This window comes from Cervus canadensis, chromosome 20 (genome assembly GCF_019320065.1).
Source record: "Cervus canadensis isolate Bull #8, Minnesota chromosome 20, ASM1932006v1, whole genome shotgun sequence".
NCBI lineage: Eukaryota > Metazoa > Chordata > Mammalia > Artiodactyla > Cervidae > Cervus > Cervus canadensis.
The window spans coordinates 49,507,055-49,579,143 of NC_057405.1; positions in this window are offsets into that span (position 1 = coordinate 49,507,055).

Here is a 72,089-nt window from a genome sequence, read left to right on the forward strand (position 1 = left end):
TGAATAACAGCCAGAGACCCCAGTACTTAGTGGTGGTGTCTTATATTCATTCTCATCCCACTTATAAAAATGAAGGCACTTATTTATAATAGCCAAGATGTAGAGAATATTAACATTGTGTGTGTATGTGTGTGCTCTGTCATATCAGACTCTTTGCAGCCCCATGGACTATAGCCCTCAAGGCTCCTCTGTCTATGAAATTTTCTGGGCAAGAATATTGGAGCAGGTTGCCATTTCCCACTGCAGGGTATCTTCCCAACCTAGCAAGTGAACCCCCATCTCTTTCATCTCCTGCATTGGCAGGCGGATTCTTTACCACTGAGCCACCTAGGAAGCCCAATATTAATATTAATCATAAGAAAGAATGAAATTTTGCTCTTTTCAAAACATGGATGGACCAGGAGAGATGTTATGCTTAGTGAAATAGATCAAACAGAGTAAGATAAATGCTGTATGTTTTCACTTATATGTAGAATGGAATAAAAACAAACAAAAAGATGAATATAACAAACCAGACAGACTCATAGATGTAGAGAACAAACTTACAGCTACCAGTGGGTAGAAGGAGGGGGTGGAGCAAAATAAGGGGTGGGATTTAAGATGCACAAACAACTCTGTTAAAATAATTCAACCATAAGGATATATTCTACAGCACAAGGAATATAGACATAATAACTTTAAATGGAGTATGAAAAAGTGTTAGTCATTCAGTTGTGTCCAACTTTTTGTGACCCTATGGACTGTAGCCCACCAGGCTCCTCTGTCCATAGAATTCTTCAGGCAAGAATACTGGAGTGGGTAGACTATAACCTATAAAAACCTGAAATCACTAGGTTGTGCACCTGAAACTAATACTGTAAATCAACTGTAACTAAAACAAGGTAGGCGCTATTGTTCAAAAAAGGATACACTCTAGTACTCTAAGAAGTTGCCATAATGTCTTAATTTTTATCTCACATCTGTAAAGTACTGATATTTATTTTGAAAATCAAAGGAACTACAGGTACTCTTTTTGGTCTATTATTGATAATAATAGTTGTGTCTGACATGGTAAAAATTAAGTAAAATGTATCTGGATCTGTACTCTCAATGGAATGGGGAATTATGTTTTAACCATTATATTTAACCAAAGCCTACAATCTCAAGTTTACATATTATAGAGTTATATGGTAGGACAGAAAAAAAACATGATTCCCGTAAGGGGAATAATGATAACAAAACTATTTGGTAAAGGTGTTTCATGTTATTCAAAATGTACCATCATGCCCAGTAGCCATAATAAGTAAACATGCATAAGCACAAAGAAATACATGGTTGGTTGAACTTATGTTTTAGGATTAGGATACCATGCATGCTCACTCGTAAATGTTCATTAAGTATTTTTTACTTATTAAAAGTCACATTTTTTTTCTTCTTAATTATTATAAATTTATATACTTCTTCCTTTCTCTCTCTCTCTCTGAGGTTATTGATATTTCTCCTGGCAATCTTGATTCCATCTTGTGCTTCCTCCAGCCCAACATTTCTCATGATGTACTCTGCATAGAAGTTAAACAAACAGGGTGACAATATACAGCCTTGAAGTACTTCTTTCCCTGTTTGGAGCCAGTCTGTTGTTCCATGTCCAGTTCTATCTGCTGGGGGCTTCCTGACCTGTATATAGGTTTCTCAAGAGGCAGGTCAGGTGGTCTGGTATTCCCATCTCTTGAAGAATTTTCCACAGTTTATTGTGATCTACACAGTCAAAGGCTTTGGCATAGTCAATAAAGCAGAGATAGATGTTTTTCTGGAACTCTCTTGGTTTTTTGATGATCCAACAGATGTTGGTAATTTGATCTCTGGTTCCTCTGCCTTTTCTAAAACCAGCTTGAACATCTGGAAGTTCATGGTTTACGTATTGCTGAAGCCTGGCTTGGAGAATTTTGAGCATTACCAGCATGTGAGATGAGTGCAACTGTGTGGTAGTTTGAGCATTCTTTGGCATTGCCTTTCTTTGGGATTGGAATGAAAACAACTTTTCCAGTCCTGTGGCCGCTGCTGAGTTTTCCAAATTTGCTGGCATATTGAGTGCAGCACTTTCACAGCATCATCTTTTAGGATTTGAAATAGCTCACCTGGAATTCCATTACCTCCACTAGCTTTGTTCATACAGATGCTTTCTAAGGCCCACTTAACTTCACATTCCAGGATTTCTAGCTCTAGGTGAGTGATCACACCATTGTGATTATCTGGATCATGAAAATCTTTTCTGTACAGTTCTTCTGTGTATTCTTGCCACCTCTTCTTAATATCTTCTGCTTCTGTTAGGTCCCTACCATCTCTGTCCTTTATCGAGCCCATCTTTGAATGAAATGTTCCCTTGGTATCTCTAATTTTCTTGAAGAGATCTCTCATCTTTCCCATTCTATTGTTTTCCTCTATTTCTTTGCATTGATCTCTGAGGAAGGCTTTCTTATCTCTCCTTGCTATTCATTGGGACTCTGCATTCAAATGGGAATCTCTCTCCTTTTCTCCTTTGCTTTTTGCTTCTCTTCTTTTCACAGCTATTTGTAAGGCCTCCTCAGACAGTCATTTTGCTTTTTTGCATTTCTTTTCCATGGGGAATATCTTGATCCATGTCTCCTGTACAATGTCACGAACCTCTGTCCATAGCTCATCAGGCACTCTGTCTATCAAATCTAGTCCCTTAAATCTATTTCTCACTTCCACTGTATAATCAAAAGGGATTTGATTTCAGTCATACCTAAATGGTCTGGAGGTTTTTCTACTTTCTTCAATTTAAGTCTGAATTTTGCAATAAGGAGTTCATGATCTGAGCCACAGTCAGCTCCCGGTCTTGTTTTTGCTGACTGTATAGAGCTTCTCCATCTTTGGCTGCAAAGAATATAATCAATCTGATTTTGGTGTTGACCATCTGGTAATGTCCATGTGTAGAGTCTTCTCTTGTGTTGTTGGAAGAGGGTGTTTGCCCTCTTGTTCAAGATTGCCTGGAGAAATATCAATAACCTCAGATATGCAGATGACACCACTCTTATGGCAGAAAGTGAAGAGGAACTAAAAAGCCTCTTGATGAAAGTGAAAGAGAGTGAAAAAGTTGGCTTAAAGTTCAACATTCAGAAAACTAAGATCATGGCATCTGGTCCCATCACTTCATGGGAAATAGATAGGCAAACAGTGGAAACAGTGGCTGACTTTATCTTTTTGGGCTCTAAAATCACTGCAGATGGTGATTGCAGCCATTCAATTAAAAGATGCTTACTCCTTGGAAGCAAAGTTATGACCAACCTAGACAGCATATTAAAAAGCAGAGACATTACTTTGCCAACAAAGGTCCATCTAGTCAGGGCTGTGGTTTTTCCAGTGGTCATGTATGGATGTGAGAGTTGGACTGTGAAGAAAGCTGAGCGCTAAAGAATTGATGCTTTTGAACTGTGGTGTTAGAGAAGACTCTTGAGAGTCCCTTGGACTGCACGGAGATCCAACCAGTCCATTCTAAAGGAGATCAGTCCTGGGTGTTCATTTGAAGGACTGATGCTGAAGCTGAAACTCCAATACTTTGGCCACCTCATGTGAAGAGCTGACTCATCAGAAAAGACCCTGATGCTGGGAGGGATTGGGGGCAGGAGGAGAAGTGGACGACAGAGGATGAGATGGCTGGATGGCATCACCAACTCAATGGACATGAGTTTGAGGAAACTCCGGGAGTTGGTGATGGACAGGGAGGCATGGCGTGCTGCGATTCATGGGGTTGCAAAGAGTTGGACACAACTGACCGACAACTGAACTGAACTGACACATATGCTGCTGCTAAATCCCGTCAGTCATGTCCGACTCTGTGTGACCCCATAGACGGCAGTCCACCAGGATCCCACCCCTGGGATTCTCCAGGCAAGAATACTGGAGTGGATTGCCATTTCCTTCTCCAGTGCATGAAAGTGAAAAGTGAAAGTGAAGTCACGAAGTTGTGTCCGACTCTCTGTGACCCTATGGACCCCATGGACCCCTCCTCCATCCATGGGATTTCCCAGGCAAGAGTATTGGAATGGGTTGCCATTGCCGTCTATGGAACTGACACACATGTATCCTGTTAAATCACTGACAGGATACAATAAAAACCAGTTTGCAACTAGAAAGTACTTCTGTTTACAAATGCCAAAGCAAAATAAAAGTCTTCTCTTTGAGTATCATTTGCAAATGGAAAGTTTGTTTACAAGCAAGATATATCATACAAAAATAGCATTGTCAAGTATTTGCTTTACATAGTTACCACTTTAATAATTATTATTAATAATTCCTGGATCATAGTAATTATTAATGAGCTCTGTTTTTCAAAAAAATATATACTTCACAGAGTTTATTTAAAAATTTATGGTAGGAGAGAAATGTTATTTGCCCTCTTAAGAGGGGCTTATTTCTTCTCTCTTCCTTTTGGAATAAAACTGGAAAATGGAGACAGTGTTTGTGTTGAAAAAGCACAGACCTGTCAAGATGGCTCTGATTTAAGCCACTTCCTTTTCAACTCTCAGCCAGCACTAAGATAGATGGACTTAAACCTTGAGTTTTATTTTGGGAGCGTCATGCACTGTCCTACGTGAAAAAGTAACGCCATCTGTAATGGGATTTTTCATTTCCCAGCTTAATTTTAACAGTTACTGCAGAAAATGCCCTACTCTTAGACTCCTAATCACCAGGCAGGCTGCTTGGCCCATACTTCACCTTTATATGAATATTCATTATGAAGTCCAAAATAGAGAGATCAATAGTTGTTGACCTGACTTCATCCTCTCTAGATCCAGAAAATATTACATAAAGATTTTATTTATATCACCTTGCTGCAGAGCTACCTCAGGATTAAGGGGCCACCACTGGCTGGTAGGTCCGTCCCTAGGGCTCTGCCCATCATGTTCAGATCTGTGTCCCTGCCTAGAAGCCCACAGTCCTGTGGCTGGTCAAGTCGCCATGGCTCTCAGAGGTACCTGCCACTGTGATAAGGTTATCCTTTTCACATCTACTTGACAGGCCCCAGCCTTCAGGAAAGGAAAAAGAAAGAACAGATATCAAAGGAAAAAAAGACGTCTTATTAACTTGAAATATAGTTTAGATTTTACTATTTTAAGATAACTCCTACCCATACATCTTTATCTTTCTCCTCATTGATAGTTAATAATCTAGTTAATGAAGAGTCTGGTCATTTTCAATGAAATTAAGCAGCCACTGAAACAATACAATGAAAAATATATACTAACATTTTAGGGAGAGTGTCATTCCTTATGTATTTTGTTCTGTGAGTTGAAATTTATACAGAAGATTCATGGTATCAATGACATCAGAGATCACTCTTATAAAGTTGCCATGCTAGATTCAGAATTTTTTTTAAAAGAATGATAAGGGGGAATGTCCAATTAAATTTGAATTTCTGATAAATAAGCAATAATTTATTGTAAGTATGCACCATACAATACTCAGGACATACTTCTACTAAAAACAATACCTTGTTTATCAGAAATATAAATTTAATGGAACATTCTATTCTTTTTCTGAACCCTAGTTATAAATGTATTTGACTATGTGCTGCATTGTTGCAACTAAACTTAGAAACCTCATTTATTCAAACATGAGAAAAATATCCAAATGGAGGAAACTTTTAGAAATGAAGATGAAACGTTCCATGTAACAGAAACCCTTATAAAGACATTGAAATAGTTAGACATCATATTTATCTGATTATCCTTTCTACCCTCATTCAATAACTATAAGGTTGGTTGGAATGCAAAGGGTAGCTCAGTGTCTTGAGAACTGTATAATTCTCTTAAGAGAAGAAGCAGTAAATTAGCAAGAAATGACTCTTCACAAGAAAATTTCTTGTAGACTTTTAGATAGCAGTCATCCTGACTGGTGTGTAATGGTATCTCATTGTGGTTTTGATTTGCATGTCAATGTATGGCAAAAACCACTACAATATTGTAAAGTAATTAGCCTCCAACTAATATAAATAAATGGAAAAAAAATAAAGAAAAGAAAATTTCTGTTTTACCAAAATAATTGTTTAACAAAAGGATGCTTAGAAAATGGCAGGTGACAGATAATTGAAAGGATCGATGGGTTATTAGGCACTTTTTAGGTACACATCAATGATTAGAAAGTCAGGTTAGATATTTATCACTTTGGCATTGTCACATAATAGTAAAAAGAGACTCATCCTAAACCACAACTCCAGTATCTATAACACCTCACATTAAAATACACTTTTTGCTCATTATGTTAAAAAGTCAACTAAACCAATAGTAAGTAGGCTACTGTATATATTTTACATATTAAATGTACATGAGTGTGTGTATGTATGTGTTTACATGTGTATATATATATGTAGATAGATCTATATGTATGGATATATATATCACCAGATCATCTCCCAGAGCAAATTTACATTTTATTGTAAAATTTTACATATGGACCTATACTTACTGTTGATAAATGCAATAGAAACAAGATAAAATTCCAAATATGAAGTTGACATGCTTCTTTTTCCATCCTTTCTTTTTCCTAACTACATTACAGTATATTATTTTTCTCTTTTGCCAAATGTGTCCATTTCCTAGAGAAAATAAGTCACATTTTAATAAAAAGCAGCAGAAAGAATTTTTTAAAGAGCATGTGTTACTGTGGAAATAGTCAAGAGAATTCATTTAAGCAAAAGCCTTTCACACTATCAGAACAGGTTTATGAAAAGGAACGGTAAACAAATTAAATTGTATTAATTATAGTATAAGAAAAATGTTAATGTAAATTAAAAGATACATAGCCTTAGAAGCAACCATTTAAAAACAAAAGAGCTATTCTACTGAGTCTAAAAAGGTCTATTATAAAAGATTGCTAAGGTAATTTGCATTCTTGTTATGGAACTAATAAATCCAATCATGAGACTATTCTGTAATCCTAACTTCATGAACTCAACTTTTCCCACAACTAGAAGGAATGAGTGAAATTTTGATTGTATGTACGCTTGAAATATGCTTTCATGTCTACAAATTACAGTGGTGACTGTGAGTCCAGTTTGTACCTTTGACAAAGGGACCTGTGTATTAATAATCTTTTAGTGGTTAAAACGATGACATTGATTGTTTATGTGTTGGGGGAGCAACTTTCAGCAACTTTAAACATACCTTATTGTTTTTAAAAGGCTCAGTGTGCCGCTTTCTGCTACCTTCACCTTATAGCTATGAGGTAACGAGCTATTTCATGTGTAGTGAATCTCTGGAGAAAAAGCGTTAGGTAAGCAGGTGTTGCCTTGAGTATTATGGTTTTAGAAAAATTACAATTGAAGCAGTGGAGATGGGGTATGAGTGGAGGTGATATTTAACTAAGTGGTAATTCATCTCGCTGAAAACTCAAAACCCCATGAGAGATTTCCATAAAGTTTCACACCCCTAATGATCCTAACACTTTATGCTGAGGGAAAAGTTCTTACTTAGGTATTTGACAGCAGAGCGTTGAAAGGTCATTTGTTAGCAGGGCCACTAAGCTGTAGAACTTGTTAGGAAAGCTTGATACGGCTTTGTCGCACACTGTTGCTGTCTAACATCTCAGAGGCAGCTAGCAAGAGCAATCAGGCAAATTCTGGTTTAGCTGAGATTGACCCCTTTCAATATTTTGAAATATGCATAAGTGCCTGTCAAAGCCTATCAACTGACTATGTTAATGATACGAAGAGATGCTCCTGGCAAGGATCCCTACCTCCTGCAGAGGACTGAGATTTAAGGTCAACTCACCCTTCTACTACAACTTTGCCAGGAGAAAGGTTATTGAAGGAGGTGACAGAGTGATATTGGAAAGCCTGCTATTCAATCATACACTATTACCATCTCTGCCTTTACTCTACCCTATGTACGGTCTTATGATTATTAAAGCCATGATCATAAAATTACATTAATGCCCTTTCCAAAACTGAGCTATTGATATGCTATCTCGTATGTTTTAATGTGTTTTATTTTAAAATATAAAATCACAAGATTGCAAAGTGTAATCTCTAAAAGTCATTTCACTTTTATTTTTAATATCACTTTGTATGGCCAAATATTTCATATAGGAATGGGAAAGTATGCACATGCATGCACAATGTAACATCTTTCAAAAGATATGATCAGATGTTCATAACATCTGATTCTTTAGGGAAAAAAATTCTATTTTCACCTATAATTTGAAAATGTATAATAATGATTTATTAATTTAAGATCATTTATACACTATGATGTTGTTAGGTCTCTGATATTATGGCTAAATCTTCACATACCTTTTAGAGAACTAACATATATACTCATTCATTCATTCAAGAAATATTTACTAAGGTCAGTATGTTCCACAAAAATCTATAAAATCTGTAAAAAAACCTAAAGAAGATGGAATGGGCCTTTAATCCCCAGAATTTAAAATATTAGTGAGAATTAGTGGATTGACCTTGAATAACTCAATATATTTAAGTACAACTTTTTCCTTTGGGTGAATCACTCTGACTTCAAAGGAACTCTCTTTATACCAGTATATTGAAGGAAGTCTAAGCTATAATTTCATAACAAATGTCACCTTGATTTTAGAGAGCTAGGTTGCTAACTAAAAAAGGTACTCAAAACAATTCTAGAAAATGAACATGTACATACAAACATATACACAGTTCAATGTAAACACTACAGTTGCTAAAATAGTTTATGCTAAATGTTCTTAGACTACTATATTAATTTTCTTATTAAAATGATTATTTGGATTTTCATTTAAAAATTATGTCCTAGGACAATCTCCCAGGTATTAATGATTCAGCAGGTTAAGTGTGCATCCCAGAAATATACATTATCAACCAACCTAATGATTCAGATGCTCCATGTTGTACATTTGCAGAAACATTGCCTTAAATGAATTCTGTTCATTATTATCACATCAGAACCAGGCTACAGGACTTTCATTTCTGTCTATAAATACTTATCTGCTAAGGAACTTTTCTCCCATAATAAAAAACAAAACAAACAAACAAAAAAAACAACACCCTGGCAAATAGATATAGAACAGTGATTTTTAGATGTTGCAAGCAGGCAACATGATTCTTCAGAAAAGGGAAACAAATGACATGAACCCCATGATTGTGCCAGCTTACATCATGGACGTAGTTCTCAGAATTTAAAGCAAGTAAGGGGAACTTAAGCCACAGAGAGTTAACACAGAAACTGGAGTTTGGGAGATCTGAGATAGCGAGAAACTGTGGGACACACTGCAACAGGACAGGGAGATGGAAAGAGAAAGAGCAGCGGGTGGACATGGATATTTCACACACTAGTAAAGTAATGCTTAAAATTCTCCAAGTTAGGCTTCAGCAATACATGAACCGTGAACTTCCAGATGTTCAAGCTCGTAGCCAGAGATCAAATTGCCAACATCCACTGGATCATCGAAAAAGCAAGAGAATTCCAGAAAAATATCTATTTCTGCTTTATTGACTATGCTAATGCCTTTGACTGTGTGGATCACAATAAACTGTGCAAAATTCTGAGAGATGGGAATACCAGACCACCTGACGTACCTCTTGAGAAATCTGTATGCAGGTTAGGAAGCAACAGTTAAAACTGGACATGGAACAACAGACTGGTTCCAAATAGGAAAAGGACTACGTCAAGGCTGTATATTGTCACCCTACTTATTTAAATTATATGCAGAGTACATGAGAAATGCTGGGCTGGAGGAAGCACAGGCTGGAATCAAGATTGCTGGGAGAAATACCAATAACCTCAGGTATGCAGATGACACCACCCTTATGGCAGAAAGTGAAGAAGAACTAAACAGCCTCTTGATGAAAGTGAAAGAGGAGAGTGAAAAAGTTGACTTAATACTCAAAATTCATAAAACTAAGATCATGGCATCTGATCCCATCACTTCATGTCAAATAGATGGGGAAACAGTGGAAACAGTGGCTGACTTTATTTTTCTGGGCTCCAAAATCACTGCAGATGGTTATTGCAGCCATGAAATTAAAAGACGCTTACTCCTTGGAAGAAAAGTTATGACCAACCTAGACAGCATATTAAAAAACAGAGACATTACTTTGTCAACAAAGGTTCTTCTGGTCAAGGCTATGGTTTTTCCAGTGGTCATGTATGGATGTGAGAGTTGGACTATAAAGAAAGCTGAGCACTGAAGAATTGATGCTTTTGAACTGTGGTGTTGGAGAAGACTCTTGAGAGTCCCTTGGACTGCAAGGAGATCCAATCAGTCCATCCTAAAGATCAGTCCTGGGTGTTCATTTGAAGAACTGATGCTGAAGCTGAAACTCCAATACTTCAGCCACCTGATGTGGATAGCTGACTCATTGGAAAAGACCCTGATGCTGGGAAAGATTGAGGGCAGAAGAAGGGCACGACAGAGGATGAGATGGTTGGATGGCATCACTGACTCAATGGACATGGGTTTGGGTGGACTCCAGGAGTTGGTGATGGACAGGGAGGCCTGGCGTCCTGAGGTTCACGGGGTTGCAAAGAGTCGGACACAACTGAGCGACTGAACTGTACCAAACTGGACATGGATATATGTAGAGCTGTTTTCTCTAGTTTCTGAACACATTTGGGATACAACTCACTTAGACTGGGGGAAACATACCAGTCATAAGGCTGAATAATACCTCATGCTCACTCAGAGCTGAAAACATTTTATATTCCCAATCAGAATGGGAAAAATTCATTAAATACTCACAGAATATTGAGTAGAATCAGAAAAAGATAACACTTTAGGAATGAACTAAGCCTAAGACTAAAGACTTATTTGGATCAGTCCTAAGAACGTTTTGAAGAAAACTTTGAAAAGATAAACTTGTTCTCAAACATTTCAACTGAATGCTAGGGAAAAAAAAGAAAGAAAACCAATGCTCTTCAAAAGCATACAAAAAAATCTAGCAACTAACAACATAAAATTCATTAGGTAGGACACTGAAACAAAATTTCAAGGCATACAAAGAAGCAGGAAAATGTGACCCATAAGAAAAATAAGTATCAATGAATACAAACAGGCCTCCAAAAAAGGACAGATTGTGGACTTGCAAGTCAAAGACTACAAAACAGAAATTATAAATGTTATAAATATACTCAGGAGTGTAAGGGTTTCCCTAGTGGCTCGGAAGTAAAGAATCTACCTACAATACAGAAGATGTGGTTCGATCTTTCAGTCTGGAAGATCCCCTGAAGAAGGGCAGGACAACCCATTCCTGTATTCTTGCTAGGAAAATCCCATGGACAGAGGAGCCTAGAGGGCTACAGTCCATGGGGTTGCAAAGAATTGGACATGCCAACTGAAGCGGCATGCACGCAGGACTGTAAAGGAAAACTTAAAAATAATGGTGAGAAACACAAAAGATGTAAAAAAGAAAACAATGGAACTACTAGCAATGACAAATACAAATAAAAATGAAACTACTTAACTAAATAGGATTGATAGCATATGAAACACTGCAGAAGAAAATATCAGTGAACTTGAAAAAATAGCAATAGGAGATATATTAAAATAAAGTTCAGAGATAAATACACTGAAAAAACAAATGGAACATCAGCAACAGTTTGGACAATATCAAGCAGTCTAGCACATACAGTTCAAACCACAGAATCATGGAGAGATTGGGTGGTTAATGGTGTGAGGAGATAGAATAAAAAGATTGAAAAAATAATCAAAACTGATAAAAACTATAAACTAAGATCCAAGAAGCTCAAAAAATTGCAAGAAGAAAAATAATAAAGATGCATACTCTAAAACACTAAAGATATTCTAAAAATGGTGACAAAAAGATCTTAAAAACAACCAGAGAAGTATTACATGCAGAAGACCAAAGATATAACAAACATATTTTCAGAAACTATGTAAACCAGATGAGAAATGGTATCTTTATATTACTGAAAGAAAAAAAAATCAATCCTCAACTGTATACCCAAGGAAAATACTATTTCACAAGTGAAGGCAAAATAAAGACTTTTCAGGAAAGGAAAAAATAAAGCTGAGTATCATTTCTGTCATTAGACTCTACAGGCAGGAAGAGGGAGATAACAGATGGGATCTGAATCTTTTCAGAGAAGTGAGTAGTGCCAGATGACTAGCTGTTAAAGGCAAAAATAATAGCAGTGTGCTGTGGGGTTTATATGTTCAGTTCAATTCAGTCACTCAGATATATCTGACTCTTTGCGACCCCATGGACTGCAGCAGCACATCAGGCTTCCCTGTCCATCACCAACTCCCGGAACTTGCCTAAACATGTCCATCGAGTCAGTGATGCCATCCAACCGTCTCATCCTCTGTCATCCCCTTCTCCTCCTGCCTTCAATCTTTCCCAACATCAGGGACTTTTCAAATGAAGTCAGTTCTTTGCATCAGGTGGCCAAACTACTGGAGATTCAACTTCAGCATCAGTCCTTCCAATGAATATTCAGGATGCATTTACTTTAGGATACACTGGTTGGATCTCCTTGCAGTCCAAGGGACTCTCAAGAGTCTTCTCCAACACCACGGTTCAAAAGCATCAATTCTTTGGCTCTCAGCTTTCTTTATAGTCCAAGTCTCACATCCATACATGACTACTGGAACAACCGTAGCCTTAACTAGACAGATCTTTGTTGGCAAAGTAATGTCTCTGCTTTTCAATACACTGTCTAGGTTGGTCATAGCTTTTCTTCCAAGGAGTAAGTATCTTTTAATTTCATGGCTGCAATCACCATCTACAGTGATTTTGGAGCTCAGAAAAATAAAATCAGCCACTATTTCCATTGTTTCCCCATCTATTTGCCATGAAGTGATGGGACCAGATGCCATGATCTTAGTTTTCTGAATGTTGAGTTTTAAGTCAACTTTTTCACTCTCCTCTTTCACTTTCATCAAGAGGTTCTTTAGTTCTTCTTCACTTTCTGCCGTAAGGGTGATGTCATCTGCATATCTGAGGTCATTGATATTTCTCCCAGCAATCTTTATTCCAGCTTGTGCTTCAACCAGCCAAGCATTTCACATGATGTACTCTGCATATAAGTTAAATAAGCAGGGTCACAATATACAGCCTTGACGTACTCCTTTCCCTATTTGGAACCAGTCTGTTCTTTCATATCCAGTTCTAACTGTTGCTTCTTGACCTGCATACAGATTTCTCAGGAGGAAGGTCAGGTGGTCTGGTATTCCCATCTCTTTAAGAATTTTCCACAGTTTGTTTATATCTTATGTAGAACTAAAATGTATGACTATATTAGCATGAGGGCAGGGAGAATAGGAATAGAAGTTTTCAAATACTGGATGGAAAGTGATACAATGCTAGTTAAAGTGATAGTGATAAGCTCAAGGTATATACTGTGAAACCTACAGACAAAACTAGAACATAAAACAACATATGCTAATAAACAAATAGTGAAAATAAAATGTAATTAAAAAAATAACATTGATGCAAAAGAAGTGAAGGAAAGAGAAAGAATAGCCAAAGAATAAATAAAACACCAAGATGGTAGATTTAAAACTAAACATATCAAAAATCACATTAGATTTCAGGGATCTAATACTTCAATTAAAAGATAGATATTGTCAGTGTGGATACTATATGAAGTCTGCATAAAGCCCATATTAAGGATAGAAATACAAATAAGTTAAAAGTAACAGGATGCAGCAATATACACCACACAAAAATTAATTTTAAAAAGCTTCAGAATAGAAAGCAACCCCTTGATTCCAGACAATATGGCAGAGTAGAAGGACTTGAGTTCACTTCCTCTCCCCGATATAACAAAATCACAACTAACAGCTGAACAACCACCAAATGATAGAGTGGAACCTACCAAATATGATATTTTACACTCAAAGACAAGGAAGAAGTCACAGGGAGATGGAGTGAGAGTTCTGAGACCCACATCAGACTCCTCAGCGTGAGTGTCTACCAATGTCACTGATGAACATAAAGGCAAAAAATTCTCAACAAAATACTAGTAAACTGAATTCAACAAAACATTAAAAGGATCATACATCATGATCAAGTTGTATTTATCTCAGAGATGCAAGGATTCTTCAATATATGCAAATTAGCATTATATACCACATTAGCATACTGAAGAATAAAAACCATGTCATCATCTCAATCAGTACTCTTGCCTGGAAAATCCCATGGACAGAGGAGCCTGGTAGGCTGCAGTCCACTGGGTTGCGAAGAGTTGGACACGACTGAGTGACTTCACTTTCACTTTCATGCATTGGAGAAGGAAATGGCAACCCACTCTAGTGTTCTTGCCTGGAGAATCCCAGGGATGGTGGAGCCTGGTGGGCTGCCGTCTATGGGGTCGCACAGAGTTGGACACAACTGAAGTGACTTAGCAGCAGCATCTCAATAGATGTAGAAAGAGCTTTAAGGCAAAATTTAACATCTATTTATGATAAAAAAAAAATCTCCCCAGAAAGTGAGCATAGCGGGAACTTACCTCAACATAACATAGGCTATATATGGCAGACCCACAAATAATATCATTCTCAATGTTGAAAAGTGAAAGCATTCTAAGAACAGGAACAAGACAAGGATGTCCATGGTTGCCACTTTTATTCAACATAGTTTTGGAAGCCCTAGCCATGGCAATCAGAGAAGAAAAATAAATACAAGGGATCAAAATTGGAAGAGAAGCAGTAAAACTGCTACTATTTGCAGATGACATGATACTATACATAGAAAATCCTAAAAATGCTATCACAGAACTCCTAGAACTTATCAATAAATTTGGTAAAAGTTTCAAGATACAAAATTAATATGCAGAAATCTCTAGCATTTCTATACACTAACAATGAAATATTAGTAAGAGAAATTAAAGATACAATCCTACTTATCATCATATCAAACAGAATAAAATACTTAGGGATGAATCTATCTAAGGAGGAAAAAGACCTATACTCTGAAAACTATAGATACTGATGAAAGAAATGAAATATGATACAGAAGGATATACCATGTCCTTGGATTAGAATAATCAATATTGTCAAACAACTATACTATCCAAGGCAATCTACATATCCAATGCAATCCCTATCCTATCAAATTACCAATGACATTTTCGCAGAACTAAAACAAAAAAATTTAAATTTGTATGAAAACACAAAAGACCCAGAATATCCAAAGCATCCTGAGAAAGGAAAAAACAGAGCTGGAGGAATCAGGCTCCATAACTTTAGACTAAACTAGAAAGCGAAAGTCACAAAGACAGTGTGCTATTGGCACAAAAACATAAATAAAGATCAGTGACACAGGATGGAAAGCCCAGAAATAAACCCACACTTCTATTGTCACCTCATCTATGACACATGAGGCAAGAATATACAATGAAGAAAGAACAGTCTTTACAATAAGTGTTGCTAGAAAAACTGGAAATAATATGTAAAAATGAAATTAGAATATTCTCTAACACCATACCCCAAAATAAACTCAACATGGATGAAAGACCTAAATATAAAACCGGACACTATAAAAATCTTAGAGGAAAACATAGGCAGAACACTGACAAAAATCTCAGCCATATGTTTTCGGATTCACCTCCTAGAGTACTGATAATAAACAAAAATAAACAAATGGAACCTAATGAAGCTTAAAAACTTTTTCACTGCAGAGAAAACCATAAATGAAAATGATAACATACATAATATAAGAAGGTATTTGCAAGCAAAATAACTGACAGGGGATGGATCTCCAAAATATACAAACAGCTCCTTCAATTCAATATCAAAAAAGCAAACAACCCAATCAGAGAATGGGCATAATATCTAAACACACATTTCTCCAAAAAAGACACACAGATGGCCAAGAGGAACATGAAAAGATGCTTAACGTTAGTAATTATATGAGAAATACAAATCAAAACTACAATGAGGTGTCACCTCACACTGGTCAAAATGGACATTGTCAAAAAGCCTAAAAACTATAAATGCTGGAAAGGGTGTAGAGAAAAGGGACACTCCTACACTGTAGCATGTGTGCATGCTCAGTCATGTCTGACTCGTGTGACCTTTTGGCCTGTAGCCCACCAGATTCCCCTGTCCATGGGACTTCCCAGGCAAGAATACTGGAGTGGGTTGCCATTTCCTTTGCTAGGGGATCTTCCTGACCCAGGGATTGAACCCACATCTCCTGCACTGTAGATGGATTCTTTACCACTGAGCCATCAAGGTGGGAATGTAAACTGATGGAGCCACTATGGAAAGCAGTATGGAGGTTCCTTAAAAAACTGACAGTAGAACTGCCATATGACCCAACAATCTCTCTCCTGGCATGTATCTTGAGAAAGACATGATTCAAAAAGATGCATGCACCACAATTTTTATTGCAGCATTCTTTACAGTAGATTTAAAAATCAAATCATGTACCTGCCAGAGACACTCAGAAGGCACAAACAAAACACTGTGCTCACCAAGACCCAGGGAAAGCAGCAGTGACCTCCACAAGAAACCGAGCCAGCCCTGCCTTTGAATGTTTGAGTTTCTCCCATGGAGGCATGGGTCAGCAGTGGTCTGCCACAAGGATAGAGGCTCTGGCTGCAGCAGTCCTGGGAGGTGCAGCCTGTGTCATAAGCCCTCTTGGAGGAGGTCACAATTAGCCCCATTAAAAAGCCACCAACCAGGCAACTCACAAACTTGAGAATAATTATACCAAAGAAGTTTTCACACTGATGCTAAAGTTCTAGGGCCCACAACAGATTCCCAACCTGGGAATCCGACACAGAGACTGAGAATCCTCAGAGAGAATTTGAGTTTGAAGGCCAGTAGGATTTGATTACAGAAATTCCACAGGACTGGGGAAACAGAGAGACTATTGGAGGGCACAAACAAAACCTTATGTGCACCAGGACCCAGGACAAAGGAGTAATGACCCCACAAGAGACTGAGCCAGACTTGCCTGTGAGTGTTCGGGAGTCTCTAGCAGAGATATGGGTTGACAGTGACCTGCCACAAGGTCAGGGACACTGACTGCAGTAATCTTGGGAGGCATGTCACGCTGGCATAAGTTCTTTCGGAAGAGGTCACCATTATCCCTACCACAGACCAAACTACAGGGAAGCGGGAAAACAGTGCACCTATCAGCAGAAAATTGGATTAAATACTTACTGTGCATGGCCTTGCCCACCAGAGCAAGGCAGTTTTCCCCACAGCCTGTCCCTCCCATCAGAAAGTTCCCACAAGACTCATCCTCATCCATCAGAAAGCAGACAGAATGAAAACCACAATCAAAGAAAACTAACCAAACTGATCACATAGATCACGCCTTGTCTGACTCAATGAAACTATGAGTTATGCTATGTAGGGCCACCCAAGATGGACCAGTCATTGTGGAGAGTTCTGAAAAAACGTGGTCCAGTGGAAAAAGGAATGGCAAACTACTTCAGTATTCTTGCCTTGAGAACCCCATGAACAATATGAAAGGCAAAAACATATGACACTGAAAGATGAACTTCCCAGCTCAGTAGGTGCCCAATATGCTACTGAAGAAGAGCAGAGAAATAGCTCTAGAAGAAATGAAGAGGCTGAGCCAAAGCAGAAACAACAGTTGTGGGTATGTCTGGTGGTGAAAGTAAAGTCTGATGCTCTAAAGAATAATATTGCATAGGAACCTGGAATGTTAGGGCCATGAATCAAGGTAAATTGGAAGTGGTCAAACAGGAGATGGCAAGAGTGAACATCGACATTTTAGAAATCAGTGAAATAAAATGGACAGAAATGGGCAAATTTAATTCAGATGACAATTATATCCACTACTATGGGCAAGAATCCCATAGAAGCAATGGAGTAGCCCTAATACTCAACAAAAGAGTCCAAAATGCAGTACTTGGGTGCAATCTCAAAAACAAAAGAATGATCTGGGTTCATTTCCAAGACAAACTATTCAATATCACAGTGATCCAAGTCTATGCCCCAATGACTAATGCCAAAGAACCTGAATTGTTCTATGAATACCAACAAGACTTAGAACTAACACCAAAAAAGATGTACTTTTCATCACAGGTGACTGGAATGCAAAAGAAGGAAGTCAAAAGATACCTGGAGTAACAGGCAAGTTTGGCCTTGTAATATAAAATAAAGCAGGGCAAAGGCTAACAGAGTTTGCCAAGAGAACACAGTAGTCATAGCAAACACCCTCTTCCAATAACACAAGAGACAACTCTAAATATGGACATTACCAGATGGTCAATACCAAAATCAGATTATTATATTATTTGCACCTGAAGATGGAGAAGTACTATACAGTCAGCAAAAACAAGACCTGGAGCTGACTATGGTTCATATCATGAGCTTCTTATTGCAAAATTCAGACGTATACTAAAAAAGTAAGGAAAACCACTAGGCCATTCAGGTATGACCTAAATCAAATCCCTTATAATTATACAGTGGAAGTGATAAATAGACTCAGGGATTAGATTTGATAGAGTACCTGAAGAACTATGGATGGAGGTTTGTGACACTGTACAGGAGGCAGTGATCAAAACCACCTGAAGGAAAAGAGATGCAAAAAGGTAAAATGGTTGTCTGAGGAGGCCTTACAAATAGCTGAGAAGAGGAGAGAAGTGAAACACAAAGGAGAAAAAGAAAGATATACCCATCTGAATGCGGAGTTCCAAAGAATAGCAAGGAGGGATAATAAAGTTTTCCTAAGTGAACAATGCAAAGAAATACACGAAAAACAATAAAATGGCAAAGAGTAGAGATCTCTTCAAGAAAATTAGAGATACCAGGGAACACTTCAGGCAAAGATGGGCACAATAAAGGACGGAAATGGCATGGACCTAACAGAAGCAGAAGAAATTAGGAAGAGGTGGCAAGAATATGCAGAAAAACTATACAAAAAAGACCTAAATAAGTCAGATACCCACCATGGTGTGATCACTCACCTAGAGCCAGACATCCTAGAGTGCAAAGTCAAGTGAGCCTTAGGAAGCATCACTATGAACAAAGCTAGTGGAGGTGACTGAATTCCAGATGAGCTATATCAAGTCCTAAAAGATGATACTGTTGTAGTGCTACACTCAGTATGCCAGCAAAATTGGAAAACTCAGCAGTGGTCACAGGACTGGAAAAGGTCAATTTTCATTCCAGTCACAAAGAAGGATGATGCCAAACTGCCAAACAACTGCACTCATTTCACATGCTAGCAAGGTCATGAGCAAAATCCTCCAAGGGCTTCAACCAAGAACTCTCAGATGTTCAAGCTGGATTTAGAAAAGGCAGAGGAACTAGAGATCAAACTGCCAACATCCACTGGATCATAGAAAAAGCATGAGAATTCCAGAAAAACATCTACTTCTGCTTCATTGACTACACTAAAGCCTTTGACTGTATGGATCACAACAAACTGTTGAAAATTCTGAAAGTGATGAGAATACCAGAACACCTTACCTGTCTCCTGAGAAGCCTGTATACAGGTCAAGAAACAAAAGACCCAGACATGGAACGACGGTTTGGTTCAAAATTGGAAAAGGGGCATATTAAGACTGTATACTGTAACCCTGCTTATTTAACATATATGCAGAGTAAATCATGCAAGATGCTGAGCTAGATGAAGCACAGACACAATCAAGATTGCCAGGAGAAGTATCAATAAACTCAGATATGCAGATGAAATCACCCTTAAGGCAGAAAGATTCCATACATGACTACTGGAAAAACCATAGCTTTAACTAGATGGACATTTGTTGACAAAATAATGTCTCTGCTTTTTAATATGCTGTCGAGTTTGGTCATAACTTTTCTTCCACGGAGAAAGTGTCTTTTAACTTCATGGCTGCAGTCACCATCTGCAGTGATTTTGGAGCCCCCCCAAAATAAAGTCTCTCACTGTTCCCCCATCTATTTGCCATAAAGTGATGAAACCAGATGCCATGATCTTAGTTTTCTGAATGTTGAGTTTTAAGCCAACTTTTTCACTCTGCTCTTTCACTTTCATCAAGATGCTCTTTTGTTCTTCACTTTCTGCCATAAGAGTGGTGTCATCTGCATATCTGGAGTTATTTATATTTCTCACAGCAATCTTGACTCCAGCTTGTGCCTCATCAAGCCCAGTGTTTCTCATGATGTACCCTACATATAAGTTAAATAAGCAGGGTGACAATATACAGCCTTGATGTACTCCTTTCCCTATTTGGAACCAGTCTGTTGCTCCATGTCCAGTTCTAACTGTTCCTTCCTGACCTGCATACAAATTTCTAACGAGGCAGGTCAGGTGGTCTGGTATTCCCATCTCATTCAGAATTTTCCACAGTTTACTGTGATCCAACAGTCAAAGGCTTTGGCATAGTCAATAAAGCAGAAATAGATATTTTTCTGGAATTTTCTTATTTTTTTGATGATCAAGCTAGTCATTTCTAAAAGAAATCAGTCCTGAATATTCATTGGAAGGACTCATGCTGAAGCTCCAGTACTTTGGCCACCTGATGCGAAGCGCTGACTCATTGCAAAAGACTCTGATACTGGAAAAAATTGGAGAAGAAAGGGGGATGACAGAGGACAAGATGGTTGGATGGCATCACTAAGTTTGAGCAAGCTCCGGAGATGGTGAAGGACAGGGAAGCCCAGCGTGCTGCAGTCCGTGAGGTTGAAAAGAGTCTGATATGACTGAGCCAACTGAACAACAACATTTAGAGTAGCCAACTATGCCAGCAACCTAAATGTCCATTGACAGAGGAATGGATAAAGATGCGATACCTGTATACAATGAAGTATTACTCAGCCTTAAAAGAGAACAGTTCAGTTCAGTCACTCAGTCGTGTCCGACTCTTTGCGACCCCATAAAACGCCGCACGCCAGGCCTCCCTGTCCATCACCATCTCCTGGAGTCCACCCAAACCCATGTCCATTGAGTTGAGGATGCCATCCCACCATCTCATCCTCTGTCTTCCCCTTCTCCTCCTGCCCTCAATCTTTCCCAGCATCAGGGTCTTTTCAAATGAGTCAGCTCTTTACATATGGTGGCCAAAGGATTGGAGTTTCAGCTTCAACATCAGTCCTTCCAATGAACACCCAGGACTGATCTCCTTTAGGATGGACTGGTTGGGTCTTCTTGCAGTCCAAGGGACTCTCAAGAGTCTTCTCCAACACCACAGTTCAAAAGCATCAATTCTTCAGTGCTCAGCTTTCTTTATAGTCCAACTCTCACATCCATACATGACCACTGGAAAAACCACAGCCTTGACTAGACGGACCTTTGTTGACAAAGTAATGTCTCTGCTTTTTAATATGCTGTCTAGGTTGGTCATAACTTTCCTTCCAAGGAGTAAGCGCCTTTAAAGTTCATGGCTGCAGTCACCATCTGCAGTGATTTTGGAGCCCAGAAAAATAAAGTTTCTGGGCTCTGTTCCCACTGTTTTCCCATCTATTTGACATGAAGTGATGGGACCAGATGCCATGATCTTAGTTTTCTGAATGTTGAGCTTTAAGCCAACTTTTTAACTCTCCTCTTTCACTTTCATCAAGATGCTCTTTAGTTCTTCCTCACTTTCTGCCATAAGAGTGGTATCATCTGCATATCTGAGGTTATTGTATTTCTCCTGGCAATCTTGATTCCAGCTTGTGCTTCCTCCAGCCCAGCATTTCTCATGATGTATTCTGCATATAAGTTAAATAAACAGGGTGACAATATACAGCGTTGATGTACTCCTTTAAAAATAATGTTTTTGCAGCAAGATGGATGGACCTAGAGTTTATCATACTAAGTGAAGTAAATCAGACAGAGAAAGATGTATCATGTGATATCACTCATATGTAGAATCTAATTTTTTTAAATGATACAAGTGAACTTATTTACAAAACAGAAACAGACTCACAGATTTCAGAAACAAACTTATGGTTACCAAAAGGGAAGAGGAAGGTAGGATAAATTAGACAGTCTGGGATTAACATGCACACATTATTATGTATAAAATAGATAACCAACAAGGCCCTACTTATAGTACCCATATGCTGGCCCTACTCAGTATGCTGCAATAACCTACATGGGTAAAAAAATCTGAAAAAGAATGAACATATATATATATAAAATATATATGCATATATGTATGCATAACTGAATCACTCTGCTATATACTCGAAACTAACACAACATTGTAAATCTCCTCTGCTCCAATAATTTTTTTAAGTTTCAGGATAAGGAATGTTACCAGATTAAAGTGTGTCACCTCATAAGGACAGAAGAATAAATCAAGAGGACATAAGAACCCTAAATATGTTTGCACCTAATAATAGATATTAAAAATCCATAAAACAAAAACTGAAAGAAAAATAGACAAAAGTCCAATTAGAGTTCAAGATTTCAACATGCAGATTTCAACTTTTTTCTCTCAGTAATGGATAAAATGATACAAAATATAGACAAAAATTTCCATAAGGATGTAGAAGACACTCTCAACTAACTTTATCTCTTAACACATCGAAATTTCTAGACAAGAATAATAAAAAACTACACCTTTTTCAAGTTCACTGTGAATACTGACTAGGATAGAATATATTTTGATCCATAAGGAAAATCTAAATAAATTTAAAGGGATCAAAATCATACATATAGCTGTCTGGCCACAATAAAGTTAAGTTAGAAGTTAATGAGTGTGTTAAATTTAATAAAATGATGTATTTTCTATATATATATATATATATATATATACTATATACCAATGCATTTAGGAATTTATAAAAATACACTACTAAATAACCCTCAAGTCAAAAAAGGGTATCACAATAAAAATTAGAAAATATTTCACAGTGTATCAAAATGAAACATCAACTCTTTTTGGCTCACATCAAGAAAAGTACTTAGAGGGAAATTCACAATGTTAAGTGTTCCTATTAGAAAACAAAAAATGCGCCTAATGAATTATCTTAGTTTTTACTTAAACTAAAATATCTAGAGAAAATTAAACACAAGCCAAGTAGAAGAAAATAAGTAATAAAAATAATAAGTCAATAAAATATAAAGCAGAAGAATAAAGGGAAAAGTTAATGAAAGCAAAAGTTGGTTCTTTAAAATATCAATAAAATTGATAAATATCTAGCCACTGATTAAGAACAAAAGGACATAAATTAGCCATACATGGAAAAATTAGGGAGTATTAGCTATACTTCCTTCATTGAAAACTAATATTAAGGAATATTATGAACATCTCTATGCCTGTAAATTTGAAAACTTATTAAGAATTGAAAGACACAAATTAGAAGTTCACTGAAGAATAAATAGTAATATAGAAAGCTATATGTATAAAAAACCAAATTCTTATTCAAAAGCCTTCATAAAGAGTAAAACCAAAATCTGAGATGATGCAATAATGAAAAGAGGATATCTGGCATAGTTTTTGTTCTTTGTTATCACAGCCTAACCTACCTTAATCTTACTAAGATAACAGCAATAACATACTAGACTGTGGAGATCTCTGGCCTCTGGAAGATTAAAGGGTAGCAAGACAGAACTCTAACCTGGGAAAGCCGATTAGCCTCTAGTTGGATGTCACAGTTTAGCAGAATGAGAGCAATCAAAGCACCATGCTAAAGGGTGGTCAGTTTCAGGAACTCTTACCGAACTTTTATACGTGCCGTGTGCGGAGTCACTCACTTGTGTCCGGCTCTTTGCAGCCCCATGGACTGTAGCCCACTGGGTTCCCCTGTCCGTGGGGATTCTCCAGGCCAGAATATTAGAGTGGGTTGCCATGCCCTCCTCTCGGGGATCCTCCCAACCCAGGGATTGAACCCAGGTCTCCAGCATTGCAGGCTGATTCTTTACCATCTGAGCCACCGGGGAAGCCCAAGAATACTGGTGTGGGAAGCCTATCCCTTCTCCAGGGGAGCTTCCTGACTCCGGAATTGAACAGGGGTCTCCTGCATGCCAGGCTGATTCTTTACCAGCTGAGCTACCCAGGAAGCCTTGCAAGTATGAGCTCCGTACCTACTGTACATGAATCTGGCTGGGGTCTTAGTCAGAGGTTCGCTTTCTGACACCCCTCATTTCTGTTTTTGAGAGATTCTGTTTCCCATTTTAAGCTGAATTTGTCAGGGATAAAAATTACTAGTGAAATTGTAGAGTGGGCCCGTTTGCTGCTTGCGTTAACTGCTCCAAGAGTCACCCCAAAGTTGCTTCAGCCTGTCTTATGTGTCTCAGATTATACCTCCGGCAATCTAAGACCACCATGGCTGTTCAGGTCACTGAATGACCAGTTCTTTTACGCCACCCTCAGATGAGCAGCATTTTAATTAATGAGTGGGTTTCCCTACGGGACCACTGCACGGTAAGATCCTGCATGCCACAAAATTTTTAGTTGATGAATTAGTTGATTATTAAACACACACACACACACACACACACACACAGAGCCCTGGTAGTTTTCTAAATGGTTCGTATAGATCATCATCTCTCAAAATGGGCCAAGCATTTATCCTTGGAGAAGCCAAGCCACCCCTGAGTTCTAACTGGATGGCGGGGACCTGGGACAGGACTGCCACTTGAAGGCAGGTCTCTGGAAGCAGCACTGCTCCCCCCACCAGACCTGTTGCCCCCTCCCCTGTTTCCAGCCTTGCCAAGGACCACCCCCGCCAACCCTCTCAGTGATCCTTAGATTTCCTCAATCTCAAGCATGTAAATTCAGTACTGGAGAGTGCTATTAAGCCCTCTAGTAATTAATCTTTCACCATCACAAATATTTTATTTGCATTGGACTTTGGGTTTTTTTTATTTTTTACTACTATCCTTTAATAGAAATGAAAATACATTTATAAACTTTAGGAATATTAACACATTCAAGAAAAACAGTGGGTGCTACTTGTACTTGAAAATAGCCAATTGTGCTATAAAAACTGATCCACTGTCTAACATTTGTTGGGGATGCAATACATTTAAAAATACCATACAGTAAGCTTATCTTTTTCTTCAAAATGTATGTGAGCTAAAAAACATTCTATAAATAGAGTAATAATTAACACACTGCACATATTTAAATTCAGAACACTTACAGAAGTGCTTTCACAGCTCCAAAACTGTTCCTGTGGATGAAACACCTAAGGAGGATGTGGTTGAGTGTGGCCATATTGCTGCTTATTCCTAGTTTTACTGTGCTATAGATAAATGCAAAGGGAGTTTACAAATAGCAAAGCTGCTATGCCATGATGATTTCGCCAGGAAACAAGATTCATTTCAATCAAGCATGACTTTTAGGACAGGCAGTATCTGGATGATAAGAAATCATATCACTAAAATATCTGCTAGAAAATGATAGGTTAGTAACTAGTCCTATATCAAATGGCAAACTATATCTCTTTTTTAAATTGAAGTATAGTTGACTTACAATATTGTGTTAGTTTCAGGTATATAGCAGTGATTCAGTTACACATATATGTGTGTGTGTATGTGGGTGTGTGTGTGGGTGTGTGTGTATATGTATATATTCTTTTTTCCAATTTTTTCCATTATAGTCTATTGTAAGATATTGAATATATGTATATAGTTCCCTGTGCTATACAGTAAATTCTTGTTGTTGGTAAAACTATATCTTAAACCACAAAGAAGCATAAAGGATGGATCACTATGCATCCTAAGGGACCTCTTAAATGACTGCTAGATTGTTATTGTATTCTCTAAATATCTTGCAAGGTATAACTTCCGACTTCTCTGAAACAAAACTATTGAGCAACTGGTAAGCTGTTAGGCATGCCTTACAAAGCAGAAGAAGGAAAGAAGAAAATGTATCACTTTTTCAAGAAACAGAAAATGTTAGGTTACCCCAGATCTGATGGAGAGTGTCTAAATCTGAATGTACCTTTAAATCACAGCTCTGATTCTACATCCCCTCAAAGCACAGGGAATCTGGTAATTTTTCTTTCTTTTCCCTCACATTTTTTTAAAAAAACCGACAGAACAAAGAGTTAACATGAGCTAACTCAGGGAAAATAGTAACATGTCTAAGGAGAAAAGATAATTTTCTCAGGAAGTTAGAGGAAGAGCCAGCAGAGAAAAGAGTGAATGATGCCAAATTAAGATGGAGAGTCAGCTATAAATAAAAGCATCCATTATTCCAGGGTTTGACAGATGTTTTCTGTAAAGGACCAGTAGTAAATATTTCAGGTTTTGCAGGCCATATGGTCTTGGTTGCAGCTAATCAACTAACATTATAGTGTGAGAACAGACATAGGCAATACCCAAATGTTCCAATAAAACTTTATTTATAGATGCTAAATTTGAATTTCATATAATTTTCCTGCATAATAAAATATGATTTTTCTTTTATTTTTTTCCAAACATTTAGAAATGCAAAAATCATTCTTAGCTGACAGGCTATATAATATGCTGCAGACCAAATGTGGCCCATAGTTTTCTAATCCCTATAATATCCTAGGAACATACAAGACCAAGGGCTGCATGAAAATTTCATTTTATGTTACTGCAGACTAAATGTTTTAAATTGATAATACACATGATACTTAATGCACAGTTTTAAAATATTGGACTAGGAAAATTTCTTATTTTGATCAGGTCTGTTTGTTGTGTATATCTAAATTCTTTCATTCCCTTGTGATACTGAATCCAAAATGAAAGAGCAGTACCTAACTAATAAAATAACTCCTTGAGAGCCAAAGCTGAAAATCTGGGTCACAGAGCTAAAATCTTCACATCACTGACAAAATGTGTGTGAGACAAAGTGAGGGAGAGGGAGGCGGGCTGAGAAAATGGTCATTGCAGTTGTATTTTGATTATACTTGACATATAACCACACCCTCAAAAGACTGAAAGAGTCTTCAAGTCCTCATAATAGTGGATTCCTACAAATTCCCATAAGTGTATTCACTTTGGATTTCCTTGTGTTCTATCCCTAAACGATTACTGCTTCCACAGTCCTCCACTCTACCAACTGAGCTATCGAAGGAGCTTAATCATTGACTTCTAAAACCCACAGTACTAACAAAAGAGATCTTTATTTCCAGGGGTGATTCCTGTCCAATCAGCAGTAACCTGAGGACCCGAGTCAGGGCTTCATGCTTTCTATGCTCTGAATCCATCCAGTGACGAGGGCTACTGGAGGATCACATTGAATCGGACTTGCTAGAAATCTTAACAGCTTTCTACTAGGAAGATACTGGCTAAGACGATACAGAGGGTAATAATAAGTCTGGAAGTGTCACTGTGCTACAGAGTAAGCAACAGCAAAATAAAGCAGGACACTCATCTTCAAGAAACACTGATATCATGCTGCAAGGCTCAGAACTGTCTGCACACTTATTTATGTCTGTAATTTCCACATTTATTTATTTTGTACAGTCTTCATGTTGAATTCAATGGTTTTCAAAACACTGTTTGTATACTGGCAGTTAGATTAAGAATCCAGCACAAAAATCTCAAGTTAGAATTATCAGTCCAAAGTGGGGCTCCTCTGGTTGACTATGGGTGACTCCATTGCTTGGGGTTCTCTCATCTAATTCACTGGCTCTTGGGGATTCTTGGCATATCTTTCCACAATTAACGGTCTTTACTATTTTACTTACCATTTACTTTTGCTTTGCAAAGGTAGAGTTTTTCTCCAACCATATATAGAAGTGGCAACTTATTAAAAATCTTCTCGTTCAGAATAAAATTTAACACACATTTGTTAATAAAGTTTATGATAAATTTCAAACAGGATTCCTCTACCTTTTCCCAGAATGAGTAAAGATCTTCAGTATTGCTTGTTGTAGATTACTAAATGGTTTATTTCCCATTTTGTTTGACACTGTAAATAAATTTTTCTTTGACATCCATATAGAACCTCCTTCACGTACAGCACTCACAGATGTTATAGAAGGCAGAAGCTTTGTGGGCGGGGTCGGTGGAGGGAGATGGAGGAGAGGGAGAGAAGCTGAGCTCTTGCTAACAGGAAGCATCTCAGTGATTCAGTTGGAAAGATTTCCAGAGAAGGCAGTGGAACCCGGATAGAAAAGCAACCTCCAACTGTGAACAGTCATGGGAAATTGGAAGATAGAAGGACACGCATAATTTCTCCTGGCTGACAAATTAGCATTCATTCCAGTCTATGAATACACGGCTTTGGACTGCCCACAATTAAAGTGCCAGCTTAGCTTTTAATTCAAGGGGCATTATAAAGATCAGAAGAAAAAAATAACAGTTTCTAAAGACTTTTATTTAGACTACTGAAAACATCTTGAATTAAATTGAAAGAACGGCTCATTTACTTTCAACTACTTTTGCCACTTGTTTCCATAGACCAAGAGAAATGCAACATGCAGATTGCTCGGGATATTTTGGGGGACTCCAAGAATTATCAGAGCCTGCTGCTACTACTGAATATTTGGTCTCAACTTTTAAAACATTAATTAGGACTCCAATTATAATTTCGCCTGATCCATGTTAAATATCAATGAATTTACATATTTAAAATAAACTTTGAGTTTAAGAAAAGTTGCAAAAATATAATTTAGTAGCTGTTAATATAAACAGGTTTTATAAAATTAGATAACTGGCGCTGTATAGGTTTAAAAATGCAAGAGGGCACATCTGGAGATGAAGTTATATGTTAATTTGTTAGCTGATCTCAAGCTGCTTCCTCAAGTATGTAAGGATTTAATTTAGTGTAGATTATTTGGACTTCTATTCAGGCTTTGTTTTCTCAACCTGGGAGGTCAGTCCTGGAGGGGATGAATAATAGTAGTCAGTTAGGAAATCATCATGTTTTTTTTTTTTTTAAATAGGGAACTTCTGAGGTTGTATTTTTAATTCCAAATAAAGGAGAGTATGTTCCTGCGTCTGTGTGAATATGTGGTGTATAAAATGTAAGCTCACATTTCTAGGGTACATTTTTCTCCTAAAATCATACAATAGGATCTCTGGATAATAGATATGGGGGTAGAAAAAGGAAGATTATTTATTAAAAGTTTCTCAAATAAAATTTAGTTTCCATTTTTAACTTATTAAAATTTATATATATATATATTTGTGTGTATATGTGAATAGATATTTATATATATATATATTTTTTACACTGACTGTATGCCATCTGTGCACCTTTCTAAACTCATTTCCATGTGAAGGTCACTGAGAATGCATGGGCTCCTCATGTAGCCTGTGGTACAATAAAGTGTAGCAGATAATGAACTAAAAACATATTTGGCTGTGATTATGAAAGGTCAGAGCATGCTTGCTGAAGGGTCACTAAGTGGAATTCATTCTTAAATAAAAGCAGAGTCTTTATGTTACTAAAAACAACCAGATGAAAAGTGAAAAATCAAGCCAATCCACAAACTGATCTGACAAGTGTTTTATAGTCCCAGTGTTGCTTATCCAAAGTTCACAGCACACAACATAGGAAGAAGCACTTCAAGCAAACAAAAATTTTCATGATCATCTAGGTTTCTAAATGCTTTAGAGGAAAAAATACACGCATTTTATTATAAGAACCAATTTATTAGTAACCAAAGAATAATGATTAGAGGGGAGATGGAAAGAGACTAAACTCTAACTTATGGGTTTTCTTTCAGCAGTGTAATTTATTTTCAATGAGGAATTGGTGATTTCAACCTCTTTTCAAGATCAGTTCAGTTCAGTTGCTCAGTCGTGTCCGACTCTTTGCGACCCCATGAATCACAGCACGCCAGGCCTCCCTGTCCATCACCAACTGCCAAAGTCTACCCAGACCCATGTCCATTGAGTCAGCGATGCCATCCAGCCACCTCATCCTCTGTCGCCCCCTTCTCCTCCTGCCCCCAATCCCTCCCAGCATCAGGGTCTTTTCCAATGAGTCAACTCTTTGCATGAGGTGGCCAAAGTACTGGAGTTTCAGCCTCAGCATCAGTCCTTCCAATGAACACCCAGGACTGATCTCCTTTAGGATGGACTGGTTGGATCTTCTTGCAGTTCAAGGGACTCTCAAGAGTTTTCTCCAACACCACACTTCAAAAGCATCAATTTTTTGGCGCTCAGCTTTCTTCACAGTCCAACTCTCACATCCATTCAAGACAGTCCTTATTTATTCCTCCCTAACCTCCACCAGATGGAGAAGGAAATGATAACCCACTCCAGTATTCCTGCCTAGAAAATGCCATGGACAGAGGAGCCTACTGGGCTACAGTCCATGGAGTCACAAAAGAATCAGATACGACTTAGCGACTGAACAACAACCTCCATCAGAAGTCTACAGATCTAGGATACAGAAGAGTTATCAGGAAGAATTGTTATACTGGTGAGAAAGAAAACATTTTTATCATTTATTTCTCACTTTTAACCCACCAAATATAATTATGTAATAAGTAAATACAGGTTAAGGGCTATGTCAAGGTGCCGTGTTTGGCATCATGAGAGAACGAGGATAAGGGTTAAGGAACATCTTCATTTAAAGGAACCTGCATTCCAGGGGTCAAGCTTCCCAGCAATGGACCACATCCACTGCTGTGAACTGACAGAGTTACACAGGGGCTTGGAAATGCTGAGTTTCTCTGCATTGGGGCATCCAAGTAAGCACTGCAGAAGACAAGACCTATGGTCAATAACCTTCAGTTGTAAGCAGTCTAACTTTGATTTCCTTGGAGATCATCCTAAGCTGGGTGGCACGTCCTATGGTCCAGTGACCTGCTAAATAATACTGAAGAAGTTCTCTACCAACAAAACATTTGATTCTGAAGCCAGCAAGAATTTGTAGGGTGCTACTGGAAGCATTTATTGTCCAAGTTTTTCATCATTTCAGTTCAGTTGGTCAGTCATGTCCGACTCTTTGAGACCCCATGGACTGCAGCATGCCAGGCTTCCCTGTCCATCACCAACTTCCAGAGCTTGATAGATGCCCCTTATCAGATTGCAGGAGTTTTATTTTTTTCCTAGCATTTTAAGAGGTTTCATCATAAACAAACATTAAACTTTGTCACATGTTTTTTCTACATCTATTTAGAAAATCATAAAATTCTCCTTATTCTGTTACTATGTTAATATAATGTGTTGATTTTCAAATGTTGAACTTGCATTTTTCTGGATAAACCACACTTGTTCATGATGCATTATCATTTTTATACATCGTTTGACTCTGCTAAAATTTGGGTAGAATTTCTGCTTCTGGATTCATGAGGGATACTGGTGTCTGGGTTTTATGTCTTGAAATACCTTTATTTGTTTTTAGTATCAAGGTAATGTGGTCCTAAAAATGAGCTGGAAGTATCCACTCATCTCCAGTTTTCTAAAAGAATTAAAGTACAATTTATGTTATTTCTTCTTTGATAGACTTCTACAATGAAGACCTCTGGGTCTGGCATTTTCTCTGTGAGAAGATTTTAAACGACTGATGGAATTAGGGCCACCCAAGTTGCTTTTTCCCCTTTTCGATGAACTTTAGTAGTTGGTAGTTTGTGTTCTTTTTTCCTTTGAGTGATTTGACAATTTCATATAAGTTTTCATATTTACTAGCATAAAGTTGTCCATGAATATTTATTATCTTTTCAAAGTCTTTTTCCTGATATTGGTGGATTTGTGTCTACTTTTCATTTTCCTCATCAGTATCACCAGAGATTTATCAATTCAATTGATTGTCTTAAGGGTTGATATTTTGGTTTCATTGACTTTATTGTTTTGCTTTATATTTGTTCTTATATTTAAATTATCTGCTATTTAATTTTATATCTTATCTCTATTACTTATTATATTTCTATCATTATGTCAGTCCTTCTTTTGTTGCACCTAATTTGCTCTTTTTTATGTTTTTTCTTTCAGTTTTATTGGTATTTAATTGACACACAGCACTGTAGAAGTTTAAGGTGTTCAGATGAAGATCTGACTTACATACATCATGAAATGATTATCATAGTAATCCATCATCTCATATAGATATAAAATTAAATAGAAAAAAACCTTTTCTGGTGATGAGAACTTCTAGGGTTTACTCCCTTAACAACATTCATATATAACATAGAGCAGTGTTAATTATAATTATCATGAGCGATATTACATCCCTACTACTTATCTTATAACTGGAAGTTTGTACCTTTTGACTGCCACGGATCCTGGACTGGTGCCTATGGGTAAGGCTGGTCCAGGGCTAGTATAACCCATTGGTAGGTGAAGCCAGATCCCAGGATCTCTGGCATTCCTGGGAATAGGACTGGTGTACTGATGTACAGGAGTGGGTCCTGGGTTCTCACTTTTTTTTTTTAGATTTTTTAACTGAAAGCTAAGGTCGTTGGTTTGAGGCCTTTTACCTTGGTTGGTATGTGTATAATTAATATAAAATATTTTAAAATTTCTAAGCAGTGCCTAAGCTGCATTCTACAAACTTTGATATGCTGTGCCTTTATTTTCATTCAATTTGACATACTTTGTAATTTCTTTGGTGATTTCTTCATTGATGCATGTGTTATTTAGAGGGAAGTAATTTAGTTTTTTTTTAAATTTATCAATTTTTTCAGATATCACTCAATTGTTGATTATTAATCTAATTCTGTTCTATTCAGAAAACATATTTAAATTATTTAAAATTGATTTAGACCTATATTATGGCCCAGAAAATAATCTATCTTCATAAATATTCTATTTTCACTTGAAAAGATTTCTTGCTGCTTTATGGTGGGATGTCCTATAAATGTCAATTATGTCAAGTTGTTTACATCGTTGTTCAAATCTTTTGTATCCCTATTGACTTTTTGTCTACTTGTTCCATCAAATATTGAAAGAGAAGCATTGAAATTTCAGGTTGCAATTGTGAGTTTATTTTCAGTTCTATCAGGTTTTGCTTCACATATTTTAAAACTTTGCTATCATGTGGACCAATATTTGTTATGAATCTTTTATGAATTAACCCTTTTATTATCAAGAAATGACTGTTTTAATCCCACATAATAGTCTTTCTTTGCCCTAAAATTGATATTTTTCATTAGAATATAGCCATTCTAACTTTCTATTGATTTATGTAAAATTGGAATTTCTTTTTCTAGACTTTTCTTACCATATTTGTATATTTTATTTAAATATATATTTTATTACAGCATAATTTCAGCTTTTAAAAAATCCAATATGACAATATTTGCCTTTTAATTGGTGTGTTTAGAACATATATAACAGTATACCTTCAAGTAACATTTTATTTCATATATATCATAGGCCTTTACAAAATAGTTCTTTCTTTACCCTTCGCTCAGCCTTTGTTCATTTATTTTCATATATTTTACTTCTATATATATTATTATTTCTATATTGCAGTGAATATATCTAGATCTCACATTTCTCATATGAAAAGATTTTTAACTAAAAATTCAATGAGTACTATAAAGAAAGTGAAAAGGCAAGCCAGAAACTGGGAACTAGCACCATCAACCATGTACCCAGCAAATGACTTACATCCAGAATATGTGTACAGCTTACGTAATTCAATGATAAGTAAACCAACAGTTCAATAGAAATGAGCACAGCATTTGAACTGAAGCTTTAGCAATGAAGAACTATGAGTGCCAAATAAATACAAGAAAAGTTTCTCAATACCGTTGAGGAAATGCAAATTAAAACCACAAAGACATTATGCATCTATTAGAATAATTAAAATTTTAAAGATCCATGATACCAAATATTACATAGGAAGTGAAAGAACTTGAACTGTCATACACTGCTTGTAGAAGTATAAAATGTTAAAAATCCAATTGAGTTTAAGCATATACCTGCTGCTAAGTCGCTTCAGTCATATCCGACTCTGTGTGACCCCATAGATGGCAGACCACCAGGCCCCCCCGTCCCTAGGATTCTCCAGGCAAGAACACTGGAAAGCATACACCTACCATATGATTTAAGCACACACCTACCATATGATCGGATGGCATCTGGTCCCATCACTTCACGGCAAATAGATGCGAAAACAATGGAAACAGTGAAAGACTTTATTTTCTTGGGCTCCAAAATCACTGCAAATGTGACAGAAACCATGAAATTAAAAGATGCTTGCTCCTTGGAAGAAAAGCTATGACAAACCTAGACAGCATATTAAAAAGCAGATATAGTACTTGCCAATAAAGCTCTGTCTAGTCAAAGCTATGGTTTTTCCAGTAGTCATGTATGCGTGTGAGAGTTGGACCATAAAGAAAGCTGAGCACTGAAGGACTGATGGTTTTGAACTGCAGTGTTGGAGATGACTCTTGAGAGTCCCTTGGACTGAAAGGAGATCAAACCAATCAATCCTAAAGGAAATCAATCCTGAAGGTTCACTGGAAGGACTGATGCTAAAGCTGAAGTTCCAATCCTTTGGCCACCTGACACGAAGAACCAACTTATTGGAAAAGAGCCTGATGCTGGCAAAGATTGAAGGTAGGAGGAGAAGGGGATGACAGAGGATGAGATGGTTGGGTGGCATCACTGACTCAATGGACATGAGTTTGAGCAAACTCTGGGAGTTGGTGATGGACAGGGAAGCCTGGAGTGCTGCAATCCATGGGGTCACAAAGAGTCAGACATGACTGAGTGACGGAATTGACTAACTGACCATATGATTTAGCCATTTCTCCATGATTATGCTTAGTGAAAGAATATTATTTCACATATAAAATTCTAGGAAATGCAAACTAATCTATAGTGACAGAAAATAAATCAGTGGTAATCTGAGGGTATAGTTGAAGGAGAGGGTTGGAATATAAAGGCACGTGAACAAGGTTTGTATGTGACTGATGTGTTCATTATCTTGATAGATGTGTTGTTGCTTCTTGACCTGCATACTGTTATGCAGTTTTCTCAGGTCTGGTATTCTCATATCTTTAATAATTGTCCACAGTTTGCTGTGATCCACACAGTCAAAGGCTTTAGCATAGTCAGTGAAGCAAAAGTAGATGTTTTTCTGGAATTCTCTTGCTTTCTCTATGGTCCAACAGATGTTGGCAATTTGATCTCTGGTTCCTCTCCCTTTTCTAAATCCAGCTTGTACATCTGGGAGTTCTTGGTTCATGTCCTGTTGAAACCTAGTTTGAAGGATTTTGAGCATTACCTTGTGTCCAACTCTTTGTAACTCCACGAACTGTAGGCCATCAGACTCCTCTGTCCATGGGCTTTTCCAGGCAAGAATACTAAAAAGAATTGCTATTCCCTTCTCCAGGGGATCTTCCTGATCCGGGTATCAAACCCAGGTCTCCTGCATAGCAGGCAGACTCTTTACTGTCTGATCCACCCAGGGAAGGCCCACTACTTTGCTAGCATATGAAATGAATGCAATTGTCTGGTAGTTTGAACATTTTTGGCATTGCCTTTCTTTGGGATTAGAATGAAGACTGACCTTTTCCAGTCCTTTGGTCATTGCTGAGTTTTCCAAATTTGCTGGCATGGTCTCAAACATTATCTAGAGAGGCATGTGCCACCCATATTTCATTTTGAAATATTATTGTATTGTATTATTGGGCCATTATAATATTTAAAAAAAACCTTCTAGGACCATTGGAAAACCAAGGCATCAGCCCTCTCTCATTTCTTGGGTCCAAGGTTGACTTGTGTCCTTAGTCGCTAAGTTTCCCATCCTGCGTGTTCTGCAACCCATGAACAGTAGCCTGAGAGGCTTTTCTGTCCATGGGGTTTTCCATGCAAGCAGGCTGGAGCAGGTTGCCATTTCCTACTCCAGGGGATTGTCTTGACAGAGGGATTGAACCCATGTCTCTTGCAATTCCTGCACTGCAGGTGGATTCTTTACCACTGTGCTACCTGGGAAGCCTAGGTAAAAATATGAATTTGAAAATATTTCTATTATATTTCTTTCAAAACATTTAACAGCTTAGACCTTTTGGTTTCAGTTTCTTTGCCAATGATCTTAATTATGGGATTTAATTTTGCAATTATCAGAAGTGTTCTAGCTCATTTAAAGTGCTATAACACTCTTGCATTCCTATGTACTAACAATGAAAGAACAGAAAGAAAAACTAGGGAAACAGTCCTATTTATCATTGCAACAAAAAGAATAAAATACCTAGGGTTAAATCTACCTAAGAAGGCAAAAGACCTATTCTCAAAAAACTATAAAATCCTGATGAAAGAAATCAAAGATGACACAGACGCTGGAGAGATATATCATGTTCTTGGATTGGAAGAATCAACATATTGAAAATGACTGTACTACCCAAAGCAATCAGATTTAGTGCAATCCCTATCAAATTGCCCATGGCACTTTTCACAAAATTAGAGTAAAAAATTTTACAATTTGTATGGAGATACAAAAGGCCCAAAATAGCCAAAGCAATCTTAAGAAAGAAAAATGGAGCTGGAGGAATCAGGTCCCCCAACTTCAGACTATACTACAAAGCTACAGTTATCAAGATAGTATGGTACTGGCACAAAAACAGAAACATACATGAATGCTACAGGACAGAAAGCCCAGAGATAAACCCAGGCATCTACGGTCACCTAATCTATGACAAAGGAGGCAAGAATATAAAATGGAGAAAAGACAGTCTCTTCAATAAGTGGTGATGGGAAGACTGGACAGACAGACACATGTAAAAGAATAAAATTACAACATTCTCTAACACCATACCCAAAAATTTACTCAAAATGGATGAAAGACTTAAATGTATGATCAGACACTATAAAACTTTGAGAGGATAACATGGGAAAAACCCTTGTTGACATAAATCACAGCAAGATCTTTTTTGACCCACTTCCTAGAGTAATGAAAAATAAAAACAAAAATATATGGGACATAATTAAACTTAAAAGCTTCTTCACAGCAAAGGAAACCACATACAAGATGAAAAGACAATCCCCAGAATGGGAGAAAATTTGTAAAGAAGCAACTGATAAGAGATTAATCTTCAAAATATGCAAATAGCTCATGCAGCTTAATATCAAAACAACAAACAACCCAATCAAAAAATGGGTGGAAGATCTAAAGAAATATTTCTCCAAAGGAAACACACAGGTGGTCAAGAGGTACATTAAAAGATGCGCAACATCACCAATTATTAGAGAAATGCAAATCAAAACTACAATGAGTTATCACCTCACACCAGTCAGAATGTCTGGTCATCTGGCCATCATCAAAAAAATCTACAGATAACAAATGCTGGAGAGGGTATGGAGAAAAAGAGAACCCTCTTGCACTGTTGGTGAGAATGTAAATTGACATAGCCATTATGAAGAACAATATGGAGGCTCCTTAAAAATATGAAAATAGGACTACCATATGCCCCAGCTACCCCACTACTGGGCACATTCCCTGAGAAAACCATAATTCAAAAAATCGTATGCACCCCAATGTTCTTTGCAGTATTATTTACAATATCCAGGACATGGAAGCAACCTAAATGTCCCTCAACAGATGAATGGATAAAGAAGATGTGGTACATATATACAATGGAATATTACTCAAACATTTAAAGAATGAAATTGGGTTGGTAATTTGTAGAGATGAGGATGGATCTAGAGTCATACAGGTGAAGGAAAGTCTGAAAAACAAATATCATATGTTAACATATGTATATGGAATCTTAAAAAAAAGGTTCAGAACCTATTTGACATGCAGAATGGAGACAGATGTAGAGAATACACATGTAGACACAACAGGGGAAGGTGAGGGTGGGATGAATCGGGAGATGAGGATTGACATATATATACTACCGTGTGGAAACCAGATAGTGGGAGGCAGCTGGTTAGCACAAGGAGCTCAGCTCAGTGCTCTGTGATGACCTGGTTGGATGGGGTGAGGGTGGGAGGTAGGTCCAAGACGAGGCGGCTATATTTATACCTATCACTGGGCTTCCCTGGTGGCTCAGACGGTAAAGAATCTACCTGCAATGTAGCAGACCCATGTTTGATCCCTGGGTTGGGAAGACTCCCTGGAGTAAGAAATGGCAACCTACTCCACTATGCCTGCCTGGAGAATTCCATGGAAAGAGGAGCCTGGTGGGCTACAGTCCTTGGGGTTGCAAAGAGTTGGACATGACTGGGGGACTGTTTATTTTATTTTTTTTCATTGTACAGCAGAAACTTGCAATCCTATGGAGTATAGCCAGCCAAGTTCCTCTGTCCATGGAAATTTCCTGGCAAGAATACTAGAGTGGGTAGCCATTCCTTTCTCCAGGGGATCTTCCCAACCCAGGGATTGAACCCAGGTCTCCTGCATTGCAGGCAGATTTTTTTTACTGTCTGAGCCATTAGGGAAGCCCCCATCACAACACTGTAAAGCAGTTATAGTCCAATAAAAATACAAGTGTTATATAGCATGTGATTTTTGCAATTGTCAATATTGCATTGTTACTGATAACATTTCATACTGCTAATATTAGACAAGGACAATTAATTTGGTTACAGGACGCAAGCATTCACCTCCAATACAGGTAAAAAGAAAAACTCTTTAATATGAATGGGAAACTATAGTAATTTATACAAACAGTACCTCAGAACGTTGGTATTCCCATAGTTAAATAATCAGAGCTTTCTCCCCAAATCATATCTATTCTGCTTGTTAACTCCAAACAATTTTAGAATACTAGACTGTCCATTTATTCAACAAAGAAGATCACAATATTTCTCCATTTTTCAGAAAAATTATCTCATGTTTTAGGATTAGATTGAAAAAATAGGTGAAAAAAATTCCAAAACTTTAAAAATGACTTAAAGTTTTCTCTTTTATTTTTTAAAAAATTTTATTCTATGACCACTATTAAATAGAAACTTCAAAAATTATAATTGTCAGGAATCATCAGCTATTGTTTTGTAGTGGTTGTTTTGTGTAGTTTTAAATACATACATACATATATATATATATATACACACATACATATATATATATATATATAATGCACATAGTATTTTGCTAATGAAACAATTAGCACCAAATTTTAAATAATTTTTGGTAAATGATACTTTGAAGTTGAATTCTGGCAATTGCATCTATACTTATTTCACTGTAGTTATTAATTTAATCCTAAAATTTACTGAATAACAATAAACTCCTATCACTGTTAAATGTCTCACCTCATTTTCTAATTTAGCATCACAACAATCCTCTCATAAAGGAATTATTATCCTGCTCATTTATATAAAATGATATGTAGATTCTAAGATCTCAAGCAATCAAGGAGAAAGAAGACAAGAAATAGAGCTTGGATTTTGAGTCACATTTTCTGAGCCTTATTTTCTGAGTTGTGTGAATTTTACAATTCCCTTTGTTTCCTCATCAGCACAATACGGTAATGATCATTTCTAACATGGAGTAAGAAAAGAAGATGTAAGTTAATAATAGGCCCATGGAAGTATCTATCCCATGACGAGCATGCTTGCATGCTAAGTGCTTCAGTTGTCTCTGACTCTTTGCAACCCTATGGATCGTGGCCCGCCAGGCTCCTCTGTCCACGGGTTTCTCCAGGCAAGAATACTGCAGTGAGTTACTATGCCTTTCTCCAGAGCATCTTCCTGACTCGGGGATCAAACCCATGTTTCCTGCAGCTCCTGTAGCACTGCAGGCGAATTCTTTACTCTGGGCCACTGGGGAAGCCCCTATTCCATGACAGATGCCCAAAAAACATGAATTCCCTGTTACTTGCTATAGATAGCATAATAATGCCAGATCTGACTCAAACCCAGATTATTTTACTCCAGTACCAAGTACTATATTCCATATGGTTGACCCGGCCTCCTTTCACATATTTAGCTAAATCCAAATGCATGCTACATTCAGTCAGAGCCTATCAGGCCAAGGACAGGGTAGCAGTGATTTGTCATATGTTTGTATGATTAGAGTTCATCTATGAGAAACTGTATACAAGCTGTGTCCCCGTCCTTTAAGTAAAAGTCTTTCGCTTTAGTCTCATAGGTCTCCCTTGAATCTCAAAACCCTGGCTCAAGGGTTAATAATTAGGAAATGTGAAGATGTAGAAACAGAAAATACCTGTTGGGCCAGGAAACTGGTAACAATTTAGACTATAAATCTGCCAGACAGCAGAATCACCAAACTCTCAGTTCCCTGAAAGATATATAAAGGCCTGACACACATTCCTAAGTTGTTTTTACAGGAAGCAGACACCCAACCAGATGAAAACTGCTGACAAGAAAAGCACAGACCCTAGACCAGTTGAAACCAGAAAGTTGATGATGCTTGAAACTTCACCTTGATACCAACCAATCCGAGAATGGTACATGAGCGGATCACGCACCCTGAAGCCCGCTCCCTCACACTGCCTTAAAAATTCCTTCCCTGAGAGCCATCAAGGAGTTTGGGTCTTTTGAGCATGAGATACCTGTTCTCCTTGCTTGGTGCTCTACAATAAACGTTACCTTTCTCCACCACAACCTGGTGTCAGTAGACTTGGCTTTACTCTATATGGGAAGCAGACCCAAATTTGGTTGGGTAACATGTGCAAGATACTATATATGAGGGAAAGCTGTCATGGCTTGACCTCTGGAACACAAGAAGCTGGTTGCATTTTACCTATTTTCCCATTTGTACTTCTTGGTGGTATATTGGCCTTTTTTGGAGATAGAATCTCTTGTAAAAACGGTGCATGCATACAGGGTGTTAAATGTCTAGACTATGTTTACATGCACAACAAAAAGGAGATGCCCAATTTCAACAATGAAGGATGTTGAGCTTCTGGCGGCCAGTGTTTTGTTTGTCTGTTTGTTTTTTGTTTTGTTTTTGACATTTTCATTCTACAGAGGATTAGATTCCAGTGGAATGAAGTAACTTTTGAATATTTTCTCCCAAGTGTGTGCTACAAGAATGCCCACTGTTTGGCAGCCACTGTACTAGACACTGGTGACACAGTGGACATAAGACATGGTCTTGCCCCAGAGGATCTAGCAGTGTTTGTAGAAAAGACAAAAAACAAATCCACTGTGACACATAATATGAGGCTAATGTACAGAGAGGATACGAGAGCCTACTCTAGGGTCTTCTGTCAGATGAGAAAGGTCAAGAGAGGCCTCCAGAAGGGAATGAAGCTTGAATTGATATCTCAAGAATAAGTAGGAAGAACCCAGAAGAAAAGAGGCAGGAAGCACATTCTAATAGACTGAACAGAACATGCAAAGGAACTGTGGCATGAGGGACATAGTAAGTATGGGGGAAAGAAAAAGCTACAGAGTGGCTAGAAAAGGAAGAATGATGAAAATACTTGGTGGACAATGAAGGTCACAGAAATCAAAGGGTCAATGGTTCATAATATATGTAAGGAGGAGAAGGTATTAAAATTTGCTTCTTACTTTGGCTATAATGTGAAGAGCAGATTGAAGAGGGACTAATATGAAAGCCTGAAATTGTGCAGTAGCTCAGTTCAGTTCAGTCACTCAGTCGTGTCCAACTCTTTGAGACCCCATGAACCACAGCACACCAAGCCTCCCTGTCCATCACCAACTCCTGGAGTCCACCCAAACCCATGTCCACTAAGTCAGTGATGCCACCCAACCATCTCATCTTCTGTCGTCCCCTTCTCTTCCTGCTCTCAATCTTTCCCAGCATCAGGGTCTTCTCATGTGAGTCAGCTCTTCGCATCAGGTGGCCAAAATATTGGAGTTTCAGCTTCAGCATCAGTCCTTCAAATGACACCCAGGAATGATCTCTTTTAGGATGGACTGGCTGGATCTCCTTGCAGTCCAAGGGACTCTCAAGAGTCTTTTCCAACACCACAGTTCAGAAGCATCAATTCTTTGGCACTCAGCTTTCTTCACAGTCCAACTCTCAATCCATACATGACGACTGGAAACACCATAGCCTTGACTAGACAGACCTTTGCTGACAAAGTAATGTCTCTGCTTTTTAATATGCTGTCTAGGTTGGTCATAACTTTCCTTCCAAGGAGTAAGTGTCTTTTAACTTCATGGCTGCAATCACAATCTGCAGTGATTTTGGAGCCCAGAAAAATAAAGTCAGCTTTTGTTTCCACTGTTTCCCCATTTATTTGCCATGAAGTGATGGGACTGAATGCCATGATCTTAGTTTTCTGAATGTTGAGCTTTAAGCCAACTTTATCACTCTCCTCTTTCACTTTCATCAAGAGGCCCTTTAGTGCATCTTCACTTTCTGCCATAAGGGTGGTGTCATCTGCATATCTGAGGTTATTGATATTTTCTCCCGGCAATCTTGATTCTAGCTTGTGCTTCCTCCAGCCCAGTGTTTCTCATGATGTAACCTGCATATAAGTTAAATAAGCAGGGTGACAATATACAGCCTTGACGTACTCCTTTTCCTATTTGGAACCAGTCTGTTGTTCCATGTCCAGTTCTAACTGTTGCTTCCTGACCTGCACACAGGTTTCTCAAGAGGCAAATCAGGTGGCCTGGTATTCCCATATGTTTCACAATTTTCTACAGTTTATTGTGATCCACACAGTTGAAGGCTTTGGCATAGTCAATAAAGCAGAAATAGATGTTTTTCTAGAACTCTCCTGCTTTTTCAATGATCCAGCAGATGTTGGCAATTTGATCTCTGGTTCCTCTGCCTTTTCTAAATCCAGCTTGAACATCTGGAAGTTCACGGTTCATGTATTGCTGAAGCCTGGCTTGGAGAATTTTGAGTGTTACTGTACTAGCCTGTGAGATGAGTGCAATTGTGCGGTAGTTTGAGCATTCTTTGGCATTGCCTTTCTTTGGGATTGGAACGAAAACTGACCTTTTCCAGTCCTGTGGCCACTGTTGAGTTTTCCAAATTTGCTGACATATTGAGTGCAGCACTTTCATAGCATCATCTTTCAGTATTTGAAATAGCTCAACTGGAATTCCATCACCTGCACTAGTTTTGTTCGCAGTGATGCTTCCTAAGGTCCACTTGACTTCACATTCCAGGATGTCTGGCTCTAGGTGAGTGATCACACCATCACAATTATCTGGGTCGTGAAGATCTTTTTTGTACAGTTCTGTGTATTCTTGCCACCTCTTCTTAATATCTTCTGCTTCTGTTAGGTCCCTACCATTTCTGTCCTTTATCAAGCCCATCTTTGCATGAAATGTTCCCTTGGTATCTCCAATTTTCTTGAAGAGATCTCTAGTCTTTCCCATTCTATTGTTTTCCTTTATTTCTTTGCATAAATCACTGAGGAAGGCTTTCTTATCTCTCCTTGCTATTCTTTGGAACTCTGCATTCAAATGGGTATATCTTTCCTTTTTTCCTTTGCTTTTCGCTTTTGTGCAGTAGGATGAGACAGAAATAAGGGAATGCAAATAAATGAGAAATTTTGTTAAGTTCAGAATGGATGAAATACAGAGTAGGAAGAAACATGGATCCGAGGATCAGTTCTAGGTTTCTGACTTGTGTGGCTCAGATGAATTCTCAGTAATTGGTCTATCATCCACTTAACAGCATAGTACAGGAAATGTGCAATGGGAAAATAATTTTACTTAACTCATGGGGTTATTGAGAATATTAATGAAACAATGTATGAAAAACATGTAAAACAGTATTTCACATATTGTAAGTCATGCCCAATGTATAGGTATTATTATTTTATTATTTATCTATGCCATTATCTTCCTTGTTGTTATTCACCAATAAACTCAAGAAATTTTCCCTGATTCACTGGACTCCTTGTCATCTGAACCATAGTCTCTCATCATGCCAGTTGACTCCAATACCCTCAGGGCCAAGCACCATAGCTTACCACACTCTTCTCCCATTGCCATATCTTTGGCCATGTCATTACCATAAAGATTCATTCTCAAAAAGCACTAATTCAAACATTTTCTTTGATCAAAGCCTCCATTCAATTTTCTGTTCAATTATTCTCACTCTGCTTTCTGACTACATGGGGAGCTCATGACACATACATTGATGCCTAAATTGCTTATCAAGCTATCAGTCCTCTCCTCTCTTTACTTCCACAATATATCAGGCTTAAATTTCAGGGTATACTATTTCACAAATCTTACTTTAACCCAAATTCCCTTGCCCATCTGTTCTTTTGTCATCTTGCTCTAAAATCCACAGTCCTATATCAACCCAAGAACCCCTCATTTCTTTGCTGGAGATAATTATAGGAAGCAGGAAAAAAATTCCATTAAAATTTAAGAACAACAATGAAATAGATCCTCATGCACCTGACTTTCCACAACAGACATTTCAAACGCATCCCACCACTTTCCACACAGCTTTCCTTCTCTAGGTTGCTAGCCTGTTGTATTAGAAAATCAGGGAGTTCTGATCATCTGGCTTCCATTCTCAGCCCTAGGTTTCACTGATGCTTTGATGATTAATAATCAAATTGGCAGATACATCTGTAGAATTTATAAACTGAAGTTTTCTTCGGACATGTTAGTGATGGTTTTATTATCATTATTACCTTTGCTGGTTTGCAGATTTAATGGATGATGAGGCTTTTTACTGGCACAAGGAATACTGAGTAAGACTGAGTATAGGAGAGGAGGTAGAAATCTTAACCCTGAATAAATTCTACAAGTATATTACAGTTCTATTACTAACATTCAGTGCTCTTTCACCTCTAAAATTTGTTTAGCTAAATGACAAAATATCAAAAACGATTTTGACAGATGCATTGACCACAGTTGCAGCAGAATCCCCGATCTTTGCTTCTACCATTCAGAGCAGATGGATCTTTAGCCACAGCTTAGACTGGAACAGAACATATTTTGTTTTCACTAAATATCAATGTGAGGATTGGCCAATGTTTTAATCTGTTTTGACAGTAACCAGGTGAGTTATTTTTCCTGAGATATGTGCTAGCATAATATTAATCACACACACACATTCTTGACACATGAACACCATTCCCTTTCAAAGATACTCAAAAGTGCACAACACACATTTACCCTCTTAAGAGCAAGAGATGGGACAGACTAAGCACTATGGATAATATTCAAAATATAAGGAAACTTAAACATAAAACCGTGCTCAAGTTAGCCAAAAATATATGAAAAGAAATTGGTGGAACTCAAAACACAACTCAGTTTTCTAGGTTCTCAGCCACCTCTGGAAAGTCCTTTTCCCAAAATTAGCCTTCCTTTTGCTGGTATTGCCATTGAAGACAATGAAATCTGGCTTTACATATCTTGTTTAAAAAGTTTATCTTCTTTTAAATGCATCTTATTCTTGAATAAGAAGTAACTAGCACTTTGCTCTTAACTATCACTTCCCTCCAGAAGAGGAGAAATCTCTACTTTCAGGCAGCAAAACAATCATTACTTATTGAGTACATATTGTGAAGGATCAATCTGTTCTTTACCTTTCTGATACACTGTCTTTAAACAGTTCCCCACAATACACATCAGGTGCTTCACCCACTAATCCTAAGCATGAAACATTGCATCTGGACCAGAGTTTTGAGAGTTAAGTAGTCTCCTATCTGACTATTTCAGATAGCTGCACATTGCAGAAAGCTGCTTATCGAACTCCAACACTCTGTAGTGTATTCATTTCATACAAGAGGTCTAGGAATAGACAGTGTTTCGACTGCCTCTAACTTTCTTGCTATACTGTTTTTACACTGCTTGCTTCCAAAAATCATCTGTTTACTATGGAAAAAGGAAAAAAGGAAGGGAAGGAAGGCCATGGCAGACAGTGGGCAGAACCTGGCTACTTGCAGCTACAAGAGAGACTGGGAATTTGATGCTCTGCTTTTATATGAGAGGCAGGCAAAGAGAAGGGGAGTAGAAGTGTGAAATGAGCAAACCCACTGTTTCTGCCCCACAATCTCTCCTCTTCCTCTTACTAATTCTATCTTGCCTGGTCAAACTGAACAGACAGCCACTGATGCAGAGAGAAAAATCAGGGAGACGTTTTGGGAATATAACCTAGAAAGCTCTCCTATATTAGTTCTTCTTAAGTAATACCTGTACAAACTCTCTGATTCCCAGAGTCATAAATTGAATTTTTCAAAAAACAGGCATCCAAAGACGCTGTAAGAATTAATAAAAGACCTATACAAGCTATTCTAAAAAGCAAAAAAAAAAAAAAAAAAAAAAAAAAACAGCTCTGAGAATACCCAAGATATCCTTGATATGGCCTATATTAAGGAGCTTCTTCTACAGCACTGTTCACACTTTAAGCTTGCCTGGTGAGTCTGTGTTTAACAATACAGAGACCTATAAGTAGCAAGGCCAGCAAGTCATCCTCATGAGGATTATCTGTATTCACATTTTTTAAATGACTTACTCCTCTTTTCCACTCAGGATTATCTTGCCTTTTGGGAAAAAAAACTGAGGTCAGAAACATCTAGCATGCTTAGAATAATACAGAACAGTTTGAAGTACTTGTTGCATGACCTTGAGCAAGATATTCTTTCTGAACTGTAGTTGTATCATCTATTAGCAAAGTCTTTATACCAGAAAGAGGCTGCGAATGTCAAATGAAACAACATCTGTCACTTTACATGTAAGGAATTATTAGCAGAGCATTATTTCATTCCTAGAGAATTCTTTAAGAAATATAGTTAAAAGTTCTAGAGGTGTGAAAATGAAAAGTCACTCACCAATGAAATTGTTCACCCTCTTGAAACCAAAAGATTATCAAAACAACAACTATCGTTACTCTTATTATCACAACTTCTATGATTTCCCATGTGTCCACTGTTTGCTAAGAATATTAGATGTGTTGTTCCTCCTAAGAAACTGACTTTACAGATGGAGAAACTAAGATCTGTGGGATTCTCATGAGTCCAAGATAACCTTATTACCAAGTGATGGCCCTGGATTCATACCCTAATTTTTAAAAAATTGAGTTCCAATTACTCCCTGGTCTCTAGCATACTAGGTATTCAGTAAAACGCTGTGAAAACACTCCATTCCATCTTTTGTGCCTTTGAATCGTGCATCTCCTTAACTGAAATATGAGCTCTTTGGTAGCAAACAACCTATGAATCTAGTTCATTGCTGTATTTCTACAGCCTAGGACAGTTTTCTCATGTGGATAAATGAATAAATGATGAACAGTTGAATCAATGTTTTATTAGAACCAAAATGCTTAGTTACAGGAGGCCTTTCTTCTGATGTTCTGGAAAATGTTTGCCCAGTTTTTCGTGACCCCTTGGACTGATAAAGATTATTCACATATTGAATCACAGGAGTAAAGACCTTCATAGTTATTTCCCCGTTTTAAATTATTTGAAAAAAATCTGTGAAACATTCCTCATAGTACTGGTGTTTATAACCAGTACAATGCTATATCGATGGTTTTAGAAACTAACAGGTATTTACATAGCAATAAAAAATTAAATGTTATATAAAAGTATGTATACAGGCTAAACAAACACATGTAAAATATTTACATTGGTGCACAGAAAAGGTTAGAAGGGACTATTCTAAGGTCAGCAAAGGCTTGGAAGAAAGACTTCTCAAGAGTACTAGGAAGGTAGAGGACGAGCAGATGGTGAGTGAGTGGGAGGAAAGAGCACTCAGCTGGATGTGTCCAGCAGCTAGCTGCAGGCTTGTAAGGAAAGATGAAATTTGAAATGCTGCTTATGGTCGGGTGGTAGAGTTATGTGGATTCTAGGCCCAGAGGGCTGATTTTTACTTGAAGAAAGTTTAGAGGGTGTTGGGGAAAAGAGGGTCATAGCCATTTTGGTTACACTGAATTTCAAAACATGTAAACAAGGACATAGCAAATGCCAATTATAAGAATGGATTAGAAACTCAATGAAAAAATTTGCACAGAAGAAAGAAAAGCAGGCATCATCTCTACATAAGTGAATGTGATGTCTCAAGGAGGTGGTTTAGAGTGGGCAGAGTAGAACCTAGAACTGAATCTTGGGGGCCACAACAGTTAAAGGCCAAGTGGAATGAGGATCAGAGGAAACAAGTTACGAGGTTGTTAAACAATCCAGGTAAGTGCTAGTGAAGAGCTGATCTGGCATGGTGACTACAGAACTGGAAAGAAAGGGACAAATAAAGACCACTTCTGTTATCATTTATATTTTCAATACAACAGAAAACTATCTACTATGTGAATGACCAGTTTGTGTCTGTGCCTGTAATTCCCAAAGCTGGCTACCTATGGCCATCACCTGGACATGCTTTTAGTGATGCTAATTCCTACCTCAACTTTTCCTCAATATTGCCTCCCCAAATCTGATTCAATAGGTTTGTGATCGGACCCAAGGATCTGGTAATTTTACAGAGCTCTAAAGTTGATATCAATAACCAGCCAGATGTGAGAACTGCTGGTCTAAGTAGTCCATTTCAACCCCATTCTGGCCCAGCAATCTAAGTGACCTTAACTGAAGCTGATAGTGCTGTGCTAGGATATTCCCCAGTGGCATCAAGTTCAAGTTGCCATGGTGGCAGCTCACATGATAAAACTTCCTCTATGGGCTGCCTGCCTTTTCCACTCTCGTTTTATCTTTTCTTTAAAATGTTTCCTTCACCTTTCAAATAAATGGTTTTCATTTAAATCTTTTACTTAGGGCCTGCTTCTGGAAAACTCAAACTAAGATCCCTGGTTTTGAAGTGCAGAAATAGTGTCTTTGCGACCAGAGTATAAGAAGATTATCACAGTCTAGAGGCTGTTGATGGAGCAACAGAGCTACTATAATTTAACAGTGGAGAAGAACCAGACACCAGTGACCGCTCTTGGCAGAGCATCAAGAAGAAACTCCAAGTATACCCTTGAACCTCACCCCTGCCAGTTTCACCACACACGCACACACAGCCACACACAGAGACACACTCACAATCCTAATGATTTTTAGAAGGAATAACTGGAGAATGGAAAACTAAGGAAAGGCTGCAGTTTTGTTAATCAAGTGCCTGGAGTGTTAGATTTTTCTGTAGTATCTCAGGAAATGCAATATCCGCTTTTATCCCATTTGTTAAGACCTGAAAATTAAATGTTACATATATAATATATATACATATGCATATGGTCAGAGATCAGTATAAAATATGCTAAAATGATTATCATTTTATGTTGACTTTGTTGCTCATTCAAAATTTTATGACCATAAAATGACAATAAATTCAGACCTAAAAATGACCGACAATCATTTAGATAGTAGAGAGAAATACAGTGTCTGTTAATGGCATTTGAAAAATGGTAGCAACTTTTTGAAATCTAAACAAGCACAGATTTGGGTTATGCAGACATAGTAACTCTGTAGGTTGAATGAATTTTCTCCTCTCTTCCTTAGGCACAGCACAGCTCCTCTAGAGTGAAACGGGCTCTAGTGGTTACAGATGCCCAAATCAGGTCTCCTGGGCCTAAAAACAGGGACATTTCTCTTGGATAGTGGTCTCCCACAGAGCTGGCTTCATGAGCATGCAAAGAGTATGAAGAATATGAACTCAAAGAGTATGAAGCTGTTCCTGAATGCCTAGGTACAACTATGAATCCTCCAGGTTATGGTGCCGTGGCTGCAAGAATATCTATTGATGTTTTTGAACTGTGGTGTTGGAGAAGACTCTTGAGAGTCCCTTGGACTGCAAGGAGATCCAACCAGTACATCCTAAAGGAGATCAGTCCTGGGTGTTCATTGGAGGGACTGATGCTGAAGCTGAAACTCCAGTACTTTGGCCACCTCCTGAGAAGAGTTGACCCTGATGCTGGAAGGGATTGGGGGCGGGAGGAGAAGGGGACGACACAGGATGAGATGGCTGGATGGCATCACCGACTCGATGGGCATGAGTTTGAGTAAACTCCGGGAGTTGGTGATGGACAGGGAGGCCTGGCGTGCTGCGATTCATGGGGTGGCAAAGAGTCGGACACGACTGAGTGACTGAACTGAACTGAACTGAACTGAACTGATTGGGGGGTAAGAAGTCCAAGGAAGAGTCTGGGGGAAGCTAGGAGGAAGGGAGCTAGAGCAAAGCAAGAGATGTAGCTTTAAAATAATATTTATACATTTCTCTACTCCACAATGTGAAAGGCTCCGATGTACTGATTCTTTGACTGCAGCATGCTGAGTATCATCATATGGGAGGTAAGAGGGTGTTACTATGAACAGTATCTACAAGAGAAGGTATAGTGGGCATGCTATAGATTCCCAGCTGCACTTGGATCAAATAAAAGGCAAATGAGCTTTTGTTATGTTTACCCATGTTTCTGGAATTATGTTCTCCTCTACTACAATCTGCTCTTTCTACTGAAAGAAGGGTTGTATTAATATTATACTACATGTTTCATGCAACATGTTTGCCTCAGTTTCTCCATGCAAGATAAAATTTAAAGTTGTATGGGAAATGATCATGGATCCCTTCATTGATCCAACCATACAACAAATCTTTGTTGAGTATTCTACTAGATTTTCAATCATCTTTCTAGAGTAAAAATTGATTCTTATAGGATTTTTATAAAGTGCATCAGAATATAATTGAAAACTGGATAAAATTTTTAAAAATGACTGACCTAAGATTTTAAGATTGTATTAATTATGTGAATATACATTCCAGAAGCTCTTAGCAATTACTGTTGATTAACATAATTTAACCAGACATGATCCCTCAAACCCTTAAGGCTTTGATTTCAATGGCTCTATAATTCTTGCAAAGTTGGTTAAAACTGATGATTTAGTTCATGATACAAAAGATATGTAATTGCTTATATGAATTATTCATTAAATCTTACTTTCAAGGTGGACATGATTTTACCTTAGATTGCTACATTACAGACAGATTAAAAAATAAAGCTGAAATTAACCTCTTTAATTCAAAAGAAACTGGAGAAAACTAATTCAAAGAGATACATGCACCCCAATGTTCACAGCAGAACCATTTATAAAAGCCAAGACATGGAAGCAACCTAAGTGTCCATGAACAGATGAATGGATAAAGATGTGATACATATTACTCAGCCATTAAGACAGAATGAGATAACGCCATTTGCAGAAACATGGATGGACCTAGATATTGTCATATTAAGTGAGGTTAAGCCAGACAAAGGCAAATAATACATGATACCATTTATATGTATAACCTAAAAAATTATATAAATGAACTTATTTACAAAACAGAAATAGACCCACAGACATAGGAAACAAACTGGGTTACCAGAGGAGGCAGTGGTGGGTGGGAGGTAAATTAGGAGTTTGGAATTAATATATATACACTGCTATGTACAAAATAGATAAACAACAAGGATATACTCTATAGCACAGGGAACTAAATTCAATGTCTTGCAATAACTTATAATGGAAAAGGATCTGAAAAAGTATATAAACATACACATATATAACTGAATCACTCTGCTGTATACCTAAAGCTAAGACAATACTGTTCATTAACAAACATTATTTCTTCAGTAATAAAGAAAGAAATTAGTTACTGTTTTATTCAACTGTAGATATTACTAGTTAAATGCACATAGAATATTTACTTTCCTCATGTAATTACAGGAGGATTTGCATTATGGGAAAAATAGGAAAAATTAATGCTACTAGAATGCTTTACTTCTACAAATGTCTATATACTTCTAATGTTGAATATCTAGCAGTAAAATGTTTGCTTTTATGTGAAATAAAAATGAACATATAGTTTCAATGGTTAATTTGCATTCCCATGCTAATTTCCCCAAACAAATTTTGTTTTTGCGAGTATCCCTCTTGAGACTGTTTTGTAGAGAGTCTTTAGGATCTAAGTATAGGTAAAATATGTGTTATCCATCAACATCTGGAAGTCACTATAAACTACAGCTTGAATGGAGGCAAGAAAATGACCCTGGACCTAAGAAGGCCCAGCCTAATGTCACTGGAGCACTTAATACAAAAATGAGCTTGGCAAGCAGCCTCGTTTTTACAGTTCCAGTTTCTTTACCCATGAATTAGCAATAATCATCTCTACTGTAAAGTTTCCATTTCAGCACTCAGAGATATGACTTAGAAAACTAATTTTATCAGTAACCGTGGATATTAGTGATGGAAAATAAAGTATGCATGAATTCCAATTGTAAGAATGAAATAATGAACAAAACAGTGGTGAGTAAGCTACTATCTTTGATACACATGCTATTAGTATTATTATATTTGTATAGTTATGTTTTATTACCTTACAAAAAGAAAAATGGAAGTATTTTGAAGCTCAAAGATGATGAATATATGTGTGCATTTCACCACTATAGCAAAATATTTGTAGCACAAGATACAGACATTCCTATCTGGTGCTGGCAGGGCAACAGTAATGGGGGGGCCTCTCTTAATGTATTTTCTGCCATGAGCATAACACTTTTTAAAAGGTGTTCTTTCTGTAAAAAATGAGATTCAAATTTATCAATCTGGGTCACAGTTTAAGGTATGGACAGGGGCTGAATTATTATTAGACTGGTTTGAATACTCCAGATTAACATTTGTCTAAGAAATGTTTATTGAATTGTAGCTTTTCACTTAATCCTCCTGAAATCTGAGATTTTCACGTAAAACATCTCTTTATAATAGTTTTTTCTAAATAATCACGGATGGAAAAAAGAAGGTGAACAATTTCTTTGCTCCCCCAACCCCCAAGGATGTTATTTATCACTATGCAGTCTAGATGATTAAATGGTCTGGATGCTCAAAGTAAATTAATTTTCCTCTGTATCCACATCTACCTATTTTGGAAAATAATGATATTCAAAAGAGATTGAGTATTAAAGCAGCAATTCAATTCAGGCCTGCCTTAAGATCTATACAATAATAGGGTTACTACATGTTTGATGGAGTAATTCAGGGAGGATTTGATCAGACCTACCAATTATTCTTCCTTTTCTGTTACACTTTGCCTAATACCATGGAAAGTGGATTACAGTAAAATAGGTATCATAAGATAATATATCTGCTCAAATATATGTCCTGCTCCCATACTTTTTAAATCACTGCTGCACTTTAAATAAGTATTCATTACTTCCTCATTGTGCATTGCTCAAATCCAAATAAAATATTTCAGAAAACAGTCTGTTATTTCCTTAAAACAAAGACTGACATATATTATATTTCAGTATTTTGTACAATACTCTTTAAAGTAAAAAATCATAATACTTTGGTTATATTTCCATATATCAAAAACAAGAATAAGATCTATTTCCAATAGTCTGAAATAAAATTCAGGCAACTTGTTTTCTATACTTCCCATTAATACCTCCTGATACTGATGGTGGGAACCAAAGCATGCAGAATTCATAGTATGAAACCATCTCTTTGAGAAATCATCTTGATGTCTCATTATAAAAATTATTATAATCCTACTAAAAATGCATTAAAAAAAAATAAGCAGTGTGCCAAGAGGTCTAAATGGAATAAATGTAAGTAAGTATAGATAATACAAGTGTTAGATAACTGAAAATATGTAAAGCAAACATTCAAAGCAAATATTTGGGTATCAAAAATGTCCACAGTTTAATCCATTTTTCAATATAAATATTTGGAATTATTCAGATTAACCATTCTAAACTGAGTAGATTTTATATAGAGATCATATTTAGATATTTGACAGCATAATGTTAAAAACTTTGGGGGTAGAAATACTAGCTCACAGTTAGGATCATACTAATTTAGAAATGACAGAAATCAAAATTATAATCCATTTTGGAAGCAGAAAAAAGGACTACTATTAAATTTTGCTTTTAGGTTAAGAAACATGATAAGAAACATTTCAGGAAAATTGAAACAAAGTAATCAAAATCTCCTTATTTGTCTTGTTCAAGTTTGATTTTTTTTTAAAGTTTTTGTTTTCATCTGGTTACTAATATCATGTGGTGACAGCTCTGAATTAATACAGCTATAAATGCCCTATAAGCTTTTTTCAATTTGTCTCCTGTGTACATACATTAATCAACAATTCATCACTGGAAAATAAGTAAATAAAGTAATTAATAAGTAATTAGTAATAAGTAAATAATGTAAATAAGTAAATAAAACTAATAAATAAATAAATGTAAGGTTACTGGAAATGTTGTTACTGTTTTATTATTATTAACCAAATGTGAAAAACAAAATACAGATAGAACAAAAAATGCCATCTTTCTGTAGTCTAAAAATGTTCAAATCAGTATTTTATTATCAAGTTAATCAATATGTGCATTTTAGCTAGCTTCAATTAGAAGCTCAATCATAGTTTTGTTTTCTTTTTCACTGCAAAATCAATATAGATATTCAAGGAGTATTTCCCTAAATAATCACTCACCCACAGGTAACGGAAGACAGACATACAAATATGTTAGCTGCTTTGATGTTTTTTTGTTTTCTATTTTGGCTCTGATTTATCTTTCTATTCTTTTACTTTCTGTACCACAAGGAAAAAATATATTTGTCATAAATCAGGAAATTCTAAGCGCAGTTCCCAAAGCAAGTTTATTATTTGGGACCAATGAACATTTCTTGAAAAAGAGAAATGTTAGCATTTTAGACTCAGGAAATCCTCTCCAAACCATACCCCCCATATTACAACTGAGTCAAGTTACACTTGAATCATGCACAGACGGGTGTGTGGTAGAGGCGGTAACAGAGGGCAGGCCTGAGGGACAGACATCCCACCAGGTGACTTGGCTGGAACCACTTGGCTCCCTCTTTTCCTTTCAGTCGCATTCATGGAGTCATATCTGCTCACCACTTTTCACTTTTAGAATTTTTTGAGTAGATGTATAAGACTGAGAGTGTGACCACTTCCCCAGGCCACATCCTTTCCTGTTCCCTTTGTTCTACCCCTACAACCTCACCCCTACACTGCTCTGCTTCAACCCCGTGCTCCTGATACAATATAAAAATTCTTCTGGACTATCTCCGAGGGAGAAAAAGGATTATTTAATAAGGTCCCACAAAGATTACATCGGGTCTTGCTGTGATGAAGTCTCAAGTCTCCACAATCTGGATGTATAGATATGTGCCATGTCAACAAGCCTCCTACCACAAGTAGGCTTCTAGAGATATCCATAAGAAGTATGGCAATGTTTAGTTCAAGAGGTGAACATTTTTGAGTTGAAGAGTTAACGGGGCCACATGTTTCACTTGGAAAGCTACTGCTATAGTGTTTCATACTTACTAACCTGGGTTTACATGCAGCCGAACACAAACAAATATAAAATCCTAGTATGATTTCATAAGAATTTGGGTGTTTGCCACCTAGGGGTGCAACGATAAAACATACATTTGCATTATTTACAACTACCCCCCAATACACACATACACACATGCCATCCTGACCTCAGATACAGCATCCATTAAATAAAATTAATATCAGGCTATTTCATCTGCTATTCACTAGTCAAATGAAAGAGAGCATGTTTACTATTGGAACAGTGGATTAAGGGACATGTGCGTGTCTGATATCTTCTGACTTTATGTCATCAAGTCATTCCTCTAAAAGAAACAGGAACAATTTTGGAAATCAAGATTTTTCAGCAACCTCTGCAGGTTTCATGTGATTCATCAGGTTTGAATTTCCTGGGAGAGTATCTTACAAGAGTTGCTTGAGGCCTTTACTTAATGTTTAGTATTCACTTGATGATTGTTTCTCTCTGGAGGGATTCTTACTGTCACATGGGTCATTTCATAGTTTTAAGATTCAAGGGTATCTTTCCCTTTGGTGGTAGTTTCCTCCAGTCATCTGCTTCCCTTTAAAATAGACTTTATTTGGATCTTTGCCTAAGTGCCTTGGTGAAAGGCCTCTCCAAGTTCCCTATGTCTATGATCAAGTATTGAGTAACTGCATGCTGGATGTATGTCTTACAACTACAATTTAAATTAATTTTCATTAAGGCCAAGTCTTTAAACTATTGAAGTAGTTAAAACAATTAAGCAGAGCTATTTGATAGCCATGTCTCAGCATCTTGGTTTTCAGATGATAAGATACAAATCTACCTGTTTGGGCTATTGCTTTGGCAAAAATGTACAACCATCTGATATTCATTTTAACAGTGCATAAATCATGGCAACATCCATAAATCAAAGCAATGTTTCCCATTTCAAGATTCCAAGAGCCAAGAGAGATAAGCTGATCTTAAAAGATCCAACTAAATGAGGGAAACAGATGTCAGAGACTTTGCATTTCATTTTTTTCCTCTGTAAAAATGTTAATTTCTCCCCTTGGTCATAAAGCCCTGAGAAAGCGAAAAGCTGCATGCCATACCTTGTCATATTAAGTACCCCACCACCTAACATTAAAGTACAAAGGGGAAGAGCTAAATTCAGTGATATAGACCGAATAAGTGATCAGAAGCATTACATTTCAGTGCCTTAGTTGTTTAAGAGGCTAAGAATAGGAACCAACTTCACATGGGTTTCTTTTGGGAACTGCTTAATTGAGTGCTTTAGGAAACAAAGTATAAATACATTACTTTTAAATTAACTACATATGTTATACCAATCAAAGATCCAATAGTAGTATGTTGAGCAAAACACTGCAGTATAAATTAGGAGATGTGGGTTCTAATCTTTACTCTTCCACACTAATAACCATGGTCTGCACTCAGACAAGTCACATAAAACCTCTCTCCCATTTCTTTAGCTCTTAAATTAGGTTAGGGCTTCCCTGATGGCTCAACTGGTAAAGAATCCACCTGCAATGCAGGAGCTGCTTCTGCTGCTAAGTCACTTCAGTCGTGTCTGACTCTGTGCGACCCCATAGATGGCAGTCCACCAGGCTCCCCCATCCCTGAGATTCTCCAGGCAAGAATACTGGAGTGGGTTGCCATTGCCTTCTCTGCAATGCAGGAGACCTGAGTTCAATCCCTGTGTTGGAAAGATCCGCTGGAGAAGGGAAAGGCTACCCACTCCAGTGTTTTGGCCTGGAGAATTCCATGGACTGTATAGCCCATGGGGTCACAAAGAGTCAGACACGACTGAGCAACTTTCATTTAAATTGGGATAATATACTTCTGTCAGCTAATTAGGATGGATGTTGTGAGACTCAAACAAGGTAAATATTTTAAAGTGTTTTGAGAACTCAAAATATATATAAATATATTTTCAATATAAAATCCATTTTGTGGTCACCAACTGCAATTGTATAGATTGATCATTTAATTTAGTCATTCATATGGTCATTTAACAAAAATGTATTTATCCCTGCTGTTTCAAGCACAATACACAATTTAAAGTAATAATCTAGAACTTCCTCCATAATCTAGTGGGGAAAACAGGCATTGTAATTATGTTACAGTCAATAATGTAAAGCCTCAGACTTCTTGAGAATATGGATACAGGATCCATTATGGCCTTCCTCAAAGAGGCATTTAAGAAGATCTGGAAAGTTGAGTAGGAATCTACCATGCAAAAAGTCAGAGCTCACTTCCAAAGCTAAAAGTGAAAGCTAAGAGGGAAGAACTTTTGGAGAACTTGAAGGATTTCACTGCAGCTGGGACATAGACTGAGGACTGAAAGCGCTGTTGGTTTGGGGAAGAAGAAGAACACTGGTGGTGGTATTGGTTTAGTCACGAAGTCATGTCCAACTCTTGAAACCCCATGAACTGTAGCCCTCCAGGCTCCTCTGTCTATGGAATTCTCCAGGCAAGAATATGGTAGTGGGTTACCATTTCTTTCTTCAGGGGATCTCCTTGACCCAGGGATCAAACCTGGGTCTCCTGCATTGCAAGCGGATTCTTTACCGCTGAACCACTAGAGAAACTGGAAAGAACACTGAACATGTTGAATTTGAGGTGCTGTGGGCCAGCCAGATGGCTGTGGACTCTGGGGGAGAAATCTGAGTGAAAGAAGGGTCTCCAGGTCCTCAAGGTAGCTGTAGCCGTTATATAAGGGTAGGTGCAAAGACGCAAAAGGAATGTACTCTGGCATGCCTGGTATTTGTCGGAGAGAAGTTTTTAAACTTTTTGTTTTGAAATAACCACAAATTCAAAGGAAAGGTAGTACAGAGAAGTCCTATATAGTCATTACCAAGTTTCTCCCAATGGTTATATCTTAAATAATTGTGGTAAAATATCAAAGCCTGGTAACTGACATTGGTACAACGAATGTATATAGTTCTATGTCAATTCATCACATGTAACCACGTACAGAATCAGAATACAGAACTATTCCAATACCATGAAGATGTTTCATGCTTCCACTTGAGAGCCACACCCTCCTCTCCATCAGTAGGTTGATCAACCAATGAACATTTATCTCTCATGGAATGGCGGTGAGTCTAGCACACACTCTGCAAGCTTGCCAGTTAAATTCAGATGTTGAGATGTCTTTCCAAGTGATGGAACCAATGGTCCATTGTGAGGATCTATCATATGTGATCCATCATAGACCTCTTAAGTGAGAATACAAACCCCAAAACTTGAAGAGGCTGAAATTTAAAGCCAAAATTCCAGGTTAACCTTATAAGGAAGAAATAAAAAATTAACCTCTCGCTCACACACACTCATGCATTCACTCAAACCACAGTTATGAATAGTTTCTCATTTCAACAATTCTTAGGAGAGGCTGAGTGAAAGAACATTGAATTAAATCATATTAGTTCTCTTATTAGGCCTGATATCAGTAATTCTGAATAAAAAATGTTCCCTTTGATTTGTCCCAATCCTATGACTCAGCCATCAAGAGGAAATAACATGGGGCAAATCTGACCAAGCCCTTTGCCTTTACACAAATATTATACTTTATTTCCCTGATTATACTCCTGCATTTTGTATTCTTCAAAAAATAGCCAGAGTACTCATATGAAAATGTAAATCAGGCTATGACACCCCATTTTGAAAACTCTTCAGTGGCTTCCCATTGTGCTTGAAATAAAATCCATATGCTTGGATCTCCCTTCAGCAACAAAGGACTCACTTCACTAGCTGCTGGGAACGAGGCCAAGTCAACCCTCAGGCTGACTCCTTGTGGACTGCCTTGGCTGAAGAATGTTGCTGCTGCTGCTGCTGCTTTTTCCTTCTCTCAGGAGCAGCCCACGTTCAGTGCCTAAATCAATGTTCCAACGTGGCTTGGGACAACTCTAAGGGCCAGCCCAGCACCACGGCCCCCATGGGCATGGCTGACAGCTTTGTCAGAACTACAGCAGAGCCCATTATCTCCCTCTGCCCCCACCTCGGGCACCCCGGTCCACCAAAGTTGATCCTAAGAGCACTTTTCATCAACGTTCCCCATACTCATTTCTCTCTTAGAGACTGACTCTTGGAACTCAGCCAGGGACCCTGATCACTGTCTACAGGGATCTAATACTCTGGCTCGGCCCACCTTTCCAATTCATTTCACTTCACTGCCTTTCGCTTGCTACTAAACATGATACATTCCTATAGCTCCTTAATTGCACCTCCCCTTGAAGACCTCTGCATTTTCACCGTCCCCTGCTGGGGCACCCTCCTGCCTCTTTATTCAGCTAGCTGTTTCTTGCTTTTCAGGCATCAGCTCTTCAAAGTTCTTTCCAGACCACCTTAACTCTAATAACCCCTAGAAACTTCTCCTCCCCAAGTCACACTCTGTGCCTTTTTTTTTTTCTTTTATTGTACTTAAAGCTCTGAAATGATCTTCACTCTCTCCTCCTCTTGACTAGTAGCTCCAGGAAAGCAGGGACCGTGTGTGTTTCACCATTGTGCCTAGGAGGGTAGTTACCACAAGATAGTGATAACAAATACCTACAGAATGAATGGAAAACTGGAAAACTCAATGCCTCAGGAATAAATTTTATTTTAGAAGACTCTTGAGAGTCCCTTGGACTGTAAGGAGATCAAACCAATCAATTCAAAAGGAAGTCAACCCTGAATATTCGTTGGAAGTATTGATGCTAAAGCTCCAATACTTTGGCCACCTGATGAGAAAAGCCAACTCATTGGAAAAGAACTTGATGCTGCGAAAGATTGAAGGCAAAAGAAGGGGATGGCAGAGGATGAGATGGTTAGATAGCATCACCGACTCAATAGACATGAGTGCGTAAACTCCAGGAGATAGTGAAGGACAGGGAGCCTGGCATGCTGTAGTCCATAGGGTTGAAGAATCAGACACAACTTAGCGACTCAACAACAACAACAAAGAGGTCTTTGTTTCCAATTTTAAGGTTCATAAGTGGTATGAGAGCAGAGTCAGTAACACTTAACACCCACACGCCCCTTCAACACATACACACACACCATTTCAATATTAGTCTACTGTGTACAAGTCCCACAGTTTGAATGCGATAGTATTTTAGGTGGCTAAAATTTTAGTTCAACTCATTAAACTTTACTCATGTATTTAGCATTCTTTTGGAGTTATTGGACTTTTTCAAAGACCCCATAATCACTTTAAATTGAGATATTATTTGTCTTTATTGTGTTATTTATGGGGAAAAATGTCCTTCAATAAGTATAATCCAGTGTCTTTCCCCGATTGTTCAGTGGTAAAGAATCTGCCTGCAATGCAGGAGCCACACGAGACTCAGGTTCTGGAAATCCCCTGGAGGAGGGCATGGCAACCCACCCCAGTATTCTTGCCTGGAGAATCCCATGGACAGGAGAGGCTGGGGGACTACAGTCCATAAGGTCGCAGAGTTGGACACAACTGAAGTGACTTAGCAAGCACACAGGTGTATTTACCTGCTTCTCTAAGGTGAAGATTATGTAAGAAAATGACAGACAAGCATGACCTTTTACCATGAGAGAATGTGGTAACTCTGGAGAAGCAGAGGGCATGGAAGCATGCTGTAGAATAACGTGGACATCAAACATTCACATGTGAAGTCACTTATGGAAATTAGTCTTTTGATGAATCAGAGCAATCTCTGTGAGACGTTCAGATTTAAAGCAAAAAGTAGAGCCTGACCATAAATCCTACAAAATGTACATCTTGGTACTTTCTGGAGGCCTGGACTGAATAGAAAATACTTACCTGTCAGATGACTACAGCTGTATTTTGCTATCAGGAACCTAATAGGCACATGCACTTTGAAGTTCCTGGGACTCATTTGTGTCCACGTGTTCTTTAATCTCATGCTCTCATTTTTGTGCATACCAACACCTGGCTCTGGCAGGACACCAGAAATAATATTCAAAGCAATTCTGTGCCGTCAGTACCGAGTACAAACAGCTTGGTGATGGATATTTTACTTACATTACTCCAAGTTTGAGTTTCAAGAGACTGAATAAATCATCCCAACCTCAATACACTAACATCCTTCAAGACAACTAATTTACTTTGCAACAGAAGCATCTTCCTGAAAGAAGGCACTTTTTGATGGAAAATAAATTCTCTCTCAGCATATGTTTCTGAAGTGTGAATGTTAATCATATAGGAACTGGGGAGAAAACATGAATATGTTTGGTAGAGATCTAGTTTTATTAATAGAGACAAATATAACTCAATTTTGGCTTTACTCTAGCTCTTGCTTGCCAATCAGTTTTCCTAACAGTGACAGGATATTGTTTTATTTTCCCAAAGTTCTCACATTGATAGAGTTCTGTCCCATATACATCCAATCATATTAAAAATTACCGCAAATTTTAATTCAAATTAATTATTTAGGACTATTACCAGAAAGATCTATTTTAAGTTAAATATCCTTCTATATACTTGCATTATAATTTTGTTACATTCTTAGGAAAGTGTAGCTCTTTTTTAATACTAAATTGACATATGTCCATTAACAAATATTTCAGCACTTTTTATAAAAGCCATTCATTGAACAATGAGAGGCAAAAATTGACTCAATGTTTAAGATACCAAGTATTTTAAAAAGCAAAATGGTGGTCATGCTCAAAACTTCTATAGTAATAAATAAGTCATCAAGATAGATAATGCAAATGATAAGCATTTTATGGATGAAGTTCAGGCTTTTCTACCCTCTCCCTCCTCCCATTTTTAAGTAGTGCCTGATGTAAATGAAAATTGCTATCCAGAGATCTTTTCCATGTATCCATCTTCTGAAGTTCAGTTTTTACTAAGTTTTACATATCAGTTATGCTTCAAAGAAAGACCCCATAGTCAACTGATATTGAAATTAATATTTTAAGAAAAATCAATAGCATATGTGGAAAGGGGCAATGTATATATGCAAGAAATCTTTTAAAAACTGTCATTTCCTGGTCTATACTGGATACAACAGAAATCCATATATGTGGCATCATTTCAGTCTGACAGAAATCTTGGAAATTTGGAATGGGGTTTTGAGCTCCAGTTCTCCAATCTGGGCTCAGAGATTCCTCAGTAGAATCTCTTGTAATGATTCAAAGTAATTTGTGTAATGCTAGATGGGTAGAGAAAATCTCTAAATTTATTGTCCAATGTAAAAGTGTTGGTCGCTCAGTCATGTACGACTCTTTGCATCCCTGTGGACTGTAGCCCTTGAGGCTCCTCTGTCCATGGAACTCTCCAGGCAAGAGTACTAGAGTGGGTAGCCATTCCCTTCTCCAGGGGATCTTCCCAACCCAGGGATCAAACCCATGTTTCATGCATTGCAGGCGGATTCTTTACTGCTGAGCCACCAGAGAAGCCCTTATTGTCCAAACCAGTATAAAATATGGCACTGTAATAATTATACTGCTAGATTTTGTGAAAGCTTGGGCTGACTCATGCACACTGGGATGGGATAGACTCTATTGATTGAAATAAATCAGAGAATCATCAGGCCAGTTTGTTCTTTTCTGGGCAATTAGACTGCAGTAGCTTAAAGAAGAGATATGCCTACCCATGTAGCAGATAATCAATAACTTTCAGTTAAATTAAAAAGCACTCATTTTAGGGCACTAAAGGGGTCTCATGTTTAGAAGATATCAGAGATACTGTCCTGAAAAATGCTTTCTTTCCTATTTCCATCATAGTACTAATAGCTGTTGCTGGGACATGCCCAACCCCTCAGTCCTACCTATAGCAGTCATCTCCAGCTTCTCTGCAGCTGCTTACAACAGTGGCTAGCTCTGATGAATAAAACATGAGCAAATTTTATGTGTGTAACTTCTGATTGACCTAAAACTGCATTTCCTCTTCAGTGAATGAAAAGGCAATGGCCACAGCAATCCTGCAAGTCATCTGCTGGACATAGCAAATCCATCATCAGGCTGAACCTCTGAATTACCATGTAGAGCAGAGTGCCCACACATCTGAAAAGTTGACTTGAGAACCACTACATGAAAGAGAGGTAACCTGTAGGCCCTTAAACAACAATATTGGTTGAGTTTCCTTATTAAGCACCCTTGCGTTTAACTCCATCTCACGCAGGGCAAGAAGTTACATGGATCATCTCTCTTTGATTAAAAGCAACAGACATAAGGCCAACCAGATGAAGATGGAGATGGGAACCTGGTTCTTCTGGAGACCATGTCTGCAGTTTTAACAACCCAAATGTTTAATTAGTATACTGCTTTGAGTGTCAGATGGGTGAGGCCAAAGATGTCAGGAAGCACCATTCACCTCTTGTCTAGCTGAATGATGGTGGTCCCTGGAATTGTACACTGTACAGAGATATACAGAGGCCCAGCTCTGTCAGAAGACATTTCAAATGATAGCTACAATCACACCAGGTTGTCTATCCTAATTTGTCTACTGGGAATACCAAATCAAGTTAGATCTACAGTATTTTTTTTCTATTTCTTGGCTATGCACAAATATTATTTCATTCACTCTTTTTCTTAGCACAGATTGATATATCCTTCAAGCTACCATCTTACTTGTCACAACTGTGCTTATTGTTCTGACTTCTAACCTCAAAGCAGCCTTCCACCTTGCTTTCTGACTGATCCTGTTACTGAGTTACTTTTTCCACCAAAAGACTCCTGAATTTTTATTTACTAAGTAAAACATTTTTTGCTTCTTGATAAATGATATTGAGGATATATAAGAATGCATGCACACAAAGTGGGAAGCAATTCTAGTGAATGATTTCTCCTGTTTATTCTAGAAGGGGCCTTGAGCCAATGAAGAATGAAAGCCTGATGCTTAGTCTGGGACTAAACGTCACTTGTGCTTCTAACAAGAAGTAGAACAGGCTTTTTTTTTTTCTTCTTAAAATTCATATTAAAATTCTATTCCTTTAGATACACTATTGGACTGCAAACTATTAAAATAAATATAAAGAAATAAAGTAGCTGTAGCTATGGGTTTTGGTGGAAAAATTATTAAGTTTGGACCAATTTCCTACAAAACCACTATTTTTTCTGCATAACAGAAATGAGTACAGTGCTGTAAAACCTAGTTAAAAAGTCTTTAGTTTAAAGATTTAAATCCATTTACTAGGGCTTACAAATTTTCCATGAAGGGTACTGCTGTACCAGTATGATTAAGAAAAAAAAGAAATACTATCACACAGAAAGTTTAAGGGATCCAGGGGACTGTAAAAACTATTACAGTGAAACAGAGAACTCCAGCTCTTCCTACATTTATTACACACACAAAAGCAAATTTGAGGAGCTCTGAAACCAAATAAACCAAACTTCCTTTCAACCACAACTAAACCAATTCCAGAATAGTAGACTGTGTTGGAAGGGTTGGCAACTAAATAGGAAATAGGAACAAAAGAAGGGCATTAGGGATCACTTCAAGTGGACATAAATCAAAGCAGCTCGGGCTGGGGCAATGCCTTTAAAGTAAAGCCAGTGAGGAAAGCCAACAGCAGACCTGCCAAAACGGTTCTCATTTTTTTTCATCCCTCCCTTTCATGAAAAATAATAGTAATAATAATGACTAATATAACTTTGTTTTAAGTAACTAATTCTTAAATGCCTTATGAACTTTTATCTATGCTACAGGTATAACTCCATAAAGAGCCACAAAAAAATCTCCCTGGTACTCTGCTGGGAGGAGGATTTTTTTTCCTGGCTGGTGTAGAGGGTAGAGGAGGTGAAGAGGTTTTATGGATAATTAATGTCACCCCGAAACCCATCTAGAGGTCAGAAAATCACACTCATTAATTCAATCATACACTAATTGAAGCTGTGAGCACCTACTTAAATGGATCTACTATCTTTGACTCTTCAAAAACCTCTTCAATGAATGCCAATTCAGAGAATAAAGAAAACTTCAACACACCACAACCCTGCCAAGGATGCTTGTGGGATGCTATTTTGATCATTTCTCTGCCTTTTAAGTAGAATCCAAAAGAAAATTTCCAAATAAAGAGTCTTGTTCTGAAGCTTTTATTCTCTAACTCAAACACCAAAGCAAGAATCCCAGACAACTCTCCCCCATTCTTCAAAGGCACATTCAAATGCACATAATGGGATAATGGGTCTGCCCTAGTGAAGGATTAGGGAATGCATCAAAAATTCTTTGAAAAGTACCCTAAATGGTGTAGTGAATTCTAAATCCTAATATTTGGGTTATTCGGACTTCCTGATGGAGACAAGGAAATTGTTTAGTGAGAGATGTTAATCATCAAAGGAAATACTCAGACAAGTGTCAGGAAGTGCCATGGTCACAGCCAAACATACACATGCTTCTACTATTACTTATCCTGTTAGTATGCCTATATCTTACAAATTATTTGGAAAATACAAGAACATTGAAGAAAAAAATCAAAGTACTGATACATTAAATGAATTTTTCAACTATTCAAATAGAACTTTTTTTTAGCATGTTCTTTCCTGAGTGCACATATTTTCACTGTTCAATACAATGTAAATGCCATTTTGTATTTGCTAGTTTCATTTAACTTTCAACCATAATTTCTACTTCTGTCAATGTTTACAATTACTAATAGGCATATAATACTCTATTTTGTTGTTGAAAAATGGTATATCAAATAATATCACATAATATAAGTAAACCATTTCTATGTTTTGTTTATAGATATCATGAATAATGCTATTATATGTATAATTTGTAGCTTTTTTGCTTCTTCAGAATTATTTCCTTAGTATGCATGCTTCAATCTCAAATTTCCACATCAAGATATTTACTTATGATTCCTTATACAAATGCCTACATTTATTTTCTAAAAGTTTTTCCCAATTACATTTCTACCAAAAATTAATAAGGGTAGCACCCTCAGAAGAATTTTTTAACAATTATGACTCTCCTAAAAATTTGACTGCTTAAATATTAAGCTATATTTTCTTTAGCTGAGATTTTTTTAAAAAATTTAGGTAGACGAAACTTTTTCACACATTTTAAAATATTTATTTATACAAAAGCAGTAAATGAAACAAAGATATTACTGGAATTATGAATAGCATATGTATGGGACCACACATATTTCCTTTTTATGAATTGCTAGTTCAAATTCTCAGTTTACTTCATACTGAATATTGAATTTTACTTACAATCCAACTGAGTTGTTCACATTACAGTTATTATCCATCTTATTAAATGAGAATATCTTTCCTAATCTGTTTTCTTTTAGGCTTTGTTGCATATTGTAAATTAAGTTTTGTTAAGTTCCATTAGTGTACATAAACTTAGATTTTCTAAATAGTCTGTTAAGCTATTTTATAAAGAATGCCTTTTAAACTTTAAAGCATTAACATCCTTTCTATACCAAATTTTGATTCAAATTGAAATTGAAAACCACAGTAGATAAAAGGGAAAATGAAACAGAAATCTTAAAATGAGAAGTGAATGCAAGCCATCAAGGGCGGAGGGGCTATCCTTATTTGTGACAGTAATCAAAACTGCACATGTAAAGCACAGTTAGATATCCTCTGTTGCCTGCCCACAAGCTGGATATGACATGGCAGCCGAGCCTTCCACTGCACAGTCTTCTGTCCTCTTCCTACTACCTTCAGTTCTCCCATTCCAGGGACTACAGGACATCAGAGGACAGCAGTGCTCACAGCCAGAAGGGAAGACAGACAGGCTAGGTATGTAACCATTTCATTCCTGACACGTGGAAACCAACATACAACAAACCCTGCGAAATGCAAATAACAGCCAGAAGACAAGGAGGGTAAACTCTAACAAAAAAAATTAGGAAGCTCTGAGATGAAGACTTCATATTAGATAGAGGACTGTGCTGTGCTGAGTCGTGTCTGACGCTCTGTGACCCCATGGACTATAGCCCGCCAGGCTCCTCAGTCCATGGGAATTCTCCAGGCAAGAATACTGGAGTGGGTTGCCTTGCCATCTTTCAGGGGATTGTCACAACTCAGGGATCAAACCCAGGTCTCCCGCATTGCAGTTGGATTCTTTACCATCTGAGCCACCAGGGAAGTCAAAAGTTCCATAACTGAACTGGATTAAAAACTGTTCTGAATCTCCAGATTAAGTTTGGTTTTCCCATGCCTGAAGAGAAGTGATAGTCACTTAGTCATGTCTCCTTGTGACCCCATAGACTATAGCCTGCCAGGCTCCTCTATCCATTGAATTTTCCAGGCAAGAATACTGGAGCGGGTAGCCATTCCCTTCTGCAGGGGATCTTTCCAACCCAGAGACTGAACCCAGGTCTCCCGCATTGCAGGCCTATTCCTTACCATCTGAGCCACCAGGGAAGCCCTACCCGTGCCTAAGAAGGAATAAAGACTTTTCAAGAAATGTAAGCAGTTAGCAAAATAAAGCAGGTCTCACCACTCACATCTAAGTAATAACTATCAGGTGATATCCTGTATTTATATAAAATTAGCCAATATTTTATTTATCATTGTGAACAATTGGTACTGCCACAGAGTCATAAACTCAGGACTGGCTGGAGAGGATGAAGCATTGCCACAATGCTACAGGTGCCCCAGGCTCCCTCTGAGTTCCTTGGCTCCTAACCTCCTCCTCTTCCTCTAGTAAGGTTTATTTTTCTTCCTCTCCCAGATTTGCCAACATCTCATGCCAGCCAGCCTATCTTTCCCACAGGGGAATTGTCCATGAACAAACATCTCTCTCCTACCTGGAGAGAATCCCTCATGACTCCAAAATGAATAAACTCTATTTCCCCTATAAATCCTTAGTTTTTGGCTCACTTAGAATCTCTGACAATTAAACTTCCATTCTCTTGATGGAAGCTTCATCTCTCTAATATCTTGTGGTTTGACTTTCCCCAAGCCTCCACAAGGACAAGCTAACCCCAATATAATACTTCTCATCTTCTCTGAAGTAACTCATTTTGGTTAATTCACCATCCTCAGTTCCCCACAAGGTCAGCACACAGGTAACTGTCTTAAATCAGCATAATTAATAAGATCCTGCCAGAGTTTCCTCCGAAAGTGTGAAATCATGTCTTTATCTTAGAAGCTCAAACTTTTGTGACTTTGTAAATGGTTAATCCATTCTTCAATTATAAAGATGCAGTCTCAGACAACCCATGACATAACAACTTCATAAATAATGAAAATAGCCACTGCTTATCTTGTACAAGTGACCTTATTTACAAAACAGAAACAGACTCACTTAGAAAACAAATTTATGGTTACCAAAGGGAAAAGGTGAGGAGGAGGAATAAATTAGGAGTATGGGATTAACATACACATATTACTATATAAAAAATAGATAATCAACAAGGAATGACTGCATAGAACAGGGAACTCTACTTAATACTCTGTAATAACCTATATGGGTAAAGAATCTGAAAAAGGATATGTGTATACATATAACTGAATCCCTTTTCTGTATATTTGAAACTAAGACAACACTGTAAATCAACCATACTCCAATATAAAATAAAAACTTTTAAAAATAAAATTTAAAAGTAGTGATTGTTTATCATGAATGCTCATTTTCTATGAGTGTTAACCAATCTTTAAATATATTTTCACATTTCACTCAGCAACAAGCTCACTGTTTAGTCACTAAGCCCTATCTGACTCTTTATGACCCCATCAGGCTGCTCTGTCCACAAGATTTCCCAGGCAAGAACACTGTAGTGGGTTGTCATTTCCTTCTCCAGGATTAACTCTTGTGTTACCATATTACTACTTCATCAAAAAATAAATGGCTTACTTAAATATCATAACACAGACTTGTGAGTCTGTGAGGAACATGGAATTATCCACACTATATAGATGAAGGAACTGAAGTTTCAGAAGGATTTCAAATGTTATATTATATATTCAGGGCCCAGCCACGTGATTGCAAAGCCCTACTGCTTTCTGTCTGCATCGAGGCCAACTTTAAAGGGAAGATCATTTATCAAGAGCTGGCCTGGTGATGATTCCTTTGAGGAATCTGTTTTGTAAATTTTTATTAGCAGTTAGCAGGACTGTCAAAGAAAGGGAAGTTCCAGGGTATTGCCTTTATTGTAGCAGGAGAAACTCCGGATCCACTACTGGAGGATTCCCGCTGAAAACTCAATGATTTTGCTAACAATAGTATAGATTCCAAGCTAGAACACAATGTGTTTAAAGTCTTTCCTTGGCTGAGAATAGATCTCCTTTTAAAATCTGAATATGGAAAATATGCTCAGTCTTTTCTAGAGTCTGTTTCTGTTTGATAGATCATTTTTCTTTGGTAAACATAATTTCTGTTTGAAATCAGATATTTTGCTTTGCATCAGAATCTTATGTTCACATTCCTGGTTCTCATGAATGCTTAAAATATTCTATGAGCAAAGAAACAAACAATCCTAAGTAAATAATTCACTGCTCTGCTTTCAAGTACACCAGATTTTAATTAGCTGTTTGTTTGTTTGCTTGTTTGTTTATTTCTCTGCTTGCTCTTTGGAGGAGAGCCCAGTACAAACAAGGGTTAATGTAAAACCTTCAATTTTTTGTAAAAAGGAGCTTTCTTCTTTGGATCTGAATAACAACATATCTGTCCTGCAAAATAAACCACTCAACTGTCGCAGATATTTGGGAATGAATGCTTAGCTACTAATTGGCTTCAGCTGTTTTTTCTCGTCATTATTTGAACTGAGAAAACAGCTGTTTTGGCAAATGGTTAAGCCCTGAGTCACATGGGCTGAAGTGATTTATGTACTTCAATGTGCTAATGGATGCCTTTTAGAGCATGGTTTTATTTATTTGATTGTTACAGGCCATGGTTAATGAATCATGACTTTCTTCAAACCCCCGGGTGAACCCAATCTCATGGAGGCTCTTAATGTGGAAGGTTCATTTTCAGACCATTTTTTAGCTTATCATCATTTGCTTGATTTTACCTCTCCAGGATAACAAGAAAACAAGAAGTAATGAGATAGAGAGTTAGGCTTTTATGAAACCTGATGTGCTTGAAAGTGAGCAGGAAATCGATTGCCAGATAACACAAAACAAGTGGGGAAAACAGAACAAAATATTTGTATTTTGAATTATTTGAGCTAACCATACTTCCTGTAGTGTTGTTCTTGTAACAAGCTTATTAATATAAAGAGCTTTGGCATTCAGTTACATTCAACAACTAGGGCATTAACAGACCAGTGCTGACAAGAAATCCTTAAAATTTTATCCAAAGAATATTTTCTTACTCAGGAGTACTCAGAAATCACTCATAAATGCTGATACTCTTCTATGATTAAAATAAGTACAGTCATCCCAATAATATTTAAATTAGCAATAAATACTATGACTAGATATGACCAGCTAAAATCACATTTACAATGAATAGGAGGTTAAAGCAATGAACGAAATAGCAAAATTTAATACCAGACTTGTTCCAAATAGGAAAAGGAGTATGTCAAGGCTGTATATTGTCACCCTTCTTATTTAACTTCTATGCAGAGTACATCATGAGAAACGCTGGGCTGGAGGAAGCACAACCTGGAATCAAGATTGCCGGGAGAAATATCAATAACCTCAGAGAGAGAGAGAGAAAAAAAAAAAAAGAATGTGAGAGTTGGACCATAAAGAAAGCTGAGAGCCGAAGAATTGATGCTTTTGAACCGTGGTGTTGGCAAAGACTCTTGAGAGTCCCTTGGACTGTAAGGAGATCCAACTAGTCCATCCTAAAGGCAATCAATCCTGAATATTCATTGGAAGGACTGATGCTGAAGCTTCAATACTTTGGCCACCTGATGCAAAGAACTGACTTATTAGAAAAGACCCTGATGCTGGGAAAGATTGAAGGCAGGAGGAGAAGGGGATGACAGAGGATGAGGTGTTTCGATGGCATCACCAACTCAATGGACATGAGTCTGAGCAAGCTCTGGGTGTTAGTGACGGACAGGGAAGCCTGGTGTGCTGCAGTCCTCAGAGTCTGCCATGACTGAGTGACTGAACTGAGATGTAAGCAAGTTCACTGACAATGGAATATTCTGAACTTTTGTAGAATGTTTTTAAAATTCTTGTTTTGCCTATATGCCCTGGCTCTTACCTTCCCTGTCCCTGTTTTTGCCTCTGTTCTAATCCTGCCTTGGTAATAACCATGGCTGGAGTGAACTTACATGAACAGAAGACAATAGCTGGTAGGAACAAAGACCAAGAACAGCTGAAAAGTGAAGTTTCTAGAAAGAGCTGATAATTATTAACCTAGAGAACAGAATCATCAATTGGCAAGTGTGAGTGTTTTTTCTTTTGTTTGTTTTTAATATGAAAGTGTTAGTTACAAGTGTGAGCCTTGGATGTTGAAGGGGTTGAGGACACTAAAATTATACGACAGCAGTATAAAGGCAAAGATGAAAGGAGGGAATCAAACATTTTCAAGAGTAGAATGAATTTTCACTAATATCTTCATTGATGGAGAGAAATGTCAAAATGTACTTTTGAATCTCAGTGTGGTACGGTATATAGCATAGCACAGATGGTTCCCAGGGACCTGTAATGGGCCTTTACCTCTTCTCCCTCCCTGGACCAAGCTTCAGAGCAGGGTATACATTGACTAAAATAAAAATAAAACATAATGACAGGAAAATAATTTGCTAACGTAAAGGGAGTTTTTCCTCAGTTCCTCTAGAGCACACCTTACTTCCCTGTAGTCCTTCCTGCTCCTCCGTGCTCTTCTTTTCCTCCATTTACCCTAAATGGATATCCGAGTGCGCCTTGGTAGTCAAAGTAAAAGGGTCAGACAAATATACAGATGGTATATCTTAGGGTGCTTGATGAAAAGAGCCAAATATCTTTGTAAGCAAAGGAGGAGATCCACAATTGGAGGTTGTACACACTGGGTCTACTGTGTTGAACAGTGTGCCCTTTCCCCAAACTTCATGTCACTCTTGAAACCTCAGAAAGTGGCTTTATTTGGAAACAAAATCTTTGCCGTTGTAATTAAGATGAGATCATATTGGATTGGGGCTTCCCCGATGACTCAGATAGTAAAGAGTATGCCTGTAATGCAGGAGACCCAGCTTCAATCCCTGGATCAGGAAGATCCCCTGGAGAAGGGAATGGCCACCCACTCCAGTGTTCTTGCCGGGAGAATTCCATGGACAGAGGAGCCTGTGGGCTACAGTCCATGGGATTGCAGAGTCAGACACGACTGAACAACTAACACTTCACTTCATACTAGATTACGGTAGGCCCTAAGTCCAATGTGACTGCTGTCCTTATAAAAAGAGAAGACCCAGACACAAACACACAAAGAAGGAAGATGGCCAC